The following is a 72,089-nucleotide window of genomic DNA, read 5'->3' as shown; positions in this document are numbered from 1 at the left end:
AGAGGTGGAATTTGTGACCTAATTTAAGGGTTATTGGGTGAGAGCAAAAATGATTGCAGTCGTGGTTTTTGGGAGGTGTAGGAAAAGCAGCACCGCCGAAGCCTAGAATACTGACTCTGTAGTTCTAAATGGCTTTGTATATTTGAAAACAAATCATGGAAGCAGAAATGAATGGATATTGCCATGAAATTGAAAACAAACCGTCGTTATATGACAGATCTTAGGTCAAATGTGGGGTCTTTGGGTGACAGCAATACTTCAAAAAAGGATAATCTGAACAGCATAACATACCCATCACTTCTAAAGAGAAGAAAGGAAAGGATGCGCTATCAACAAGTTTATTGCACTACTATATCCAACGTACATATAGGTTATTCAATCGACAGCATTTGTGGCTAAATGAGACGTGTTGGTGTTTTACGGGGTGCGTGTGTGTAGTGAAAACTACATGCAAAAGGCAAAATGATAAAGCACACAAGATGAAGCACAAAGAAAATTACTTTATTTCCTCTATTGTGTTGACGTATGTATTTCTTTTTAGGATCTGTACTTTAAGCTACCCTAGTTATTAATATTTATTGGTCTTGTGTGCCCGTTAGCCGATGCATACTTCAGACGTTCATTCTCAGAGTTGCGGCGTTGTTCATAATAGACCGATCCTGACAAGTACTTACATGCGATGCGTAATTTGTGTGAAAAGGATATGCGAAGCAATCTAGAATTATCAAATCTCGCTTGATTTGATTGCCTCTTACTAGTCTATTTATCAAAGAAGTAGACTTGCTTCAAGTCCTTTGGCGTCCATAGTTAGTGAATGTAAAATTCATGGAAGCTTTGCTACATCTTCCAAAAAATTTCCGTTTTGAAAGTTATTCTTTCGAAATAATTATTTACCATCATAACTTAATAAAAAATGTATTTGACATTTGAATTGTTGAGGCCAGATAGTGGACTTTCTTATCTTACTCCAGGCATACTGTGCACTGCAGGGGTAGTGTTTTAGCAAAATGCCCACCACGCCCACAAGGTACAATTCCTCCCTAGCTCAGATCTGTGTTGCAGATTATTTGCTCTCCCATTCATTTGTGTAGGGCCAGATTTAATCCAATTACAAACCCGTCAAGGCTTTCATCCTACACAAAAAATCTGACCTGACTAAAAATTTGAGAGAGTGCAGTATATGATAGGCCTACTTCTACCACTGATTATACATGGGTCCTATGAAGAGCATGAATAGAGAAAAAGTAAGGAGGAAGCCTTGATCAAGGCTATCAAAGAAGCAATTACCGGTAAATACTATCAATACTTTGGGTTAGCTGATGCGATAATTGTCATGTAAAAGCCCATTAAGAGCGCTTAAGTTCAGGAATTTGTTGGTAAAATATCCAAAAAATATATCACAAAAACGGATATAGCTGATGTGATTTATGTCTACAGCGCTTACAACTCTTCAAGGTCGATTCTTGATTAGGTACTTGTTTATTTTGGAACAACACGAGGCAACTGCTTCGCAATGCGGTCTGCTGGATCACACAACTAAAGTATACTAAAGTATACCCCTAAGAGTATATTATATTCATAGCTATAGTGAAAGTAAGACGAATTTGTTTCACTGGATTTGAATTTTGTCATGAAATTCAGCATGCATCGCAATGTATATTCAGCCTTGAAAAAAGTACCATACTCTTGGGAGATTGATCGTCAGAATTTCAAAGTTTTGATTGACCCTTGCGCGCATTGAATCACATTTTAATTTTAGGAACCTTTCAAAGCTGGTAATAGACACCCTTAGCACTTCAAAAAAAATAGGTGTTATATTAAATCCCTCTTACATCATCAACTTAAAGCAATTAAAACTTTCGATATGTAAGTTTGTCGGTGTATTTGCGCGAATTCATATCATTCAAATCCCAGTTGATTAAGTGAATACACAAAATTAAATATTAGATTTCTGCTGCAACAGAAAAAAGCTAGCATTATCTGTACAAACAGTAAGAGGATTTCATGAAATCGAATACTCATGAATATGTTAGTTTATGTTAAATTTCGTACAATTCTTATCAAACTCATTTTCCACTTGACTAGCGGTGTGTGTATGCGTAAAATTGTGCATGATTGATATTTTCTACACCAAAACAGCATTTTCCCTCCCACGTAACCTTGCAATATCCCCCACTAAATGCCAAAAGGTATATTGTGTTTTACGTTGGATGTAAACAGATATTTCTAATTAAGTGGTAGTCATACTCGTACCTAAATCCCAGACAGCAGAAAGCATTAATCACTCTCCTTCCCGGATGCAAATCGTAGTATCTCCTGGCAAGAGACAAAGAAGATACTGCGTCATTACTTGGGATGGTCAAATTATCTACATGACATGGTTAATTTGGAATTCATTGCAACACTTCAATCAACAATGGGCCAAATACATGCAATGTATAACCCTCGTATAAAATCCCGTGCATTTCACAAATCACAATATTCCTTAACATGTATTTTGGGAATAATATTTGCCTGATTAACCAAGTAAAACTTATTCTCGCGTAGCATATTTACGTTAGGCAGAAGATTAGATTACATACTATGTTACACATTTCTTGTGTTATCTTCTTATCGTCACAAAAAGGTCAGAGGATGGCTTATGTAATAAAATTGTGTAACTTAACTTTGATTTTGATCGACATCAGACTCATTTAACTTGATCGCATCACATATAATAATATATATGATATATGATTTGTTCATTTGAAAAATCTGCCCTACGAAACTTTTAACTAGAGCACTTTTTTCTATGTGGCCTCCCTACTGTTAGATAATCAAGTTTACAAACGCTTTATTGCAAGCTAAAGTAACTTCAGCGTGCACTTAAAAATGTACAATTACCAAATATTTGTTGTGACAATGAGTAAATAAATTTGAGGAAGCTAATAACAAATTAATATTATATGGATTTTTCAATATTACGCTGAAACATTTGCGATTGACTCTTACAAACGCGTGTTAAAACTTTTTAATACGTACGAAGTAAGCCTTAGTATTAAATAGTCCAGAATTTACTTTCCAAAAACGGTGATTCAAACGTTACAAAACTGTTCGAGGGATGCACTGAGCAATTTTTGACAATTCACGATCAACTCATTTAAAATTTTTGTCAGCACACCCAATAAGTAAACCTACTTTGGTGCTATACATTGTTAATTGTATTTTAACACCTGTAGCATCTAAAGTGTGAAGTGTGAACATTATTAAACCGCATCGTGCATATTAAAACGTCGTATTTGGCAACATCAGGATAGTAATTGGAATAAGTAGTTGCTTTCCACAGATGGTAATAACTGGATCAGCAAACTCGTGGCAGAAAAGGGGCATATCAAAAAAGAACAGTTAATGACAAAGTAGAACAGTGCCCACAAAATATACCTCACTGGAAATTTGTACCAGAAAAAACATTACTTGGAAAATTACTGGAGCCGCGGATAGGTTGGAAGCTTAATCAAATCTAGCAACAAGATAACACTAGAATCCCGAAGAACCTTTTAACTTTTACACTTAAAATAATGTTGAATATATTTTGGGTATACAATTTCAACTGCAGCACTTGAGGTCAACTTAGAGCTATGTGGAATGGGTGTTACTGAACTATACAATTGGAAATGAAACCACTTCAGGTAATAGTGTACCAGAACTCATGTCTGTACTCCTAGACGAGTGTCCATCTCTTTGGGCAATACTCTGCTGGACTATTTGAGCTGATAATGTAACACATCCCGTTACATGTGACTATTGTCTTATATGAAATTTTTCTGTTTTTGTTTCATGAAATGAAGGGAACCAATAAATGTTGGTACATAATTTTAAGTATACCTATTATACCTTTGCAGGACACAATTAGGTCAGATTATTGGGCACCTACTTACACTGTGTGTTTACTGCGACAGAAAAGAGTATCACAGAACTGGCACGTGTTGTTGCAACAAAGAAGTATACCCCGGGCGGAAGGCATTTAACAAAATAATTTCTCATCGATAATCAGAAATCTGTTGCGGTTTTTTTAAATCTTGCATGTCGTTATGGGCTCGAATAGCGAAGTTTTCACTCATTTTTGTGGCCTAAAACCACATCAGACATCAAATTGCATTTTAAATACGAGGAATAATTTTTTGACATTCGCGATATAATACACATAGCAAATGTTCAAAAATTGATATTTTTGAAATTTAACAGTCCTCGAAGTAAAGTCTATAAATCTATTGATATGCACTTAAAATATATGTAGCTTGGATGAAAAGCCGATGATCAATTGAACATTTTGACATTTTGATGATATACCTCCCCTCCCACCCCACCCCCCCCCCGAAAAAAAGACAGTTTTGGTATTTTTGAAAACGTCGTTATCCGAGCCCTTAAGGCCTGATGTCCTCTCTATTGTGATGTAGATTATACATTTGGAATTACATAAAGAATAAACTTCATAAGTGAGAATTGTTGTTATGATATTTTTAGAGAATACTTGTCTTGAGAACACGTTACAGGTCAGCTCTATTGCAAAAAAACAAGTTTATCTCTATTCGAAGAGATTAATTATTACATTACAAGTTGACACTCGTTGCAATGTTTTATGCGTATTTCTCCAGAAAAGGAGAAATTGTGTGGGTAAAGTTCAGCCTCGTACGTGTTCTTCCCCCGTTTGAAGCGTACGTGTTCTTCCCCCGTTTGGCTGATGACGTAGGTAAATGAAGCGGACACTATATCATTCTCTCATTTACTTGTGTGACAAGTTTGACATTAGCAACAATAAGTTGTACTATTATTTACCATAACAATGCTGCATAAGAATATGCAGACTATTCTTCTCAAAACAGTATTGTTACTATGCGTTTGCTTTGTAATATTTCATCCAACTGATATCGCACAGGGAAATCAGATACATGAGTTTGTGGACGTTTATCATGTTTATATGCTAGTCTCAGATGATCATGATGAAATTTTAAGCTCAAATTATTTATTTATTTTTTAGGCCTAATATTTCTCATGATATTGATATACATATGAATTGTAATATCACAATATATTTTTTTTTAAAGCTGCTGATTTTATCCATATGTTTAAAAACCATTAAATTTGTAATACTTAATTTAGAGGGTTTTTTTTCTGTGAACAACAACAGTATACGTTCTGTCCATTGAGAGCGTTTATAGTCCCTTTTCTCTAAGCAGGCACATCTTATTTCATGACGTCACCTTTTTTCTAGGCCAAATCTGTCTCGTTCGAAGGAACTCACCGCTTTTAAGTTGGTTTTTGCGGAATATCAATTTTAAACGTTTTATTTTCTCAAAAAGGGAGTAATTTTCATTGTCCTATTAGCTTGCCAATGATATGATGTTGTTTTTTGCAATAGACCTGCCCTTTAATAAACGAAGGGACAGTGGAGTGCTGCCAGAGGCTTAGGTGTGAGCATTTCCAATGAGAAACCTGCAATAGACAACTATAGGGAAAAGACTAACAGCTTATGACGCGAGTACAAGAGACGATAAAATGAAATATGGTAACATAAAAAAGAGAGAAGAAAAGGCCAAAGGCAAGATTGTCTACACACATAAGATATTTGAAATATCTGTAAACGGGGAATGAGACAAGGACCAGTTGAAAAAGGTGTGTTCACGTGTAAGCGTTTCTTAGCGGATATAAAGGTATAAAATTTAGTAAGCGACACTAAAAACCTACATAACCATGGTATGTTTACGGTAAAGAGTTATCATCAGATATTCCTTTATTGCAATGTTAAAGAAAAAACCAAACATGGTATCAAAGTGTATTCTTTCTCTTTTCATTATTCAGGTACATAATTATGACAATTGATAGTAATAGTAAAAGCCACCATATCTTTAATCCCAGTAAACACAAAATCTTTTCGACATCATCCGCAAAAGGTTATAAAAGGTTGTCAGAAAGCGTTTAAATGTCGGGTTATATGAAGGGCATATGAAGGGCATAAAACGTTTTTGTAACATTAAAAAACATTTTAATACCCTACTGCAAATATTTAAACATAATATTTAAGTGTTGACAAAATATTTGGCAAAAGATGTTTGCAAAAACTAGTTTACAATAACATTTAGAAACATTTAGAAAATATTCTGTAGTGTGTTTTCATACAAAACGTTTTAAGACGTTCGATAACCTTTATATAACCCGACATTTAATGTTATTAAACCAAAACCCAAAATATAACTTGTTTCAAACGTTTTAAAAAAAGTTTGTGTGTTTGCTGGGATGACCTTGTTTTCATTGCTTATTAACACAGAATAATTATCAGTGAAGCACATGGCGTGAAAAGGTATGTTTACTCTGGACTAAACTATTAATTTCAGTGTCAAAGATCTAACGAGTCAAACGAAACCAAACGCTTCTAATTGATTCGTCATTGTTTGTAATTGAGATATATTTATATGAGTGTAAGCGTGGGGCATGGCAGGTTGCGCTGTGTAGAGTTGTAATTTTTTTTTTTTTCCAGGGTCTGGATAATGCACCCTATCACCAGGTTTGTTGTTCTACATTTCACATCTACAATCAAAACAAATCGGTTGAGAATATCTAAATGAAGATGTCAAATTCAACTTTTAACATTTGATATACGACCTCCGGGAATGAGATTTTCGTCCTTACCTCGCAATTCAAATAAGTATACTAATAAGTATACTTAAAAAGTATTGTCATACAAATTCCAACAATTTTATGAGTAGCAATTTTTTTAGATATTATGATAATTACCAAATTGTTTGTCAACAGGTGCACTTTTATAAAACTACACTCATTCATTCATTCATTCATTCATTCATTTTTTTTTTCATCAATCATCAACATCAATATACAAGTGATACTAACAGCTCAACAAAGTAATAAAATTAAATGTAAACAAGAGTCATTGGTATAAATAAATATCAATACATTTAGGCAGTAACAATTAAAACTCATGACATTGGTTTTGTTCATCAAGAAGGTGAGGTATGTTAAAGTATTTATTGTTTTCTTGCATATTGAAATGATTTCTGTTTTACTCCAAAGACAGTGTTAGACGTGTAGTCTGACTTCGGCGATACACGGGAGCTAAAGGCAATATTTCATACGTGCGTGAGATTGTTGAAATATGATGTATGTAATACTTACGAAATATGGAATGGCGTTGTTTTCCGTGATGTGTTTTCCGTGATGTGCATGCGATACATAGAGTGTGTTATTCTAATTAGAACACGACTTTCACATTGAAGGGAATTCGGTGAGAAAATAATTCAATCAGAAATGTGTTTGGGTGAGTGGTGAAATTTTTGACCTAGTTAGGGGTCATTGTGTGAGAGCAAGATTATTGCGGTCATGATCTTTGGGTGGTATAGGAAAAGCAGCACCGCTGAAGCCTAGAATACTGAATCTATAGTTCTAAATGGCTGTTAATATTTAAAAACAATTCATACAAGCAGGAATGAATGGATATTTTTATAGATTGAAAACAAGCCGTCGCGACGTCGTTATGTGAAAGATCCGAGGTCAAATGCGGGGTCTTTGGGTGACAGTAATTCCCCAAAAAAAGGAGTCCGACTAGCATATAAAAGGTATCACCGGCAATGACCGGGGTATCAAATCTGAAGAGTGCCTCCATCTAGAAAGGGTGCGCTATCATCAAGTTTATTGCACTATTGATCCAACGTAGGTGATTAAAAGGGCATTTCGTGATACACAGCATCATCCCCCACTTTTCTCAAAAAAAGTTGAGATTTTTATATCACTGGAAACTCCTGGCTACATAATGTTTATGTACAAAAAAATTCTTGCACATTAATTCGTTTATCAAAGATATCGTGAAATTTGAATTTCATTCTCGTATCCCAACGAAATTAGAACACATTGTCTGTGGAGCAGTGCAATACACATAATCATGCATAACTCGCAAGCGCAAAATCGGAATCAACTGAAATTTTGGAAATAAGCTTTTTTCGTGGATATCTACTGAAAAATATCATAAAAAGAGGATGCTAGGATCACGAAATACTCCTTTAAATCGACATCATTTGTGATTGATGTATGGGGACTTGCATGGGTGCGTGTGCGTGGTGTGGTGAATTTGTAGAGTAAATCCCATTTCCTTGAATTAACTGTGGTTACATTTGATATGACAAGTATGACAAGTGAGCTGTTCGTCTTTATCTTGCAATCCAAATGAGTATTCATCCGTCAAACTTGAAAATCAGTGTCATGTAAATGCCATCTCGTTTCCTAGAAGAAAAAAACAATTTATGAATATTTAAATCATGACAGTTGCCAGCTTTCAAAGAATTTGAGATATTTAAATTTCATAACGAAAATGATCAAATTCACGTTTGCCATCGGCTACAGCGTTATGTTGTGCACCGCATACTTTGTTATGTTTATCAAGAAGGTGATGTATTGAAGATTTATTAAATTATCTAGCACATTGAAATTTAACAATTGGGGCGTAATGGAACACAAATATTACAGTTCCCAGTAAATGCAACGCATTTATACGGTACATTTACTCAATATTTTATGCGTGAAAGTATCATAGTAACATAAACATATATACATTACATAAAATGACATACAGTTTGTCGCCATGATATAAATGATATAATAGCAACACTACAATGATGCTAGTTTTTCAATGCGTGAACAATTATTATTTTGTCCAATTTGGTCGATTCATAATACGATGCGCCTCCAGTGTTTGCTGAGGGAGAGGTCAAAATACGCAGTGAATAATGGGAATATGTCGACATCCAAAACCCGATACAACATGTTACAAGCGAATGCGTAGTAAAACAGTAATTCACCGTTATAGTAGATCCAGTTTCTATCTGTTAATCACAAGTGATCCTTCGTGGAACTGTTTCCAACATTATTATCACATTCCCGTGAAAATTCAATGGCTGCTAAAACGGCGATGTCGACCCTGGAAAGAGCAACCGTTGGCGGCGCATCGTATTGTTAATCGCCAGAATCAGGGTTGTGAACAATTGCTTTGAACTTGCTTTACAACCAGTTTGTTCTTAGAGACACTGAAACAAAGCGGGTTACTGGTAACATTGCTTCATTTTATAGCTCCATGTATCATGCTCTTATTTGCTCAACATTTATTTCTGATGTTACATGGAAGTAGCAGTATACTATGCAAAAAAAATAAATTGAATAATTGTAATTTATAAGCACATGCAGCAACTAGTATGCTAATCACGAGTCACAGTTTAATTTGTGTTGATCGATCAATTGTATGTTGAATACACCAGTTGTCTTTTTATTGCAATTTGTACAGGAAGTTATCATTCGTCAGTGATAATGTGCAATAGGAGTTAATGGTCTTTGACCTATTTCTCATGTAACCTTGGCAAATAAAGATCCCATGAATGTAAACCATATCTTTATTTCAATTGTTATAATGTTAAGAGGAAAAATTTAACACCATGTTGCGGATGACACAAACATGACCTTTTCAGACACCCCCCAGTTTTTCGCAGAAAAAGGTTAATGACACGGCATGTGCTATTTAGCTCCGATATTCCTAGCAGATTGAACTGGAAAATATACACTTTAGCAAATGTTCATCATGTACCCATATTGACAATAATAATAATAATAATAATAATAAACAAAGATTTAATATAGCGCCCTATGCAGAAAAGCCTCAGGGCGCTTTACAGATAAAACAATGCAAAACCTTAAAAACTACCAAAAATAACTTAAACTTACACATGATACAACATGATAATATATACAAAATACAATAATATTACTATAACATGAGAATAGGCAAATTGTTTTTAAAATCAATACAAGTAGCAAGTAATATAAAATGTACAAATTAAAATACAAAATATGATATCATACAAAACACATTTGGTGATGTGACCGGCACATGAAAAAGCATGATAACCCAGGAGAGGAGAGGTTACCAGCACTTGCACTCTCAGCGAAGATCAACAGCATCTTGCTCCCATTGAATGGTAAGTTGGGCTGGGTGTTATTAAATGCACAATATAACATTATACATGAACAATAATACAAAGTATGGAAGTAAGCGAAATGTGACCGGCACATGAAGCGAGAAGTAACCCAGGAGAGGAGAGGTTACTAGCACGTGCACTCTCAGCAAGATAAAGGCAACAGCATCTTGCTCCCATTGAATGGTAAGTTGGGCTGGGTGTTAATTGCACATTATAAAGTAACAAATAAACAATAATATAAAGCATGGGGTTTAAGCGAATGTGACCGGCACATAAGGCGAGAAATAACCCAGGAGAGGAGAGGTTACTAGCACGTGCACTCTTCAGCAAGATCAAGGCAACAGCATTTTGCTCCCAAAGATGGTAAGTGGGCTGGGTTTAAATAATTGCACAAAGCGAATAGATACACAAAAATACAGCATTACTGATCCTGATGAAAATACATGGTAAAAAGATGCGTCTTGAGCTTGGACTTGAAAACGTCGACAGATGAAGCACTTACATGCTTAAATTTTACCAATTTATGTAAAAAGGATTATCGAATCTCGCTTAAAAAACCTTCATGCAATATTTAGAACAGAACAGTCATGGTTGCTATTCGTATTTTGCCCTTCAGAAACTTGCAACGAGAAAATACCTTGTACAGGGTGTCCCAGAATGATTTACACCGGGAAAGTTGTATTTTTGTAGGTATGAAGGGCATTAATATTGGCAGTGTTGTTTTAAATTCTATAATTTACATATATTTAGCTTTCTTAGGAATTTTATATTTTAGAAATTGGACGTGTTTAATAGAAGTTACAGGATATTGCGTAAAAATGGTGAATTCCAAGTTTTGACAAAACTACCTATTTTGAAAACCTGTAAAATTACTAACCGTTCAGCACAAAGTTATTTGGAAAATGTTATGCAGTAATTTCTTGTGTCCTGTTCTTACTTCTACTAAATAGTTGATATCTATCGATTATTTATGATGTTAAGAAGCCATTCTTGTATGGAATAAAGGATTTGTTACGCTTGAGTCTTTCTTTGGCGGCAGTTTTGAAGACAATTATTTCAGCGTGTGAGTTTCATCATTTGAAATGCCGGCAGAGATGACTTTTTCATAAAAGTATAGAGAAGGTTCGTCCTTAGTGTCACAGCATGTATTTATGTCCACAATACATGTATATTGGCAAACCCACCCCTACATAACGGAGAAGATTAAAATTCACTGCGGAGGATCCTTAAGGAAATTATATCCTCTGTAATAATGACATTTTTGGGTAAAAATTGTGGTAAAAATCACATAAAAAGTACGTTTTTCAACCTAAATATCTGAACTCTAATTGAAATGTTTCACTTAATCCCATATCAAAAATTATTCAGCGTTGCAAGCTCTACATCTGTGCCAAAATTTTGCCATATTGCGATGGTGGATAAAGGATCCGCCTTTGCGCTGTAAATTACACACATGCAGTTTTCGTCCATTTTCAGTAATAGCAACGTCACGCCAAAACGAATCAAGCTATGTCCATGAAAGTCACAGAATAAGTAGGAAATATATGTGTCATTGTATTGCACTTATTAAAATTAGATACACTGTTGACTATATACTTTTGATATTTTGTTCAAACACGGTATTAATCATTCTGGGACACCCTGTATGTGCAAGAATCAGTGTTCCTAACATTTGTTAACGATAATTCAACTGTTGGTTTACAAATTCAGCACATTTAGAGTGGTTATCAATTAGGTTGCAGTTTATCATATGGCTATTAAAGTTGACGTCACAGAACCAATTGGTTATTTATAGTTTGAAATGTCCTGCAGAAGTCTATATTTGGTAGATTGCAGCATATCATCAGTCAATGTAAGAATTAACCATCTCGATTTATGTCACAATACGCTTAATATGTTTGCAACACATCACAATATGATGCAACAATTCAAATTCAGGTTGGTCATAAAAATGATGTTATTTCTTTCATTATATCTCAAATCCGGGTTACTCGCAATGTGTTTGTTTGCTTGTTTTATTCTTCATGCCCTGCAATTCAGTCTTGTGACGCAGTTGAAAATATTATAAACAAAAATGTTATCTTTAACAGCGGAAATAGACTGCTTAGAATTCCGTAGAGCGTTTTTGCACCAACATATTATAAACTGCTCAAATAAAGAAAGTCCGCAGTCATGTAACCCGTCCTACACCAAAACCTGATCTTGTTGTGAAAATTTGATTGATACGGTTGTGTGCAGAATCTTGTTAGCTCTAATTTGATACCAAATTTGATACCAAACACTCAAAAGTGACGAAGACTGATACCAGTTTATGGCATTTGGTGCATTTTCAAAAGTTGCAAATCAAAACGATAACGCGGTCAAAATTGCTTAGCGTGGCAATGTGGTCAAGCTTGCTTGCCCACGATGAACCCATGTCGACTATCCCAAGTGCGCGCTTTATTCAATTGTTAATTTAAAACGCATGGATTGCTACAGTGCTTTACTGATGAATACTAGGGCACGATGCGATCGATATGACCTAGCGGTTGTTTCGGGCTATGTCAATGGTCGCGCTGTGCCATTCACCACTACAGCTCCGCGTGGTCCATTTTAATTTGCAACTTTTGAAAATGCACCAAATTTCATATACTGGTCTCAATCTCTCTGAATTTAGAGTTTTTGGTGGCAAATTTGGTATCAAGTTGGAGCTAACAAGATTCTGCACACGACTTTATACACGATCAGATTTTGCTGTAGGACGGGTTACATGACTGCGGACTTCCTTTATTTGAGCAGTTTATGTTGAATATTAGCCATCTTCTCTTCCATTGTTTTATTACCAACACATAAAATAAATTTGGCTACTTCCGTTTCACTCCAATTACCGATGTCTTATAGGTCTTACGGCAGTTTGTTTCATTCAATCCCTTGAGATTTTTGTAACCTACTTTTTAGTATCCAATATCGGGGTTAAGCCATTCAGTGTTCCCAGCGAAAGTATAAAAGATAAAAAGTGTGTATAAATTGCGTGTTAAGTCATTAAATTTGTCATTATGATTGAAACGAAATTTTGGCAAAATAGGAAGAAAACAGCAGTATTGACGAAGTTGAATCACCTTTCAATTAAATGTCGCTAACTTAAGTAGAGAAATTACAGATTCATGTAAAAGTCGTATTATGTTTTTAATAAACGGCTTTCGGCTTTTGTAAGCACATCAATTACACTAACAGAGGTGCCAAAATCTGAAGAAGTCATTTAATTAGGGCTGATAACACATCTTTAATTTACAAGTCATTATCAACGCATTGTACTTGATTAAAGATGACGTAAAATAAAAAATATCTTCTAACAACTTACTTTTGCTCGTGATTGTAATGTAACTTCATATATAACTCAATCTGAAACACGATACGAAGCACAATCTAACAATGTTTCTTTACCAGAAACAATAAAATTCCATGGCCATTTACTTGCTTTGGTAGAAATAGAGATAGGAGGTAAAATTGGATGCGTTTGTATCTTCTATTAAAGTGCAATTTTTTTACCATTATTCTGTTACATGTATGCAGACATTGTTTTTTCAATGTTTGTTGCATTCAGAAAAAGACGGATTATCAACAAATCATAAAAATCACACAAAAAATCAACAACAACAACAACAACAGCAGCAGCAGACAACAAATTTTAAAATGATTACAAAAAGTTAGGTAATTCAGAGTATACATGTATGATCATGCAGCCATTATCAAAAACAAAATAAAGCTATTAAAGGTCTAACCTCCATATTTACGGAAATGGGAGTTCTTTTTGCAATTAAATATTCTCTTCCCCTATTTTTCTTAATGTTGGCCTTAACGCTAATAGCATTGTTTTTTGTTTTGCTCACATGATACTTAACACATAGAATTAATCACCAGGGACATCAAACATTTTGTCAAAAACTGAAATTGAAAAATTGATATCATGCTTATATTGTGATCATCATTCATCACCACCTGTTCGTAAAGTGGCATTGACAATTCATTAATACTTAAGATAAACGCATTCAAATGATAACACGTTTGACGTGCCGAATCGTTAATTTAAACGAAACCACTAAGGATTTTTGGTAAAATATTTATTTCTAAAAGATATATCACAAAAAATATATAGCTGCTTGAAACAATGTGATTTATATCTACAGCGTTAACAATTCTTCAAGGTCGATTCTTGATAAGGTACTATTTTTTCGAACAACTACTAAGTAACATCGTGAACAGGTGCACGAGGCAACTGCTTTCCGATGCGGTTTGCTGAATACCTAAAGTAAACCCTTAAGAGTATAGTATTTTATAATTATTCATAGCTATAATGAAAGTAAGACGATTTAATTACTGCACTTAATGCCTGAATGTTTAATGAAATTCAGCATGCATCGCAATGTATTTGCGTCAGCCTTGATAAAAAAACATAATCTTGGGAGATTGGTCGTGAGCACCTTCAGAATTTCGAAGCTTAGATTGACCCTTACGCGCATTCAATCGCATTTTAATTTTGGGAACCTGTTAAATCTGGTAATATACACCCTTAGTACTTCAAAAAATAGATATTATTAAATCCCAGAGGGGTGGTTAATAGGTTCTCTTACATCCTCAACTAAAAGCAATTAAAAATATCAATATGGAAAATTGATGTGCATTTGCGCGAAATTCATATCATTGAATTCCCGGTTGATTAAGCGAATACACAAAAGTACATAAAAGCAAAGTTAATCTGTACATGCAGAACGATTTCATGAAATCTAATATTCATGAATATGTTAGTTTATGTTCGTTTTTCTTATTTCGTACAATTCGTATTAAACTTAATGGTAAATTTGTGCATGATTGATATTTTCTTCACCAAAACTGTATTTTTCTCGCCCACGTAAACTTGTAATATCTTCATGTAAATGCCAAAAGTTTTACTTTGGATGTAGGCAGATATTTCTAATTCAGTGAATATTTGTAGGCATACCTAAATGGCAGACGACAGAAAGTTTTTAATCAACCTGCTTCCCGAATGCAAAACGTAGTATCTGCCAGTATAGAGCATAGAGGAAACTGTCATTTTACTTGGGAGTCGAAAATTATCTACATGACCTAATTAATTTGAAATTTATTGCAACAATTCAATCAATAACTGCATTATATACAATTATTCTATAACCCTCGTATAAAATTCAGTGCATGTTATACATCATAATGTTCCATAACATGTATTTTGGAAATACAATTTGCATGATTAACCCAAGTTATTAAACTTATTCTCACGTAGCAATTTACATTAATCAGACACCATTAATATAGTGCTGCATTATATACATTAGATAATCAGGTTTTGAACGCTTTCCTGTAAGCTAAAATAACATCAAAACTATCCACATTAGCGATTGATGTATTACTGTATATATCAGATGTACAATGCATTTAAATGTGATTTTTTTTTTAAAATTTAGGTGTAAATTATCAAATATTTGCTGTGATAATTATTAGTGGAAGCTAATAACAAATATTGCATGAATTTTTCAATATTACGCTGCAACATTTGTGATATTAACCATGTTTTACTCTTACAAACGCGTTAATGTTAATAATCTGTAAACACTTACGTTAGCCTTCGTATTAAATAGTCCAGAATTTACTTTCTAGAAACCTGTCATGTCTGTATGTTGGATACACAATTTCAGCTGCAGAACTTGAGGTCACCTTTAGAGCTTGTGGAATGGGTGTCACTGAACTACACAATAATCAGATAATGCAAATGAAACCATTTTCGCGGGCTTTCGGTAATAGGGTAAGAATTCGTAGACGAGTGTCCTGTCGGCAATACTATGCCGGACTATACTATTTGAGCTGATAATGAAACACATTCCGTTACATACAAATATACCAGCAAACACAAAAATGTTGTTATTAAACGTTATAAACATGGTAAAACACATTTTTATTTTATTCAAAACGTTTTAAAACAATTATATAGATGTCAGATTATGAGGTCATGAAAACGTTTTACAACGTTTTTATATATAAGAACACTACAACAACATTTTTAAAATGTTGCCAAAATGTTATTGTAAAATATTTTTGGCAAACATTTTTAACTCTTAAATAACAGTATGTTAGGATGTTTTGCATGAAGTTTTTGGAACGTTATTAAAACGTTTTGTACCCTTTATATAACACGACAATAAAACGTTTCAATAAAATGTTCGTGTTTGTTGGGATATTAACATGTTCATTTAGTCGCTCATTATGTGCAAATCACAAGGGCAAGGTATATTTCTTTGTTTCATGAAATGAGGGGAACCAATAAATATGTATGCATGTATTTTTAAGTATACTCATTATACCTTTGCAGAACACAATAGGACATAATTATTGGGCATTTACTTACACTGGGCATTAAAGTATCACAGAACTGGTGCAATGTGCTACGATACCGGGGAGTATATGCATTTATCAAATTCAACTCTCATCGATAATCATAAATCTGTGTTTTGTTTTTTTTATCTTGCAGGTCAATAAGACCTGATTTAAGTTCCTCTGTTCCACGATGTGCATTATCCAATCGAAATTATATTGAAGTTTAAGAATGAACTTTGAGATTGGTATGTAAGGTATATAAGTGAGAATTGTTGTTGTGATTTTTTACAGAATACTTGTTCTTGAGAACACGTTAAGCAACGAAGGGACAGTGGAGTGCTGCCACAGGCATAGGTATGAACATTTCCCGTGAGAAATCTACAGTAGACAACTATTGGTAAAGAGTAACAGCTTACGACGCGTGACAAGAGGCGATAAAAAGAAATGAGGTAACATGAAAAGATAAGAGATGAAAAAGCCAAAGGCAAGATTGTCTACGCACATGAGATTTTTGTAATGTCTGCAAACGGGGAATGAGATAAGGATAAATTGAAAAAGGTTTTCACATGTAAGCGCTTTTTAGCTGACATATAGCTCTCAAATTTAGTGAGCGACACTAAAAAGCTACATAACCTTGACTGTTACACACAATTCATATGATATGTTTACCGAAGGTTTTTATCATCATTCTTCTATTTCAATGAAAGGAATCAAATATGGTAAAATTATATTCTTACCCTTTTCATTATTCAGGAAAGTAATTACGACGAATTCTTACCCTACATAACCTTGACTGTTAAACACAATTCACATGATATGTTTACCGTAACGTTTTATCATCAGGTATTCTTATATTTCAATTTTAAAGAAAAGAATCAAATATGGTAAAATTATATTCTTACCCTTTTCATTATTCAGGAAAGTAATTATGACGAATTCTTACCCTACATAACCTTGACTGTTACACACAATTGACATGATATGTTTACCGTAAGGTTTTATCATCAGGTATTCTTCTATTCCAATGTTAAAGAAAGAATCAAATATGGTAAAATTATATTCTTGCCCTTTTCATTATTCAGGAAAGTAATTACGATGGATTCTTACCTTTTCATTATTAAGTACGACGAATAGCGATGAGTGACCTTGTTTTAATTGCTTATACAGAATATCAGTAAAGAACCTGGACGTGAAAAACGTTTGTAACTGAGATATATTTAAATTTATATAAGTGTGAGTGTGGGCATGGCGGGTTGTGTATGTGCAGTGCTGAGTACTAATTTGTCCCAATACGCCTAACCTATGGGCGTCCAAGATGCAATCTAAGAATTTCGCGGTAGACTTAAATCGACGAATCAAATGGCCATGCAGAAATCACAAACAGCCAATCAACTTAAGGGGGAATAATACCCTGATTTTCATCAGTACCCCTCTTCTTTTTTTTCTTGCAAATTTATGAACTACATAAATATGTTCATCATCTCATGTCCTAAACTTATAAAATATCTCTACCTACAAAGTGATTTTAAACCATTTTAGTATATCATTTTTACTCAATATTGTGCCTCACTCATAACAAAACATAATTTATTCTATTGAAATAGTACTTGAATAGAATAAATTATATCCTTTGTTATACCATCTTCAGACTTGTGATCAACTACGGTATATCTCTTCCTCAATGAATGGTATAGGCACTATAGCAAATTTAATACTATCATGTCTCTATCATGTGTTGTTTGGAAAAGAGATTTCTATAAGGTTATAGGTCATCATAGGTCAGGTTATATGTCACCTGGTTGAGGTCAAATTTTACCCCATTTTGTATACACATGTGATATATCAACATAGCTGCAATGAGGCATCAATTTTGATATTTGGTCTAGTTTGTCTTTTTACTGGATATATAATGCTATGATGGACAGAATAACATTTCTTGGGAATGGATGTAAATGGTGAGTACAATTTAGATTGGTTTGTCCAATCCATTTCAACTAGACAAAGGTAAAATTGGTACCAAAATCACAAAAATGAAGCTTACGAAAACCTACCTAATCTGATGGTATAGGTGAAGAGAAATGCAATTTTTTCAACATAACTGTAGTTTGGTTGTGGAAACTTTTTACCTGCTTAATTAGGTTTCAGTGAAAGAATGTCGCTAGTTAAAAATACAAAATATAGCTTAACATTGAAAATAGAATCATTTTAACCAGTTCGTTTGTTGATAGGTGTGGAGCACTGAAAATCACCAAGTTCATGAAGTCATCATGAACCATTTATTCCCATTTTACATATCAACATTATTTCTCTAATGCGTTTGCAACATGTATCCAAAATTTTAACGAATCCGTTGATAGTAAGCTTTCCAAAATGAAGTGAATTTAAAACATTGGTGATGTACCACCTTTTGGCTTCTACTTGTTAAAGCATGTAAGCTACATTGATACCGATGCCACCAATAGAACGAGAAGATTTGCCCCTTCATTTTGCATACTACTTTGTCCAATGTTTTTTTCTCATTTCTTCACAAAATGCAAAAAAATGCGAAAAAAATTCAATGGGTGTAGTACCCCCTTAAGCGTATTCAATTACTGGCCAATTAAATCTTACACGCATCAGATTTTACATGTACAATATTGACCATTTTGGATGGCAAATAGCTTCTATGACGCCTAAGATAATACGCCTAATCTTGGACGTCCAAGTTGCAATTCGACCAAAATGTACGACGGACGCTTGATACATTATTCTATAATATGATTCTCTTAACATTGATCAATTTAATATCTTTCAATATTATTTAATCATAACAAACAATTATGGCTGATCCTGATCTTGCTCACCAGTGCACATCAACGTATTATGGGCCCCGTTACGTGTATTTAGTTATTTCAATAAGCGGTATAATAAGTTGAAGCGTGTTGAAGTGTTTTATACACAATATTTTATGTTGTGTTTTGAAGTGTTTATACAATTTTTTTCTTGCATGAAATAATTTTTATCTTATTTTAAAGACAGCGTTGGACGTGCAGTTTGACATCGGCGGTATATCTGTATATAGGAGCTAGAAGGCAAGATTGCATACGCTCGTGAGATTGTTGAAATGTGATGTCTGTAATACTTACGAAATGTGCAATGGCGTTGTTTCCCGTGATGTGTTTTCCGTGACATGCATGCGACACATAGAGTGTGTCATTCAAAATAGAACATTGTCAATATAAAATCAATACAGGTATAATGTCTGCAACTTTCACATTGAAGGGAACTCGATCATGTCGATGAGAAAACAATTTAAACAGATGTCTTTAGGTGAGAGGTAGAATTTGTGACCTAATTTAAGGGTTATTGGGTGAGAGCAAAAATGATTGCAGTCGTGGTTTTTGGGAGGTATAGGAAAAGCAGCACCACCGAAGCCTAGAATACTGAATCTGTAGTTCTAAATGGCTTTGTATATTTGAAAAAACAAGTCATGGAAGCAGAAATGAATGGATATTGCAATGAAATTGAAAACAAATAGTCGTTATATGACAGATCTTAGGTCAAATGTGGGGTTTATGGGTGACAGCAATACTTCAAAAAAGGAGAATCTGAAGGATGCGCTATCAACAAGTTTATTGCACTACTATAACCGACGTACATGTTATTCATTCAATCGACATCGTTTGTGGTTATATGAGACTGAAGTGTCGGTGTTTTAAGGGGTGCGTGTGTGTAGTGAAAACTACAAAATGATGAAGTACACAAGATGAAGCACAAAGAAAGTTACTTCTAACTTTATTTCCTCTATTGTGTTGACGTATGTTTTTCTTTTTAGGATCTCTACTGGTGATTTATTTGTCTTGTGTGCCCGCTAGCCGATGCATACTTCAGACGTCCATTCTAAAGATGCGGCGTTGTTCATAATAGACCGATACGTACTTACATGCGTAATTTGTGTGAAAAGGATATGCAAAGCAATCTAGAATTAGTAAATCTCGCTTGATTTGATTGCCTCTTACTGCTAGTCTATATATCAAAGATGCAATTACCAGTAAATACTATCAATACTTTGCGTCAGCTGATGCGATAACTATCATGTAAATGCCCATTAAGGGTAGACGAGGTATTGTTGGTCGAAGTAACCTAAAAATAGATTTTCATTATCTAGATCAATATATTATTTAAAAATAATAACACCTTGATGTTTTGCAAAAATTCATTCTACAAATCGTATATTCTGCAAACATGCTTAATTTATTGCTGTTAATCAGTTATGTACGTTCTACAAAAGTGTTGTTGTTTCAGCCCTCTTTACAACGTAACTCAAGAACCGCAGCACCTATAAAAGTATATCTGTGATATTTTAATTCTTCTACACACTTGCTATGAATTGAGCAATACAGTTTTTGCCAAAGCTCACTACCATTCGTAAGATGCTGTGAACTACCAAATCACAACAGTTTAAAATAATTAATAACCTTAAGGGCTGGGGTATGAACGTTTGGACAGTATTTATTTTGGGACATTAGAGCACATCAGACATATCGAATTACATTCTGAATACGAAGAATATCATTCTGATATCAAATAATTTTGATTTTTTGAAATTCGCAATTTAATACACATTTTATGGCAAATCATTAAAAATTGATATTTTTGATATTTAACAGTAGTTGAAGTAAACTTTGTAAATCTGATGATTTATACTTAAAGTGTATGTAGGTGGGATGAAAAGCCGACGATCAATTGAAAATTTTGACCTTCCGTATTGAAGATATGGATTTTTTTCCCAAACCACCAAAAAAAAATTAGGTCTTTTTGGGAAAAAAATCCATATCTTTAATACGAAAGGTCAAAATTTTCAATTGACCGTCGGCTTTTCCTCCCTGCTACATACACTTTAAGAATATATCATTAGATTTATATAATTTACTTCGAGGACTGTTATATATCAAAATTTGAAAAATATCAAATTTTTATAATTTGTCATAAAATTTGTATTATATTGTGATTTTCAAAAATGACAATTATTTGATATCAGAAAGACATGCTTCGTATTCAGAATGCAATTCGATAGGTCTGAGGTGCTCTCATGTCCCACAAAAAAACTGTCGAAACGCAATAAACGCTCATTTTAGATCCCTTAAGAGCGATTAAGTTCAGGAATTTGTTGGTAAAATATCCAAAAGATATATCACAAAACAAGATATAGCTGCTTGAAGCAATGTGATTTATGTCTTCAGCGTTTACAACTATTCAAGGTCGATTCTGATTAGGTACTTGTTTATTTTGGAACAACACGACGCTTCGTGATGCGGTCTGCTCGATCACACAAAGTATACCCTTATTTGTGCTTGATAATTTTTTTTCTAACATATAAGGCATAATGTTGTGATTGCTGGAGACTCCCTTTAAGAGTATATTATATTCATAGGTATAGTGACAGTAAGACGAATTTGTTTCACTGGACTTGAATTTTTCATGAAATACAGCATGCATCGCAATGTATATTCAGTCTTGAAAAAAGTATCATACTCTTGGGAGATTGGTCGTCAGAATTTCAAAGCTTTATTGACCCTTGTGCGCTATAGAATCACATTTTAATTTTAGGAACCTTCAAATCTGGTAATAGACACCCTTAGCACTTCAAAAAATAGGTGTTATTAAATCCCCGAGGAGGTGCTAACATATCATTCAATTCCCAGTTGTTTAAGTGAATACACAAAATTAAGTATTATGTTTCTGCTGCAACAGAACAAAGCTAGCATTATATGTACATACAAAAAGAGGATTTCATGAAATCGAATACTCATGAATATGTTAGTTTATGTTAAATTTCGTACAATTCTTATCAAACTCATTTTCCACTTGACTGGCCGTGTATGCGTAAAGTTGTGCATGATTGATATTTTCTACACCAAAATAGCATTTTCCCTCCCACGTAACCTTGCAATATCTCCCACTAAATGCCAAAAGGTATACTGTGTTTTTCGTTGGATGTAAACAAATATTTCTAATTAAGTGGTAGTCATACTCGTACCTAAATCCCAGACAGCAGAAAGCATTAATCAATCTGCTTCCCGGATACAAATCGTAGTATCTCCTGGTAAGAGACAAAGAAGATACTGCGTCATTACTTGGGATGGTCAAATTATCTAAATGACATGGTTAATTTGGAATTCATTGCAACACTTCAATCAACAATGGGCCAAATATATGCAATGTATAACCCTCGTATAAAATCCCGTGCATGTCACAAATCACAATATTCCTTAACATGTATTTTGGGAATAGCATTTGCATGATTAACCAAGTAAAACTTATTCTCACGTAGCATGTTTACGTTAGGCAGAAATTACTTAATTACTTTTTGACAATTGGGAAAAGATTACAAACTCTGTTACACATTTCTTGTGTTATCTTCTAATCGTCACAAAAATATCAGAGAATGGCTTATCTAATAAAATTGTGTAACTTAACTTTAACTTTGATTTTGATCGACCTCAGATTGATTTAGCTTGATCGCATCACATATAATAATATATATGACTAGATTTCGCGGTTCTCGGATTGGGTGGTTCTTGTGACTATCTCTGATTACCCATTACCCATATAGGCCTACTTGCCCCGACCTTTTAAACTACTATGATATAGGCCTACGTCTCTCAATGATCATAATCAACTTAGTAGTTTTGTAGCTGTGATGCTTACTTGGCTGTAATCTGGAAACCCATCGTTCGCCTCTTTGCATCCCGGAAATAATCATGTTCTGCTACTAATAGGCTTCTGCACGTGTGCCGTGTTGATCCGATGAGATGCACCTGCACGATTAACCACACTGTAATGCTTTCCGATGCTCGCACTGCGCCTACGCGATAGCGCATCGCGCGCACGCGATATCGCACCGCGAGTACGCGATAGCGAGCCACGCACACGCGATAGCGCGCGGACAGAGGTACGGACGGACACGCCATAATTAGTATTATGATATATTTGTTCATTTGAAAAATCTGCCCTACGAAACTATTAAATAGAGAGCACTTTTTTCTATGTGGCCTCCCTACTGTTAGATAATCAAGTTTACAAACGCTTTATTGCAAGCTAAAGTAACTTCAGCATACACTTAAAAGTGTACAATTATCAAATATTTGTTGTGCCAATGAGTAAATAAATTTGAGGAAGCTAATCACAAATATTATATGGATTTTTCAATATTACGCTGCAACATTTGCGATTGACTCTACAAACGTGTGTTAAAACTTTTTAATACGTAAGTAAGCCTTTGTATTAAATAGTCCAGAATTTACTTTCCAAAAACGGTGATTTAAACGTTACAAAACTGTTCGAGGGACGCACTGAGCAATTTATGGATGGCGGAAACCTTCAAAATACGCCTAAGAATACGCCTAAGAATACGCCTAACCTTAGGCGTCTAAGATTCAATCTTAGACGTCTAAGATGCATTCTTAGGCGTCTAAGATGCAATCTTAGGCGTCTAAGAAATTCGTGGTAGACTTAAATCAACGAATCACAGGACTAGAAATCCCAAACAACCAATCATCTTAGGCGTATTCAATTATTGACCAATGAAATCTTAGATGCCTAAGATTTTACACGCCTAAGAATTCTTACACGTCTAAGATTGACCATTTGACCGTGACTAGTGATGGACGGTATCGCAAATTCGATCAAAACGGACGCTGTGCGTTGGAGAATATTTCGAACAATGGCTGGGTGGTGTGTTTTAATAAACTCGTTTTTCTCCCATAGCCACCCGCGTCAATCCCAGAGAGAAAGGGGTGATGGGGTGGGAGGAGGATAGGGTACATGTTCTCCCACCTTTCGGCACAATGGCCCATTGTTTTGTTCTTTTCAGCCACTTTTTGACAATTCAGGCGGAACAATGTATTTTTACATAATAGGCTTTTTTTCATTTGAACATAATCTAGCAGTTGATGTTGTTGTTGCAAACTTTAATTTGTTTTAAATATTTTGTTTTTCTGATGACTTGCAGTTAATGTAAGATTTCTATTTGTATGGCTATAGTGTAAATGTTGATGATAATGATGATGATGATGATGATGGTGTTGTTGTTGTTGTTGTTGATGATGATGACGACGAAAACGACGTTGTTGACGTTGTTGATGATGATGATGATGATGATGATGATGATGATGATGATGATGATGATGATGGATAATACAAATGATGTCAGATGATTATTAGAGTCGTGGTGGTGATGATGATGGCAGTGATGAGGGATTAAATTTAGTATGAAATTTTCACCCCCGCACCCACCAGTCAATGTTGTTTTGATAATGAGATAGGAACGGACTAGTATTGGCTCCAACATTGATTGGGGGAGGGGGTTGCAAGCAATATGAAACATTAATGTTTGCCACTCATGTTACTCGTAATATTTACACAAAGAGCACGTGTCTATGGTGTCACCCTGCTCACTTTTTATGTATGTTTTTTCTTAACACGTATGCTATGACTGAGCCACTACACAGTTAAGAGACCTCGATACCTCCATTCAACAAGAAAGTAACCTGACGGTGTAGGGTATGATGCGTTTGATACTGCACACACATTATAAGGTCAAACAACTATGTCTTTATAATCCGAACAGCGTGTGACATATTTTCGCCAAGGCCAAATCGTCTTTTATAATTGAAGAGATCAGATATGCATAATTTCAGTCTGCAAAGTGCAAGAAGACAAGAGGTCAAATTTTCTATGTTAAAAATAGAATCATGGAGGTATATAAATATATGCTAGGCATGTTTGTTCCTCTTTGTTGTTTGTGTATTAATTTTCATCATCATCATCATCATCATCATCATCATCATCATCATCATCATCATCATCATCGTCGCCGCCGTCATCATGCTCATCAACATTAATACCTGACTACTACTAGCCACACCAAAACAGCACACCAAACCAACGAAAATAAAATCAAACCAATTAATCAATTTTGCTGCAAGTCCTCAGAGAAAATCACATTGGTGATACCGTCCATCACTAAAATATCAATCTTAGACGTGTAAGAATTCTTAGGCGTGTAAAATCTTAGGCGTCTAAGATTTCATTGGTCAATAATTGAATACGCCTAAGATGATTGGTTGTTTGGGAATTCTGGTCCTGTGATTCGTTGATTTAAGTCTACCGCGAATTTCTTAGACGCGTAAGATTGCATCTTAGACGCGTAAGATTGCATCTTAGACGCCTAAGAATGCATCTTAGACGTCTAAGGTTAGGCGTATTCTTAGGCGTATTCTTAGGCGTATTTTGAAGGTTTCCGCCATCCATAGCAATTAAACCGCATCGTGCATATTAAAACGTCGTATTTAGCAACATCAGGATAGTAATTGGAATAAGTAGTTGCTTTCCACAGATGGTAATAACTGGATCAGCAAACTCGTGGCAGAAAAGGGCATATCAAAAAAGAACAGTTAATGACAAAGTAGAACAGTGACCACAAAATATACCTCACTGGAAATTTGTACCAGAAAAAACATTACTTGGAAAATTACTGGAGCCGCGGATAGGTTGGAAGCTTAATCAAATCTAGCAACAAGATAACACTAGAATCCCGAAGAACCTTTTAACTTTTACACTTAAAATAATGTTGAATATATGTTGGGTATACAATTTCAACTGCAGCACTTGAGGTCAACTTAGAGCTATATTTGTGGAATGGGTGTTACTGAACTATACAATTGGAAATGAAACCACTTCAGGTATTAGTGTACCAGAACTCATGTCTGTACTCCTAGACGAGTGTCCATCTCTTTGGGCAATACTCTGCTGGACTATTTGAGCTGATAATGTAAAACATCCCGTTACATGTGACTATTGTCTTATATGAAAATTTTTTTTTTTTATTTCATGAAATGAAGGGAACCAATAAATGTTGGTATATATTTTTAAGTATACCTATTATACCTTTGCAGGACACAATTAGGTCAGATTATTGGGCACTTACTTACACTGTGCGTTTACTGCGATAGAAAAGAGTATCACAGAACTGGCACGTGTTGTTGCAACAAAGTAGTATACCCCGGGCGGAAGGCATTTAACAAAATAATTTCTCATCGATAATCAGAAATCTGTTGCGGTTTTTTTTAATCTTGCATGTCGTTATGGGCTCGAATAGCGAAGTTTTCACTCATTTTGTGGCCTAAAACCACATCAGACATCAAATTACATTTTAAATACGAGGAATAATTTTTTGACATTCGCGATATAATACACATAGCAAATGTTCAAAAATTGATATTTTTGAAATTTAACAGTCCTCGAAGTAAAGTTTATAAATCTATTGATATGCACTTAAAATATATGTAGCTGGGATGAAAAGCCGATGATCAATTGAACATTTTGACATTTTGATGATATACCTCACCCTCCCCCCGAAAAAAGAAGACAGTTTTGGTGTTTTTGAAAACGTCGTTATCCGAGCCCTTAAGGCCTGATGTCTTCTCTATTGTGATGTAGATTATACATTTGGAATTACATAAAGAATAAACTTCACAAGTGAGAATTGTTGTTGTGATATTTTTAGAGAATACTTGTCTTGAGAACACGTTACAGGTCAGCTCTATTGCAAAAAAAAGTTTATCTCTATTCGAAGAGATTAATTATTACATTACAAGTTGACACTCGCGTGTTTTTATGCGTATTTCTCCAGAAAAAGGAGAAATTGTGTGGGTAAAGTTCAGCCTCGTACGTGTTCTTCCCCCGTTTGAAGCGTACGTGTTCTTCCCCCGTTTGGCTGATGACGTAGGTAAATGAAGCGGACACTATATCATTCTCTCATTTACTTGTGTGACAAGTTTGACATTAGCAACAATAAGTTGTACTATTATTTATCATAACAATGCTGCATAACAATATGCAGACTATTCTTCTCATTTCGGAAACAAAACAGTATTGTTACTATGCGTTTGCTTTGTAATATTTCATCCAACTGATATCGCACAGGGAAATCAGATACATGAGTTTGTGGACGTTTATCATGTTTATATACTAGTCTCAGATGATCATGATGAAATTTTAAGCTCAAATTATTTATTTATTTTTTAGGCCTAATATTTCTCATGATATTGATATACATATGAATTGTAATATCACAATATATTTTTTTTAAAGCGGCTGATTTTATCCATATGTTTAAAAACCATTAAATTTGTAATACTTAATTTAGAGGGTTTTTCTTCTGTGAACAACAACAGTATACGTTCTGTCCATTGAGAGCGTTTATAGTCCCTTTTCTCTAAGCAGGCACATCTTATTTCATGACGTCACCTTTTTTCTAGGCCAAATCTGTCTCGTTCGAAGGAACTCGCCGCTTTTAAGTTGGTTTTTGCGGAATATCAATTTTAAACGTTTTATTTTCTCAAAAAGGGAGTAATTTTCATTGTCCTATTACCTTGCCAATGATATGATGTTGTTTTTGCAATAGACCTGCCCTTTAATAAACGAAGGGACAGTGGAGTGCTGCCAGAGGCTTAGGTGTGAGCATTTCCAATGAGAAACCTGCAATAGACAACTATAGGGAAAAGACTAACAGCTTATGACGCGAGTACAAGAGACGATAAAATGAAATAAGGTAACATAAAAAAGAGAGAAGAAAAGGCCAAAGGCAAGATTGTCTGCACACATAAGATATTTGAAATATCTGTAAACGGGGAATGAGACAAGGACCAGTTGAAAAAGGTGTGTTCACGTGTAAGCGTTTCTTAGCGGATATAAAGGTATAAAATTTAGTAAGCGACACTAAAAACCTACATAACCATGGTATGTTTACGGTAAAGAGTTATCATTAGATATTCCTTTATTGCAATGTTAAAGAAAAACACCAAACATGGTATCAAAGTGTATTCTTTCCCTTTTCATTATTCAGGTACATAATTATGACAATTGATAGTAATAGTAAAAGCCACCATATCTTTAATCCCAGTAAACACAAAATTTTTTTTGATATCATCCGCAAAAGGTTATAAAAGGTTGTCAGAAAGCGTTTAAATGTCGGGTTATATGAAGGGCATATGAAGGGCATAAAACGTTTTTGTAACATTAAAAACATTTTAATACCCTACTGCAAATATTCAAACATAATATTTAAGTGTTGACAAAATATTTGGCAAAAGATGTTTGCAAAAACTAGTTTACAATAACATTTATAAACATTTAGAAAATATTCTGTAGTGTGTTTTCATACAAAACGTTTTAAGACGTTCGATAACCTTTATATAACCCGACATTTAATGTTATTAAACCAAAACCCAAAATATAACTTGTTTCAAACGTTTAAAAAAAGTTTTTGTGTTTGCTGGGATGACCTTGTTTTCATTGCTTATTAACACAGAATAATTATCAGTGAAGCACATGGGCGTGAAAAGGTATGTTTACTCTGGACTAAACTATTAATTTCAGTGTCAAAGATCTAACGAGTCAAACGAAACCAAACGCTTCTAATTGATTCGTCATTGTTTGTAATTGAGATATAGTTATATGAGTGTAAGCGTGGGGCATGGCAGGTTGCGCTGTGTAGAGTTGTAATTTTTCTAGTATATCCAGGGTCTGGATAATGCACCCTATCACCAGGTTTGTTGTTCTACATTTCACATCTACAATCAAAACAAATCGGTTGAGAATATCTAAATGAAGATGTCAAATTCAACTTTTAACATTTGATATACGACCTCCGGGAATGAGATTTTCGTCTTTACCTCGCAATTCAAATAAGTATACTCCATTCAAGCTTAAAAAGTATTGTCATACAAATTCCAACAATTTTATGAGTAGCAATTTTTTTAGATATTATGATAATTACCAAATTGTTGCACTTTTATAAAACTACACTCATTCATGCATTCATTCATTCATTCATTCATTCATTCATTCATTCATTCATTCATTCATTCATTCATTCATTCATTCATTCATTCATTCATTCATTCATATTTTATTTTCATCAATCATCAACATCAATATACAAGTGATACTAACAGCTCAACAAAGTAATAAAATTAAATGTAAACAAGAGTCATTGGTATAAATAAATATCAATACATTTAGGCAGTAACAATTAAAACTCATGACATTGGTTTTGTTCATCAAGAAGGTGAGGTATGTTAAAGTATTTATTGTTTTCTTGCATATTGAAATGATTTCTGTTTTACTCCAAAGACAGTGTTAGACGTGTAGTCTGACTTCGGCGATACACGGGAGCTAAAGGCAATATTTCATACGTGCGTGAGATTGTTGAAATATGATGTATATAATACTTACGAAATATGGAATGGCGTTGTTTTCCGTGATGTGTTTTCCCGTGATGTGCATGCGATACATAGAGTGTGTTATTCTAAATAGAACACTGTCAATATGAAATTGATACATTTATATGCAAGTCTGCGACTTTCACATTGAAGGGAATTCGGTGAGAAAATAATTCAATCAGAAATGTGTTTGGGTGAGTGGTGGAATTTTTGACCTAGTTAGGGGTCATTGTGTGAGAGCAAGATTATTGCGGTCATGATCTTTGGGTGGTATAGGAAAAGCAGCACCGCTGAAGCCTAGAATACTGAATCTATAGTTCTAAATGGCTGTTTATATTTAAAAACAATTCATACAAGCAGGAATGAATGGATATTTTTATAGATTGAAAACAAGCCGTCGCGACGTCGTTATGTGAAAGATCCGAGGTCAAATGCGGGGTCTTTGGGTGACAGTAATTCCACAAAAAAGGAGTCCGACTAGCATATAAAAGGTATCACCGGCAATGACCGGGGTATCAAATCTGAAGAGTGCCTCCATCTAGAAAGGGTGCGCTATCATCAAGTTTATTGCACTATTGATCCAACGTAGGTGATTAAAGGGCATTTCGTGATACACAGCATCATCCCCCACTTTTCTCAAAAAAAGTTGAGATTTTTATATCACTGGAAACTCCTGGCTACATAATGTTTATGTACAAAAAAATTCTTGCACATTAATTCGTTTATCAAAGATATCGTGAAATTTGAATTTCATTCTCGTATACCAACGAAATTAGAACACATTGTCTATGGAGCAGTGCAATACACATAATCATGCATAACTCGCAAGCGCAAAATCGGAATCAACTGAAATTTTGGAAATAAGCTTTTTTCGTGGATATCTACTGAAAAATGTCATAAAAAGAGGATGCTAGGATCACGAAATACTCCTTTAAATCGACATCATTTGTGATTGATGTATGGGGACTTGCATGGGTGCGTGTGCGTGGTGTGGTGAATTTGTAGAGTAAATCCCATTTCCTTGAATTAACTGTGGTTACATTTGATATGACAAGTATGACAAGTGAGCTGTTCGTCTTTATCTTGCAATCCAAATGAGTATTCATCTGTCAAACTTGAAAATCAGTGTCATGTAAATGCCATCTCGTTTCCTAGAAGAAAAAAACAATTTATGAATATTTAAATCATGACAGTTGCCAGCTTTCAAAGAATTTGAGATATTTAAATTTCATAACGAAAATGATCAAATTCACGTTTGCCATCGGCTACACCGTTATGTTGTGCACCACATACTTTGTTATGTTTATCAACAAGGTGATGTATTGAAGATTTATTAAATTATCTAGCACATTGAAATTTAACAATTGGGGCGTAATGGAACACAAATATTACAGTTCCCAGTAAATGCAACGCATTTATACGGTACATTTACTCAATATTTTATGCGTGAAAGTATCATAGTAACATAAACATATATACATTACATAAAATGACATACAGTTTGTCGCCATGATATAAATAATATAATAGCAACACTACAATGATGCTAGTTTTTCAATGCGTGAACAATTATTATTTTGTCCAATTTGGTCGATTCATAATACGATGCGCCTCCAGTGTTTGCTGAGGGAGAGGTCAAAATACGCAGTGGATAATGGGAATATGTCGACATCCAAAACCCGCGTAATACGAATACAACATGTTACAAGCGAATGCGTAGTAAAACAGTAATTCACCATTATAGTAGATCCAGTTTCTACCTTCGTGATCCTTCGTGGAACTGTTTCCAACATTATTATCACATTCCCGTGAAAATTCAATGGTTGCTAAAACGGCGATGTCGACCATGGAGGTCAAAAATTGGACTGGAAAGAGCAACCGTTGGCGGCGCATCGTATTGTGAATCGCCAGAATTGTGAACATTTATTAATTGTAGCCTTTGCTTAAACTAACTTGCTTTGAACTTAATTTGTGTTGATCGATCTATTGTATGTTGAATACACCAGTTGTCTTTTGATTGCAATTTGTACAGGAAGTTATCATTCGTCAGCGATACGTCTTTGACCTAATTTCTCATGTAACCTTGGTAAATAAAGATTCCATGTATGTAAACCATATCTTTATTTCAATTGTTATAATGTTAAGAGGGAAAATTTAACACCATGTTGAGGATGACACAAACATGACCTTTTCAGATTCCCCCCTCCAGTTTTCTGCAGAAAAAAGGTTAATGACACGGCATGTGCTATTTAGCTCCGATATTCATAGCAGATTGAACTGGAAAATATACACTTTAGCAAATGTTCATAGTGTATCCATATTGACAAGCACTTACATGCGTAAATTTTACCAATTTGTGTAAAAAGGATTATCAAATCTCGCTTAAAAAACCTTCATACAATATTTAGAAAAGAACAGTCATGGTTGTTATTCGTATTTTGCCCTTCAGAAACTTGCAACGAGAAAATACCTTGTATGTGCAAGAATCAGTGTTCCTAACATTTGTTAACGATAATTCAACTGTTGTTTTACAAATTCAACACATTAAGAATGGTTATCAATTAGGTTGCAGTTATTCATATGGCTATTAAAGTTGACTTCACAGAACCAACTGGTTATTTATAGTTTGAAATGTGCTGCAGAAGTCTATATTTGGTAGATTGCAGCATGTCATCAGTCAATGTAAGAATGAACCATCTGGATTTATGTCACAATACGCTTAATATGTTTGCAACACAAACGTACACATCACAATATGATGCAACAATTCAAATTCAGGTTGGTTATTGTTTTGATGTGACCCTTTCTCTTCTTCCGTATTTATAGACAGCTGCTATCTTGTAATATCAAAAACATATATCATATTTGGCGGATTTTTTTTAGTGTTTCGCCAAAAATGGTAGTTTGTGCCATGCAACAAAACCTATATTAAACAATCATTTGACAGCTGTTACAACAAATGCATACTCTACTTAGTGTTTGTTGTCTGCAGCATCTTTAATTACGGTGTCTTACGAAAGGAAGATTCTGTTCTCTAGCTCTATGTACAAATATTTTTTCTGTCACGAACTGCTTGGTGTAATGAATACATGTTTCCTTTCCAATTTGTTGTAATTGATAGTTGATAAGGTAGATTACTTTGGTACAATATGTACAATAGTCCCATTAGTCGTCATTTGTGTCACAAATTAAGATAATATTTTAAGATAACCTTCACTGGGATATTCTTTGACCGCGATTTGCGTACGCAATAAAAACAGAGTTTTTGTGTATTATGGTGACAGATGACTAAATCAAAACAAATATAATAACTTAACGAAAATGCATCAACTGTAGCTGATTTAAGTTCGTCTATTCCGTGAAGTAGATTATCCGATCGGAATTATGTAGAAGCTAAATAATGAACTTCGAGATTGGTATGTAAGCTATGTAGGTGAGAATTGTTGTTGTGATTTTTTACAGAATACTTAGAAGGGACAGTGGAATGCTGCCAGAGGCTTAAGTGTGAGCATTTCTCATGTCAGCGTTATCCATTATTATAAAAATGATGCTATTTCTGTCATTATATCTCAAATCCGGGTTACTCGCAATGTGGTTTTTGGCTTGTTTTTATTCTTCATGCCCTGCAATTCAGTCTTGTGACGCAGTTTAAAATATATTATAAACAAAAATGTTATCTTTCACAGCGGACATAGATTGCTTAGAATTCCGTAGAGCGTTTATGCACCAACATATTATGTTGAATATTTGCCATCTTCTCTTCCGTTGTTTTATTACCAACACATAAAATAAATTTGGCTACTTCCGTTTCACTCCAATTACGGATATGTTTTATAGGTCTTACGGCAGTTTGTTTCATTCAATCCCTTGAGATTTTTGTAACCTACTTTTAAGTATCCAATATCGGGGTTAAGCCATTCGGTGTTCCCAGCGAAAGTATAAAAAATAAAAAGTGGGTATAAATTACGTGTTAAGTCATTAAATTTGTCATTAGGATGATTGAAACGAAATTTTGGCTGATAACACCTCCTTAATTTACAAGTTATAATCAACGCATTGATTAAAGATGACGTAAAATAAAGAATATCTTCTAACAACTTACTTTTGCTCGTGATTGTAACTCAACGTAACTTCATGTAGAACTCAATCTGAAACACGATACGAAGCACAATCTAACAATGTTTCTTTATCAGAAACAATGAAATTCCATGGTCATTTACTTGCTTTGGTAGAAATAGAGATAGGAGGTAAAATTGGATGCGTTTGTATCCAATTTGTATTCCACTTCTATTAAAGTGCAATTTATTTTACCATTATTCTGTTACATGTATGTAGACATTGTTTTTTCAATGTTTGTTGCATTCTTATAAGAAAAAGACGGATTATCAACAAATCATAAAAATCACACAAAAAATCATCATCAACAACAACAACAACAACAGCAGACATCAAATTTTAATGATTTTAAAATGATTACAAAAAGGTGGGTAATTCAATATATTCAATGTATTCAATGTATCTACTCACAAAATCGTTTGATTGGATTTGTACTGCTTGTGAATCTTCCGGTGGCCAACCAGAGAACGACACTGACCCACCGATAAGCCCTTCGGACCCTAAACATTCTAAGAAGAGAAAGTCCAAAGTGAATGCGCGGGACTCTCTCAAAATTTTGCTTATTAACTTTCAAAGCATTAAAAACAAAAATGCTGACTTTGAACAATTAATCCATCATCATCAACCAGATATCATTCAGGGAACTGAGACCTGGCTTAACAAAGACATCAGTAGCTCCGAGATGTTTCCTGAAAACTATCATGTTTATAGAAGGGATAGAAAAACAGATGACCATCATGGTGGGGTTGTTTTTGCATGCAAAAAAGGACATCATTGTCACAGAGAAAGACTTTTCATCTGAAGGTGAAATGTTGTGGAGTCAAATAGAACTGAAAGGTCAAAGCTCTCTACTGTTGGGGACGGTATACAAACCAAAGCATGATGACTCGCTGACAGTTGATCATCTCCAAAACGCACTGACTGAAATCAACCGCAGAATGCCAAATAACAACATTGTCATTTGTGGGGACTTTAATCAGCCAAATGCAGATTGGATCAATTTATGTACACTGTCAATCCCGTGGGCATGTAAACATACAGCTAATAAGTTGATGAATACCACAGTTGAGCATGGACTTGTGCAGTTTGTTACAAAACCCACCAGAGGGAACAACATCTTGGACTTGGTATTTACGAACAACAGCAACATCATTAGAAGTACAGTGGTTGAACCAGGACTGGGTGATCATGACATTGTTTGTGTGGATCTTGACCTCAAACCAAAGAGGAAAAAGCCCAACAAAAGGAAAGTTTTCATCAGACAAAAGGCAGATGAGAAAGGCATCAAAGAAGATTTTCTTAGATACCAGCAAAGCTGGAAGGATATGGATACCAGCACTGTGCAGGAAAAATGGGACTCTCTTGAAAATGAAATCAAAGCCATTATGGACAGACGCGTACCATCTAAAATGAGCTCTACCCGGCATGATTTACCTTGGTTCAGCAGGAAACACAGAAGATTAACCCGCTGTAAGCAGAGGCTTTACAACAAAGCCAAGGCATCTAGATCGGAGAAAGACTGGGAAAGATTCAAAGCGATCCAAAAAACCACTCGCAGAAGTTTGCAAAAGGCGAAAAGAGAGTACATTGCTGATCACTTGTCAGATAACATCAAGGAAAATCCAAAAGCCTTCTGGTCGTTTATTAAAAAAATAAAAGTGAGGAAGTTGGAATCTCTGATCTCAAAGTCGACAACCGTGTCATCAGTGATGCTATGGGTAAAGCAGAAGCCCTTAACCATCAATTTGCCAGCGTTTTTACCCAGGAAAAGACTGACAATGTCCCCAAGCTTGATTGTGAGAACTATGAAGAAATACCTCGCCTGCTGGTAAGTTCGGATGGCGTGCTTAAACAGCTGAAAACTTTATCTCCAAACAAAGCTCCTGGCCCAGACCAACTGCCATCTTGGTTTCTAAAGCTAGCCGCAGATGAACTTGCTCCAATTCTAACTGAGCTTTTTCAATGTTCACTGGATGAAGGCATTTTACCGAAGCAGTGGTGCGAAGCTAACATAGTTGGGATCTTTAAGAAAGGAGACAAAAGCAAGCCTGAAAATTACCGGCCGGTGCCTTTGACAAGCATTGTCTGTAAGATTCTTGAACACATAATTCATTCGCACATAATGAAGCACCTGGAGAAATTGAACATCCTAGTTGACCAACAGCATGGCTTTAGGGCCAAACGCTCAACAGTTACTCAGCTTTTACAAACGGCTCATGATTTAACCTCAAACCTGGAAAAAGGGCTCACTACCCATCTCGCAATATTAGACTTTTCAAAAGCCTTTGATAAGGTGCCGCATGAGAGGCTTTTGTCCAAACTTCACACTTATGGTATTAGACGTTCACTCCTCGCTTGGCTCAACAACTTTCTCACTAAACGCAACCAGCAAGTTGTTTGTGACGGAGAAAAATCATCGCCGGAGAAAGTGATTTCAGGTGTGCCGCAGGGAACGGTCTTAGGGCCGCTCCTATTTTTGCTGTACATAAATGACTTGCCAAATAACCTGTCAAGCTCGGTAAGACTTTTCGCCGACGATTGCTTAGTTTACACTGCTGGGAGGGACAACACCCACGTCGCAACTCTCCAAGAAGACCTTGTTAAACTCCAAGACTGGCAGGATAAATGGCTGATGTCATTCAATCCAGTGAAATGTAACACCATGCGAATTTCCTATAAAAAGGAGCCCCCAACGCACTCATTTACCTTTTGTGGCGAGACTCTGCAGGAGGTGGACTCCCATCCATATTTAGGAGTTGAAATTGATCATAAAATGACTTGGAGTGTCCATATCAAGAACACAATTAATAAGGCGAACAAGGTGCTCGGCTTTCTCAGGAGGAATTTTTGGTTCTGTACAACCGACGTGAAAACTTGCACATATAATATGCTTGTGCGACCTATACTGGAATATGCCAGTATTGTTTGGGACCCCCATACCCAAATACATAAGCACAGAATCGAAATGGTGCAGAGGAGAGCAGCCAGATTTTGTAGCCGGAACTTTAGCAAATACAGCAGTGTCACAGATATGTTAATTAAATTGAACTGGGAAACATTAGAAAAAAGAAGAAAGAATGATAGACTTACAATGATGTATACAATTTCGAATGGACTGGTCGGGGTCAAGAGCGAGGATTATCTGATTCCTGAACAAGTCACCAGAACCAGGGGAAGCCATGTTCATTAATACCAAAGACAGCACACCAGACTCAATATCAACAAGTTTTCATACTTCAATCGAACAATCCCAGAATGGAACAAGCTACCCGGGGAAGTCACAGCAGCAACCACATTAGACATTTTTAAACAAAAACTGAACAATTGTTAGAAGTTCTCAAGTTAAAGTCCTGCAAGCGCGTCAAGTCAATTAATACTCTAATGAAGTTGGCGAAATGTGGACAATTTGTCTACCCTACCGACGACAACAGAAACTGAAACAGAAACTGAATATGATCATGCACCCATTATCAAAAACAAAATAAAGGTATTTAAAAAGGCTTACCTCCATTTACGGAAGTGGAAGCTAAGTTTACCTTTCTTTTTTGCAATTAAATATTCTCTTCCCCTATTATTCTTAATGTTGGCCTTAACGATAATAACATTGTTTTTTGTTTTGCTTACATGCTACTTAACACATAAAAATAGGTAAGTTAAGAATTGATCATCAGGGACACCAAACATTTTGTCAAAACATTTTGTCAAAAACTAAAATTGAAAAATTGGTATCATGCTTATTTGTGATCATCACCAACTGTTCGTAAAGTGGCATTGACAATTCATTAATACTTATGATAAACGTATTCAAAGGATAACACGTTTGACGTGCCGAATATTTAATTTAAACGAAACCACTAAGGATGTTTGGTAAAATATTTATTTCTAAAAGATATATCACAAAAAAAATATATAGCTGCTTGAAGCAATATGATTTATGTCTACAGCGTTTACAATAATTAAAGGTCGATTCTTGATAAGGTACTATTTTTTTAACAACTACTAAGTAGCGTCGTGAACAGGTGCACGAGGCAACTACTTTCCGATGCGGTTTGCTGAATCACATACCTAAAGTAAACCCTTAAGAGTATAGTATTTTATAATTATTCATAGCTATAATGAAAGTAAGACGATTTAATTACTGCACTTAATGCCTGAATTTTTAATGAAATTCAGCATGCATCGCAATGTATTTTGTGCCAGCCTTGAAAAAAAACATAATCTTGGGAGATTGGTCGTGAGCACCTTCAGAATTTCGAAGCTTTGATTGACCCTTACGCGCATTCAATCGCATTTTAATTTTGGGAACCTGTTAAATCTGGTAATAGACACCCTTAGTACAGTACTTCAAAAAATAGATGTTATTAAATCCCAGAGGGGGTGGTTAATAGGTTCTCTTACATCCTCAACTAAAAGCAATTAAAAATATCAATATGGAAAATTGATGTGCATTTGCGCGAAATTCATATCATTGAATTCCCGGTTGATTAAGCGAATACACAAAAGTACATAAAAGCAAAGTTAATCTGTACATGCAGAACGATTTCATGAAATCTAATATTCATGGATATGTTAGTTTATGTTCGTTTTTCTTATTTCGTACAATTCTTATTAAACTTAATGGTAAATTTGTGCATGATTGATATTTTCTTCACCAAAACTGTATTTTTCTCGCCCACGTAAACTTGTAATATCTTCATGTAAATGCCAAAAGTTATACTGTGTTTTACTTTGGATGTAGGCAGATATTTCTAATTCAGTGAATATTTGTAGGCATACCTAAATGGCAGACGACAGAACGTTTTTAATCAACCTGCTTCCCGAATGCAAAACGTAGTATCTGCCAGTATAGAGCATAGAGGAAACTGTCATTTTACTTGGGAGTCGAAAATTATCTACATGACCTAATTAATTTGAAATTTATTGCAACATTTCAATCAATAACTGCATTATATACAATTATTCTATAACCCGCGTATAAAATGCAGTGCATGTTATACATCATAATGTTCCTTAACATGTATTTTGGAAGTACAATTTGCATGATTAACCCAAGTTATTAAACTTATTCTCACGTAGCAATTTACATTAATCAGACACCATTAATATAGTGCTGCATTATATACATTAGATAATCAGGTTTTGAACGCCTTTCCTGTAAGCTAAAATAACATCAAAACTATCCACATTAGCGATTGATGTATTACTGTATATATCAGATGTACAATGCATTTAAATGTGATTTAAAAAAAAATTTAGGTGTAAATTATCAAATATTTGCTGTGATAATTATTAGTGGAAGCTAATAACAAATATTGCATGAATTTTTCAATATTACGCTGCAACATTTGTGATATTAACCATGTTTTACAAACGCGTTAATGTTAATAATCTGCAAACACTTACGTTAATTAGCCTTCGTATTAAATAGTCCAGAATTTACTTTCCAGAAACCTGTCAAGTCTGTATGTTGGATATACAATTTCAGCTACAGAACTTGAGGTCAGCTTTAGAGCTTGTGGAATGGGTGTCACTGAACTATACAATAATGCAAATGAAACCATTTTCGCGGGCTTTCGGTAATAGGGTAAAAACTCGTAGACGAGTGTCCTGTCGGCAATACTATGCTGGCCTATACTATTTGAGCTGATAATGGAACATATTCCGTTACATACAAATATACCAGCAAACACAAAAATGTTGTTATTAAACGTTATAAACATGATAAAACACGTTTTGATTTTATTCAAAACGTTTTAAAACAATTATATAGATGTCAGATTAGATCTGAGGTCATGAAAACGTTTTACAACGTTTTTATATATAAGAACACTACAACAACATTTTAAAAATGTTGCCAAAATGTTATTGTAAAATATTTTTGGCAAACATTTTTAACTCTTAAATAACAGTATGTTAGGATGTTTTGCATGAAGTTTTGGAACGTTATTAAAACGTTTTATACCCTTTATATAACACGACAATAAAACGTTTCAATAAAAAGTTTCGTGTTTGTTGGGATATTAACATGTTCATTTAGTCGCTCATTATGTGCAAATCACAAGGGCAAGGTATATTTCTTTGTTTCATGAAATGAGGGGAACCAATAAATATGTATGCATGTATTTTTAAGTATACTCATTATACCTTTGCCGAACACAATAGGACATAATTATTGGGCATTTACTTACACTGGGTATTAAAGTATCACAGAACTGGTGCAATGTGCTACGATACCGGGGAGTATATGCATTTATCAAATTCAACTCTCATCGATAATCATAAATCTGTGGGTTTTTTTCTTATCTTGCAGGTCAATAAGACCTGATTTAAGTTCCTCTGTTCCACGATGTGCATTATCCAATCGAAATTATATTGAAGTTTAAGAATGAACTTTGAGATTGGAATGTAAGGTATATAAGTGAGAATTGTTGTTGTGATTTTTTACAGAATATTTGTCTCGAGAACACGTTAAGCAACGAAGGGACAGTGGAGTGATGCCAGAGGCTTAGGTATGAACATTTCCCGTGAGAAATCTACAGTAGACAACTATTGGGAAAGAGTAACAGCTTTCGACGCGTGACAAGAGGCGATGAAAAGAAATGAGGTAACATGAAAAGAGGAGAGATGAAAAAGCCAAAGGCAAGATTGTCTACGCACATGAGATTTTTGAAATGTCTGTTAACGGGAATGAGATAAGGATAAATTGAAAAAGGTTTTCACATGTAAGCGCTTGTTAGCATGCAGACATATAGCTCTAAAATTTAGTGAGCGACACTAAAAAGCTACATAACCTTGACTGTTAAACACAATTCACATGATATGTTTACCGAAGGTTTTATCATCAGGTATTCTTCTATTTCAATTTTAAAGAAAAGAATCAAATATGGTAAAATTAATATTCTTACCCTTTTTATTATTCAGGAAAGTAATTCCGACGAATTCTTACCCTACATAACCTTGACTGTTACACACAATTCACATAGTATGTTTACCGTAAGGTTTTATGACCAGGTATTCTTCTATTTCAGTGTTAAAGAAAGAATCAAATTTTCATTATTCAGGAAAGTAATTACGATCGATGGATTCTTACCCTTTTCATTATTAAGGTAAGTAATTACGACGAATAGCGATGAGTGACCTTTTTGTTTTAATTGCTTACACAGAACTATCAGTAAAGAACCTGGACGTGAAAAACGTTCGCTATCTTTTAGTTCATTTTAACTCAAGACAAATATTTGTCTCATTGTCAATGTTTCTGATTGAACCGTCATTGTTTGTAACTGGGATATATTTAAATTGATATAAGTGTGAGCGGGGACATGGCGGGTTGCGTATGTACAGTGCTGAGTATTAATTTGTCCTAATACGCCTAACCTATTGTGCTTATACAACTTTTTTCTTGCATGAAATAATTTTTATCTTATTTTAAAGACAGCGTTAGACGTGCAGTTTGACATCGGCGGTATATCTGTATATAGGAGCTAGAAGGCAAGATTGCATACGCGCGTGAGATTGTTGAAATGTGATGTCTGTAATACTTACGAAATGTGCAATGGCGTTGCGTTGTTTTCCGTGATGTGTTTTCCGTGACATGCATGCGACACATAGAGTGTGTCATTCAAAATAGAACATTGGCAATATAAAATCAATACAGGTATAATGTCTGCAACTTTCACATTGAAAGGAACTCGATCATGTCGATGAGAAAACTATTTAAACAGATGTCTTTAGGTGAGAGGTAGAATTTGTGACCTAATTTAAGGGTTATTGGGTGAGAGCAAATATTATTGCAGTCGTGGTTTTTGGGAGGTATAGGAAAAGCAGCACCGCCGAAGCCTAGAATACTGAATCTGTAGTTCTAAATGGTTTTGTGCGTGTGTGTAATGAAAACTTCATGCAAAAGGCAAAATGATGAAGCACACAAAGAAAATTACTTCTGACTTTATTTCCTTTATTGTGTTGACGTATGAAGTTCTTTTTAGGATCTCTACTTTAAGCTACCTTAGTTATTAATATTTATTTGTCTTGTGAGCCCGCTAGCCGATGCATACTACAGACGTCCATTCTAAAGATGTGGCGTTGTTCATAACAGACCGACACTGATAAGCAATACATGCGTAAATTTGTGTGAAAAGGATATGCGAAGCAATCTAGAATTATTAAATCTCGCTTGATTTGATTCCCTCTTACTAGTCTATTTATCAAAGAAGCAATTACCGGTAAATACTATCAATACTTTGCGTCAGCTGATGCGATAATTGTCATGTAAATGCCCATTAAGAGCGATTAAGTTCAGAAATTTGTTGGTAAAATATCCAAAAGATATATCACAAAAAAGATATACCTGCTTGAAGCAATGTGATTTATGTCTACAACGTTTACAACTCTTCAAGGTCGATTCTTAATTAAGTACTTGTTTATTTTGGAACAACACGAGGCAACTGCTTTGCGATGCGGTATGCTGGATCACAAAAAGTATACCCTTAAGAGTATATTATATTCATAGTGAAAGTAAGACGAATTTGTTTCAGTGGATTTGAATTTTTCATGAAATTCAGCATGCATCGCAATGTATATTCAGCCTTGAAAAAAGTACCATACTCTTGGGAGATTGATCGTCAGAACATGGTCAGAATTTCAAAGTTTTGATTGACCCTTGCGCGCATTGAATCACATTTTAATTTTAGGAACCTTTCAAAGCTGGTAATAGACACCCTTAGCACTTCAAAAAAAAATAGGTGTTATATTAAATCCCTCTTACATCATCAACTTAAATTTGCGCGAATTCATATCATTCAATTCCCAGTTGATTAAGTGAATACACAAAATTAAATATTAGACTTCGGCTGCAACAGAAAAAAGCTAGCATAATCTGTACAAATAGTAAGAGGATTTCATGAAATCGAATACTCATGAATATGTTAGTTTATGTTAAATTTCGTACAATTCTTATCAAACTCATTTTCCACTTGACTGGCGGTGTGTGTATGCGTAAAGTTGTGCATGATTGATATTTTCTACACCAAAACAGCATTTTCCCTCCCACGTAACCTTGCAATATCCCCCACTAAAATGCCAAACGGTATACTGTGTTTTACGTTGGATGTAAACAGATATTTCTAATTAAGTGGTAGTCATACTCGTACCTAACTCCCAGACAGCAGAAAGCATTAATCACTCTGCTTCCCGGATGCAAATCGTAGTATCTCCTGGTAAGAGACAAAGAAGATACTGCGTCATTACTTGGGATGGTCAAATTATCTAAATGACATGGTTAATTTGGAATTCATTGCAACACTTCAATCAACAATGGGCCAAATATATGCAATGTATAACCCTCGTATAAAATCCCGGGCATGTCAAAGATTACAATATTCCTTAACATGTATTTTGGGAATAACATTTGCATGATTAACCAAGTAAAACTTATTCTCGCGCAGCATATTTACGTTAGGCAGAAGATTAGATTACATACTATGTTACACATTTCTTGGGTTATCTTCTTATCGCCACAAAAAGGTCAGAGGATGGCTTATGTAATAAAATTGTGTAACTTAACTTTGATTTTGATCGACATCAGACTCATTTAACTTGATCGCATCACATATAATAATATATATGATATATGATTTGTTCATTTGAAAAATCTGCCCTATGAAACTATTAAATAGAGCACTTTTTTCTATGTGGCCTCCCTACTGTTAGATAATCAAGTTTACAAACGCTTTATTGCAAGCTAAAGTAATTTCAGCATACACTTAAAAGTGTACATTATCAAATATTTGTTGTGACAATGAGTAAATAAATTTGAGGAAGCTAATCACAAATATTATATGGATTTTTCAATATTACTCTGCAACATTTGCGATTGACTCTTACAAACGTGTGTTAAAACTTTTTAATACGTACAAAGTAAGCCTTTGCATTAAATAGTCCAGAATTTACTTTCCAAAGACGGTGATTTAAACGTTACAAAACTGTTCGAGGGATGCACTGAGCAATTTTTGATAATTCACGATCAACTCATTTAAAATTTTTGTCAGTACACGCAATAAGTAAATCTATTTTGGTGCTATACATTGTTAATTGTATTTTAACACCTGCAGCATTTTAAGTGTGAAGTGTGAACATTATTAATCCGCATCATGCATCTTAAAGCGTCGTATTTGGCAACATCAGGATAGTAATTGGAATAGGTGGTTGCTTTCCACAGATGGTAATAACTGGATCAGCAAACTCGTGGCAGAAAAGGGGCATATCAAAAAAGAACAGTTAATGACAAAGTAGAACAGTGACCACAAAATATACCTCACTGGAAATTTGTACCAGAAAAAACATTACTTGGAAAATGACTGGAGCCGCGGATAGGTTGGAAACTTAAACAAATCTAGCAACAAGATAACACTAGAATCCCGAAGAACCTTTTAACTTTTACACTTAAAATAATGTTGAATACATGTTGGGTATACAATTTCAACTGTAGCACTTGAGGTCAACTTAGAGCTATATTTGTGGAATGGGTGTTACTGCACTATACAATTGGAAATGAAACCACTTCAGGTAATAGTGTAAGAATGACCAGAACTCATGCCTGTACTCATAGACGAGTGTCCATCTCTTTGGGCAATACTCTGCTGGACTATTTGAGCTTATAATGTAACACATCCCGTTACATATGACTATTGTCTATATCTTATAAGCAAATTATCAGGGCAATGTATATTTTTTGTTTCATGAAATGAGGGGAATCAATAAAAGTGACGCCCCATTTCAAAACCAGACACTTTTGGGCAGAATCGTAAATGGAGAAATAGCCAAAAATCTGACCGTGGGTAATTTTTTCATAATTTGGGTTTGTTGCGAATTTGTGATGTTATTAATGTTTAAACCATTGTCTGATCGTTTCAGATCGGAATTTAACTGGCATCTTGTATTTTTGAGACATTTTTCAAGGTAATTCCTACCCTCGATATTGTCAATAATATTTTAAGGCCGATATCTCAATTTCCAATTTTATAATACCATAATTTACGAACTCAATATCTTCGCTTAGGAATGTCCGATTTCATTGGGGAAAACGGCGTTGTGGAGCAAATATATCTCTATATTATTTAAGACATGTAAAAACCTCAAAATTGATAACCTGCTCAAAAATGTCTGGTTTTGACATGGGACATGTATTTTTAAGTATACCTAATATACCTTAGCAGGGCACAAAAGGTCCGATTATTGGGTTTTTACTTATGCTGGGCGCTTACTGCGACAGAAAAGATCATTACAGAACTGGCGCGTGGAGTTGCGACCAAGATGCATACCCCGGGGAGTATATATTTAACAAATTCGATTATCATCAATCTCCTCAGAAATCTATCGCGTTTTTTTTATCTTGCTGGTCGATAAGACCTGATTTATGTTCCTCTCTACTATGATATAGATAATACCATTTGGAATTATATTGAAATTAAAGAATGAACTTAGAAATTGGTATGCAAGCTATATATGTAACTGAAAATTGTTGTGATATTTTTACAGAATACTTGTCTTGAGAACACGGTTGTTCGATGGCATGTAGAACGGTATTCATTTTTAAGAAAGGTTGAACACTGATGGCGCTATTTATCTTAAATCTTATTTTCATCTTTGCAAGGGGTAGACACTTGTATAGTGACATTAAAACATCATAAAAATGAGTGACATATATACAGCAAGGAAATTTTCAAACTACTTTTTATCATGAAATAAGTAAAATAACTCATATTAATGGGCTGAATTAAACTTAAAACATATGTAAATAGCGCCCTCAATATGCACACAAATATTCAGTTTATAGAATAAAAAATTAAGTCAAAAATAGCTTTAAAAAATGATGTGCATAATAGCGTGATAGCTGTTTTAAAGGTCTAAAATTTACAATTATGTAATGTTTTGTTAGAAACATTAATAAATTATCATGTCAAACAACCGTGAAAACACGTTAAGGTTGCACAAAGAGACGTATAAAAAACGTATAAAAGACGTATAAAGTTGTTCTCTAAAACAGAGTTTTCTCAGTAATCAAATATCGCAGCGAGTGAAATGTTGGTGCATTGGATGTAGCTTAACATTTTTGTGTGTGTTATATACAAATTATTAGAATAAATTTGAAAATCCTTCGTTTAAAGCATTTTTACCCACCATGTTCACAAGATCAAAAACACGTTCCATGAGGTTTTTTTCAAATGTGCGCTCCGTATAAATCCACACCGAGCGATTGTTTTCTTCGTTTGCGTATTGGATTACAAATCGATCAAAGAAATAATGTTGCCATGGGGAAGAACCAAATACAGTACCGATTAAATTTTAAAAGCCCGTTTTGGGGGAAATTTTGGAGAATTTGCTTGAGAAAAAGCTGGTTTGTGAAATTATCGATATCTTGATTACGAGACGTTAATTTAGACATCTGAATACCTACATTATTTCTCAACATTCTGCCAATTGCTATTCCATTTGATTTTCACTCCAAATTGAAGCTAGTTTTGCAAAAAACGAGGTTTTCCTCCATCAGTTCGATCAAAATTTCAGCGCCGACATGCGTGTTTATTCTAAGAGCCATAATGCGGACGCGATTGTAATCATGTAAATTATTGCATCCAATTATAGTTATCATCCGCTTTGAGAACAGTCAATTGCGTAAGCTGATCTATGGCCGAGTGGATAGAGCGTTGGACTGGGAATCTAGTATGAACTATTTTTGTGGGTTCGAGTCTCCGTGTGGCTGAATTTTCTTCTTTTTTTTCTCTTTTCTCATTTTTGCTTCCTTTCTTTCCTCTTTTCTTTCTCCCTTTCTTTTTTCTTTTCTTTTTTTTTTCATTTCTTTCTTTCTTTCTTTCTTTTTCGTTCATTTTCTTTCTCTCTTTCTTTCTCTTTTCACTATTTCTTTATTCTTTCTTGCTCCTTTCTTTTAGTTTTATTTGATTGATTCGCTGAGTGCAGTGAATCGTGATTGATTGTTTTTCACTTTATATAATTCAGAAATTTGTAGGCCTGCGAAGTCTGTCTTGTTGATTTTCATCCCAAATTCGATTTACAAATAATTGCTTTTTGATATTGTTGTTGTTGTCTACCCTTACATTGTAATCAGGGGAATAGCAGCATTGATTTCAAAGATATCAAGGCTATAAATTCAAAATCAACACATTTTCCAGGGCGTAGTTTGACGAAGTGCCCCCAATCAATTTTAAAATTTATAAAATCCTTGTGAAAATTGCCGAAAACGGCTTGTTCCCCCCCCCCGGGCATCCGAGCTCCGGGCACGAGCTAAGCCAAGTTTCATAGCCTTTTCATGTCTTGACCGTGGATCGATATTCTATTGTAAGTAGGCCTACGTCCCGGTACGCTTGTTCATTTTCTGTATGGCTGTTTCTGTTATGAACTTACGCCCCTCTGAAATCAAGCGCATGAAAAACTCTCGGCTAACCTTAAGCAAAGCAACGAATGGACAGTGGAGTGCTGCCAGAGGCTTAGGTGTGAACGTTTCCCGTGAAAAATCTGCAGTAGACAACTATAGAGAAAAGAGTAACAGTGTACGATGCGGGGACAAGAGGCGATAAAAAGAAATGAGGTAACATGAAAAGAGGAGAGAAGTAAGAGCCAAAGGCAAGATTGACTGCACACATAAGATTTGTGAAATGTCTGTAAACGCGGAATGAGATAAGGACCAATTGAAAAGGTGTGTTCACATGTAAGCGCTTCTTAGCGGACATACCGTATCGTCGTCGTGGTCCTATGGGTCATGACTGACCCTTTGTGACCCTGTTGATGATGGTATTCCAGCAGCTTCTGTCTTGAGCCAGACGGTGGGCTGCGACGAGAGAAAGGCCTGTTAATTGTTTAATTCCATCAGTCCATCTAAGCTTCTGTCTACCTCTTCTACGACTGCCTTCTACGTGACCTTGCATAATTATCTTCTCAATGCTATCACCATCTCTTCTAGAAATGTGGCCAAAATGATCTATTTTTGGTACATGGAAGCATGGTCTCCAATTTGGTTTCTTACAAATTCGTTGGTCTTATGTTCTTTCCACGATATTCTCAGCATCTTCCGCCAGCACCACATTTCAAATGTCATGATCTTTTTTCTTATCTGTCATTCCAACCGCCCACGTTTCACAGCCATACAAGGCAATCGGGAAAACCAGAGCATCCATAATATGAATCTTGGTAGCTTTGGAAATGCCTCTGTCTTTCCATATATCTGTCAATGCAATTGCCGATGATCTTGCATACCGTATAGTTCTAAAATTTAGTGAGCGACACTAAAACCTTGACCGTTACACATAATTCACATGATATGTTCATGGTAAGATTTTATCATTAGGTATTCCTCTATTCTAAAGAAAAGAACCAAATATGGGATAAAATTCAATCCTTTTACTTTTCATTATTCAGGTACGTAATTACGACGATTGATGATAAAAACCACCATAGCATTGTCATATAAATTCCAACAATTTTATGAATATCAATTTTTTATATTTTTATATAATTAATAATCAGTATAATGACAATTACCAAACTTACTTTTTTGTCAACAGATGCACTTTTATAATGTGAATTACAAGCACTGTTTTTGTTCATCAATAAGTTTAAATTAGTAAATAGGCGAGGTCTGCTTCCCTGTTAACAAGGGGCTGTCTTCAGTAAAGAGCTCTTTTCAGAGGCATCAGTAGGCAAGGGCGGTCTACATGTTACTTAGATACTTTGTCCTGAAGAAGTCAGAGCTACTCCTGACGAAAGCTTGACAGTTCTAAACTTGTCCGTGGCGAATCCGTTACGCTAAAAACTTACTACTTGTTATGGACTCCCGCCGTCAAAACATATCCCACAATAAGTTGAGGTATCTTCCGTATTGAAATGATTTTGATCTTATTTTAAAGATTGTTGAAATGTGATGTCTGTAATACTTACGAAATGTGCAAATGCGTTGTTTTCCGTGATGTGTTTTCCGTGACATGCATGCGACACATCGAGTGGGTTATTCGAAATAGAACATTGGCAATATAAAATCGATACAGGTATATATGTATATATGTCTGCAACTTTCACATTAAAGGGAGCTCGATGAAAAACTAAAACAATTTAAACAGGTGTCTTTAGGTGAGAGGTGGAATTTGTGACCTAATTTAAGGGTTATTGTGTGAGAGCAAAAATTATTGCTATTGTGGTTTTTTGGGTGGAATAGGAAAAGCAGCACCGCCGAAGCCTAGAATACTGAATCTGTAGTTCTAAATGGCTTTGTATATTTGAAAACAAATCATGGAAGCAGAAATGAACAGATATTGCCATGAAATCGAAAACAAGCCGTCGTTATATGACAGATCGGAGGTCAAATGTGGGTATAAGCAATGCTGCAAAAAGCAATGCTGTCTCGTGCACCTGTTCACGCTGTTATGTAATAGTTGTTCCAAAATAAGCTAGTACCTAATCAAGAATCGACCTTGACATAAATCACAAAAAAAATCTGGAAAGATTGCGCTACCAACAAGTTTACTGCGCTATTGATCCCGTGTAGGTGCTTGAATCGACATCATTTGCGATTGATGTGTGGGGGCTTCTAGGGGTGGAAAATACGTACGTGTGTGTGGTTTGGTGAATACGGTAATTTATCAAGTAGATCCCGGGTCTGAAAATGCACACTGTCATGAAAATTGTTGTTTTGAGTATAATCCTTTTGACTAAGAATTAAGTTTGTTTTGTTTATCAACAACGTGATGTATTGAAGACTTATTTAATTATCTAGCACATTAAAATGGGTTGAATTTAACAATTCTAGTGGCGTATTATGGAAAATAAATATTATAATTTGCAGTAAATGCAGCCCTTTTATAGTACAATACTCGATATGTTATGCTTCATAGCATCATTTTAACGTTACATTAAAATGACATACCGTGTGTCACCATGGTTTAAATGAAATAATATCAACACAACAATAATGAGAGTATTTCAATGCGTGAGCAATTGCATTGAACATCCTTTACGCAAAATCGAAAGAGTCGAAATAGAGCATATAAACAGGGACTGTTATTACACAAAGTTAGAGTAACCTATATTTCTTATACAAGTGTTATTATCAATAAAGGTCTCATTACTGCCACACTTGCAGTAGTTCTATTGTGCCGTAAGGAAGTGCCAATGGTAGATTTGTTCAATTATGCTAAATTTTTCAGGCAATGATAGGGGCCCAAAACTCTTTAACCTTTTCCCAAAGATACCGTTTGGAATCTAATGTAGGTATTATTGTCAATTCCACATTCTCTATCATGCCAATTGGATATCTGTAGCAATTGAATAAACTTGACTGGGAAAGTGAAAAGAAGGTTTTTTGATACTTGTTGGATATATACAACAAATTTAGAAATTTCATCTCGAGGTCGTTTCATTCCTGGCCTTACCCGCCAGTTTTTCAGTTAAAACGAAAACAGTTTGTGGAAAATTATCTTGGAAGGGGGATTGCCATATTTAGGTTAATTTTAAGATTTTCCCTTCCAATATTCACTTCCTCGTGTCGTTATAAAAACTTGTTGGTGCCATTTAACTATCCAAGCTCCACTCCATACTACGCCTAAGACTGAATCAGGTCCGAGCCAGGATTTATTTTTGGGGTTCTGGACTTCCAAAGTGTGGATCTTATTTGCGGGAAAAAAGTGTATTCCGATTACAATTTTTCATAAAACCGTAGACCATCTGCTTGGCTACGGGTCTGCTCATATGTTATATTGACAAAGGGTAACTTTACCTAGACGAATTACAGTATTGTACATAGTAATATACATTCGTGTCATGGAACAATGGACAGAATGCTCTGCATACTTACATGATACAGCAGTATACCAAATAATGCATACCGACCTACTTCTTCATGGGTTCTTGATAGGCTATACGACAAGCATACAAAACCTGTAAACGCATCAGTCTGTAAGACGCCGGGGATATAAAAAAAAGTGACGGTTCGTCAAGTTGCTCGAAACCGTGAAAAGGCACGTGAGTTTAGCAGCTTGATATTCGTTGTTTTTAGCGAACCTAATTTAAAGCAAACAGATTTTGTGTTTTGGGAAAGTGGGTTACCTTGAGCGTTGTTGAATGATCTCGTTACTAGTAACGTTTGTGGTTGTGACCATGTGCTTCACTCTAGCTCTGTGCATCATGTTCTTGATTGCCTTGCTTATGAAGCAATAAAGAAGTAGTAGTATACCTCGAATGTAAAAATTAAAATGAAATATTTCTAATTTAGAAGCACATACAATAGTGTGCTAATCACGGTCACGGTTTACTTCGTGTTGATCGACCTATTGTATATTGCATACAACAATTGCCGTTTGATTGCAATTTGTACGGGAAGAGAGCATTCGTCAGTGTATAACTTTATTATGGGTAGAGTAATGAACACAATTTATTTAAGTAAACTTCAAATGATTCAGAAAAAAATAGTTTACACTTTCTATCTATTTCTTTCTTATTCAACTCGGATAAATCATCAGTTTTACCTATGCACTAAAACGTTCAAATCTACGACCAAATGACTCAGGTTAATGTTTTGATCATCCCATTCACTCAGATTCTTGTGGGTCATTTTAAGGGTCAAATACTGCTTGGCAGACAATATATTTTAGTTCAGCGTATCCAATTTTTAAGCTGTTTATGCAAACTTGTCGAACGCATCTCGATTTTTCCAAAATAGAACTAGTCTGTAATTTTATCCAATATCATTTATTCAATTATGTATGATGTAAATTAATAGATAAATCCTTCTTATAGATGTTAATTGATTTTACTCGACTACTTAATTAAACACTGATTAATTGAAATGGTATGTATTTTCAAATTAAATTGAACGTATATTATCATTCTAGACACTTCTGTCAAGATTGAAAGAAAGACATGTTCTTTATTTAAACTGCAATTAGCTGTATTAGGGCTTATATGGGCTTTTTTATGTCTACACAATGATAACCTGATAGGAGTTGACATTGAATTGACATTTATGACTCTCATAATAGAATAATATATACATATTAGAACAATTCATGTGGAATCAAATAGAATATTATTAGCTATACATAATAAAAATCTTAAAATGCCCGAGGTAAAATGGTATACCTATTAAGCGTACCAGATAATTATTATTGTAATATATGGCATTAGCATACAGGCCCGGTATACAGGGTGTTCGAATAATACTTGGCCGCCAAGTGTGCTGAATCAAATCTCAACTTTTATAGCTAATATTCTAACTATCGTGTGGAAATTGTAATGTTTGCAAAAACGGGTTACAATAATATTTTTAAAATATTGTTGAAGTGTGTTTCATACAAAACGTTTTTGACGTTTTCATGACTTTAATATAACCCGACATTTAATGTTGTAAAAACGTTTTTACCTAAACCAAAAGTCAAAATATAACTTGTTTAAAACGTTTTTAAAACGTTTTTGTGTTTGCTGGGAAGGCTCGTCCCTTAATACTCAAACATAATGAGGTACACCATGTATACTGTACATGGTGTACAGCCTGTATATAGGAAGGACGGAAAGCAAAAACTGCTCACTTGATGCCAATCAGTGTCTGAAAACTGTATGGGTCATCCGAGTTAAATAAGAAAGCAACAAAATAGAGAGGATAAACTTTTTTTCTCAATCAATTGATATTTACTAAAATAATGTTTGTCCTTTCACCAAAGAACTCCTTACCTGCACATATATAAATTGTGAGCTCACGAATGATAACTTGCCGTGCAAATTACAATCAAAAGGAAAATGTTGTATGCAAGAGACAATAGATCGATTAATAATATTATGTTCCAACTTTTACCGGTGAATTGACCATTAGGTTGACAATTTGCGAAAACATTTAAGGGAGGGGTAATGGGCAGGAACCTGGTTTGGATTCCAGAGGGAGTGTGCCTGCAAGAGACACAGCCATCAGAAAAGGAATAGCTCAGATCGCGCGCCAAATAAGTTAGCAGTTCAGAAATTGATATTTTTCCCAGCCTTGAAAAAAATTAGGCAGAGCTGGGAATCGAACTCGGGACCTCGCGGTGCTGAAACTCAATGCATTACCACTAAGCCAACTTAGCTATTTGCTGTGAGAGGTTTGATAGTAGTCCTTGATATTGCTGAATAGAATTAATCAATACTGAAATTTATCTAATGTACGATGTTATTCAAATGTCAGTAAATAAACAAATAAATAAATAGACATAGGACCCGTAAATAAATAAATACATGCAGTATTTTAGTTACTAAATTCCAAACATTCTATTATTTATAATTTTCTGCTATACACGCAAAGGAGCTGTGCATTTAATATCCGCGCCTAATCAATAATGGGTATTTCACTACATAGTCAAACTGGTGTGTGCCCTGACGGATTATCCATTGACCAGCTTCTAAACCAATAAGTATTTTATCTGTATGCTTTATAACCATGATAACAGATTAAGAGTCTGTAACAAGATCGGTCATTGGCGGCTTGCTAATCGGTTCTGGCAATATACAAAGAGCAGCACCAATCACAGCACATGTTTGATAATGAGCAACCAACGTATCCATAATAGTATAGTTTAGGCGCTGACGCAAGCTTTCATGCGGGAAATATGAACACATTCTCGCTAGTCGTACCCTTTTTCGAGATATTGATACGGCGCTAAAGGCCACGGCTTTTCCATGCCACAGCGACGAACCCTATAAACAGAGGTAAGTTAGCATCTTGTTACAAGGAATTCAAAGTAATTTTGTCATCAATAGATCCACATAGAGGAATACGACATCTATCGTGAGCCAATCTGCATTCTGTTGCCTGCAAAAGCCGACGATCAGGTAAAAATTCTAAAAGCAGCGTGAGCAGATATTTTCTTAATTTCATGATAAGCTTAAATTGCATTGAAAACGCCAAATTGCAGACATAAAATATATGATATTACTAAATCACCCAAGCAGATGGTAACGTAGGTATGTGGAAAAGAACTGCAATAACATTAACAAACTATGTGCCTAAAGAGTTGTCTTTGGCATGTCGCTTTTTTGAAATATCACCAAAAATATCAAATTTTGGGAAAACGCCCCAAAATTTAAAACAAACACGAACCTTCCAAAATAAATATATATTAGCACTCGGCGGCCCACTGACTACCTGCCGCTGTGATTTGGGGTAACTCGTTGCTTCTCCTCTCCAGATACCTGTACTTAAAGTTCGCCCATACCCCACGCCTTAAGGGAACATTAAATATCTTGTAAACCCCATATTTTGACCACTTAGGTGTGTGGCATTTATCAGTCCGGTCCAACTGCCTGATCAGGAAATACTGCCGAATCAGGCAGCATGTTGCCGAGTCAGGCAACACAGGCTTTGGAAACCCTTCCGAATTTGACAGACTAAGGAATAAATTGTTCATGGTGATTTTATAAAAGATCGGTGGAAATTTTACTTTGACACACGGTTTTTTAAAAATTTGATTCAAATATGCAAATTAACTTTATTTTACCTAAAATTGATGAAAAAATACTACCAATTGTACATCCAGATATATTTTACCTACTTCTTTTCTCTAAACCAAGAAATAACAGTATATTAAAAGATGCTCTATTTGAAACAGACTCGGCAACATGCTGCCTGACTCGGCAGTATTTCCTGACCAGGCAGTCGGACCGGACTGTTTATGTACAAACATGAGCAAAATATATGTAAAGAGCTGAACACCTTTACTTGGGCTCGGTCTTTTTAAACGTCTGTAAAGCTCTATACACTAAGTGCAACATCAATCCTTACCATTATCCTAATGTACTCATGTATAAACATGGTCTTTTTTTAAATCTGAACGTCGGTCGCAACACATAGTGGCGTAGAGTATTTTTTCCCAAATATTTCGTTTCACATAATGATGTTTAAGTTTAGAGCTAGTTATATCCTATAATGCTCGTAGTTATTCCTTTTTTAACTTTTACTGTTTACAAATGAAATCGGGCCACTGAGAGATAACAGTGGAGGAGTACCGACTCCGTTATTAGTAACATATCCTTCAACTACATTTTCTTGGAAACCTATTTTGTCCTCCACTTACGCCACTTTATGTTGCGACCGACGAGAAGATGATAAACGAGTCAAGTCTATAGTAGTTGAATATTTTATGTATAAAGTTTATTTCATTTATATATAAATATCTTTTACAGTTAAGTATCAGCTGCCTTTATATTTTCAGCAATTCATATGCTTAAATCTCAAATACAATGGTATTAGCCTGAATAATGTATGGAGTAGTGCGGATATCAATCTAAATCTGCTTACCTGAGCTTTTAATATTTCGAAATATGGTATTTCTTCCTTCTCATACAGACAAACGCTTATTCTGCGCAGGTGTTAGTTGTATGTTCTAGGAACATAATACTTGATCATTGTCCTTAAATCCTCTTTTTGTTAAAATATGCAATGGCAAATGAATATTAAATGGTTGCTATAACAGTGGATTATAGATCGTGCAAGCTTAGATGCATTACAGCGTTGCCTACAGTTAAACAAGATTCCTTTGAAAGACATTTTTCTGATCCGACCATTTTACGTAGAAAAAGGTAAATGACATGACATAATGCCATTTATGTGCTGTGTGAATCAATAGTTGTCATCAAATGTGGCACCGATGTTCCTAGCAGGTTGATCTGGCACAATAACACTTGAAATAGGGGAGGGGGAATGGTCAAAATTTGAATCGATAAAAATAACTTCAGTGTATCATCCATTACTTGATATCACTGACACAGTCTTGAATGGAAGATACTGCAGAAGAAGTATTTAATTTTTTTAATGCCACCTCGATTTTTTCCTTAAATCCAAGATGGTGCCTAAGATCATCAGGTGTACAATAAGTCATCAATAACATGTTTTAACATCTTTATGTGACTCAAATGCTAACATGCCTAAAATATATCCAGATATAAGCAAAATCTACAAATTAATTTAGCCTAAAATATATCCAGATATAAGCAAGATATAAAATGTATCAATTTCAGCCAATGTCTCATCACTTGACCTTGAAATATTCAAAATGGTTGCCATTTGCACTGTGTTGAAAATCATTATTTTGCTCATATCTGAATACATTTTAGGCTAAATGTTGGCATTTTATAAAAGTAAGTTAAACTTGTGAAAATAAGGCACTATGAAAGTTATTTCTAACTTCGCTTCCTCTATCGACGTTGGTAGTTCTTTTTATGAAGTGTACTTTAGACTACTCTTGTTGCACGATAGCCGATCTATACTTCAGACGTTTATTATAAATATGCGTCATTGTTCATAATTGTACGAAGACCCATAGTTACAAGCACCTACATGTGTCAATTTTGCCAATTTGTGTGAAAAGGATATTTTTATTTTTATTTTATTTTACTATTTTACAAATTCGGCTAAAAATACATCAAAAAGCAAAGTAAAATTACGCAATACATACAAAAGGAAACAAAAGTAAAAAATAGACCCAATGGGCTAGCCAGGAAGAGTCAGAAGCATCAAGACACTGTCACCAAAAGGTGTGACCCCTCCAACCCATTGGGGCAATTACATAAAAATATATACTATTGCACTGTTTAAACACATTGTGTGTACATCCACATCACAAGGATGCACCCGCCAGCCACCACACGTGTCTCCCCCACCCACCAGCCAGGAACAAAAACCAGACCCATGCCACATGGAGGCCACTCCAAATCATCCCCAAGCCACATTGCCTATATATGAAGGGATACAGAAAATATTCCCAAACCAGGCAACCCGGGGACGACCCCAGGCGACCGGGACCCGGGACGAATCCGGCATCCACCCAAGGCTAACAAAGGAAAAGAGACACATGCAGCAGCCGACAAGCCCACCCTCCCGATATGGATGTACACATTATTACATTATTACAAATGGAAATCTGCTCAGTGACCCCTACCTATCAGACACATGGATTTACCCCCCCCCCCCCTCCTCCCCGGCCCACCTGAACCCAACCAACCCACCCAGCAACACCCCACTCCCACCCACCAGACCAACACAGGCCATGAAGACGGATAAAGTAGGTCACTGAGCAGAAAACAGAGACAACAAAATTTAAGAGTCCTGCTCTTTAGTACTATTATTTACTAAATAAGTTTTCAAATGTTTTTTAAAAGACTTTGTGCCCATGTACAAGATAAAATGATCCTTTACAGAATTTGGCAAACCAGCCCACAGGCGAGGGGAATTTACAGCAATGGTAAATTTGAAACTGTCAGTTTTTGGTGTGATATTATGATTAAAAACTAAGTTTTCTGAGTGACGTGTGTTTACAGACCAATTGCTGAAACCAAAAAATTACAATTTAATATACAAGTACAGGCAAAACATATAGACAAATATTTCCTTCTGTTGTTAAGATCCATGATGTTGAGTTGTTTGAGACGCTCCCCATATGATTGATACCCCGCCGTTGACCCAATATGAACCTGGTGGCACGACGTTGAATAGTTTCCAGGGTGCTAATGTAAATTTTGCGATAAACAAACCAAACTGGGGAACAGAAATCAATAATAGGTAAAACAAGGGAACGATACAGCGTAAGGAGGATATTTTGATTTTGATTTCCAACCACAGTTCTAAGAAAACCTAACAATCTATTGCACTTTTTGGTTACATAAGATACATGTACATTCCATGTGAGGTCAGAAGAGATCTGAACCCCAAGAAAACGAAGACTGTTAGCTTGAGAAAGCTTAGTATTTGAAACAAGATAAATTGGAGAAGGCTTATTTTTACGACGGGTAATACACATAACCTGACACTTTTTGGGATTTAGTTGGAGAGCATTATTCTCTGACCACCAGTGAAGCGTAGTAAGATCATTTTGAAGAATTTCAATATCAGAATCATTGGTAATTGTGCGAAATAAATAGGTATCATCAGCGTATTGAAAAATCTTGGAGCAGAGGTGAAGATGGAGGTCATTGACATAAATATTAAAAAGCAGTGGTCCCAACACCGACCCTTGGGGCACACCTGAGAGGACAGAAACAAAATTGGACATTTGACCACGGAAAACAACCCTCTGCTTGCGGCTGGTAATGAAGGAAGAGATCCAGCTTAGGAGTGGACCCCTAAGACCATAAGTGCGATGCAGCTTTGCCAAAAGAACTGCATGCGAGATAGAGTCAAAAGCGCGACTGTAATCAACTGAAACTAAGTCAATACGCGGTGTCGGGGATGTACGACGATCCAAAATTTTGTTCCACTCACAAACGGCTTCATTTAAAGCAGTGGTACATGATTTCCCAGGAGAAAATCCATGCTGGTCAGTGTAAAGAAGACCGTTATACAAAAGATGATTACGGATGTGGTCAGAAACAATACTCTCCAACATTTTGACAATAATTGATGTAAGTGCAATCGGACGATAATTTTTGAAATCACTCCGATCACCTTTTTTATACACAGGAACAATATTCAGTGGACTTCGGGTGTATATATAAATGCGCATATATAAATGCGCACGTGACCAGATGGCCAGCGCCATATTTGCATTACATCACTGTCAATCACTGAAATGGCGACCATTGAAGGAGTGGCTACAGTTGTGACCTTGTTTCGTGGCTAGCACTGGCAAGGAACATTGGCTGGAGGTTCGATGCTATAAATTTGCAAGGATAAATCATGGATATCAAAGGATCATGATTATTGCACAGCACCCCCATGTACAAACATAACTAATGTTTATTTATTTATTTTTATTTATTTATTTATTTATTTATTTATTTATTTATTTATTTATTTATTTATTTATTTATTTATTTATTTATTTATTTATTTATTTATTTATGCGACGAAAAACGAAAACCCTGTTCTATTTTGAACAAATTGGGAAACTAATTTTTCCTGTACAAATGAATGCCGACCCCAAATTGCGGAAATTTCAGGACAATTCTTTTTTTGTATTTTCTCAAATTGAAATTTATTTACAGATTTGTGTGATTTTTTGGGTTATTTAAAAATTTTAAAAAAATACCAACCGACAGACCGACCCTATACTTGAAAGGTCCGTTCGCCCGTAGAACAGGGTTTCTCTCTTTCTCGCCTTACTTATAATTTTATAAATATTATTTGCCCCCCCTTCCCCAAAACCACCCCTCCCCCTTTTACACTCATAAATTAATTGGTTTTTTTGCTAACTTTCCCCTTCCGTGTAAAGTAAAACTTTATAAGCCGGTTGAATCAAACTGAACAAAATTGACGTATACAATTACAATATAATACCATTACAATAATGTGTATGACGGATCTAACTTACTAGCTGAATAAACCTCAAACCATGCATCACATACGTGATTGTACGTCAAATTGTCATATAACGTATGAGCGTGATGTATAGTATACGAGTCTACCTCAACATATTCCAGCCGGGATGATTAGATCATGTACAGTCATCTACGTGTTTATACTCTAAATTGTACGTCAAAGGGTGACAAAGGGTGTACAGATTACCGATTTAGCATGGGGGACACAAAAAGGTGCTTAAAAACACATTTTGAATTTGGTTTTTTTGTCCATTTACGAGCGAATTAGTAAGTTAGAGTTGAGGAGGTCGGGCGGGGACATCTAGCCTATTAGTTTGAGAGGGTCATTATGCCGAAAAGGGCTAAAGTTATAGTTTCCTCAATTTACGTTATAATTAGAGTTAAAATTAGGGTCAGAGTTATGTTCATTGGCGGCACTACGGGGGGAATACTTATCTTGACTCCCAAATAAATAAATCCATGACCCCTTCCTTCCGAAGAAAATGACAGCCCCTAAGTTCCCTACGTGCAAACATTATCAAATAACATCATCGGCAGCTACCCAGTTCTGACCTTAATGCCAGTAAGAATCACATTTCGTCATCAATATGGCCAATTGCCACGCCCCTTTAGCACGGAAATAATGAAATATAACTTTTAAATCAGCTATATCTAGCTTTTCCGTCATAATTTTTTTTTTCCGTGATGGAAAATCCAAATAAAGAGTTTATGTTTCGGGTCAAATTATTTTGCCCTTTGCAATCAATGCCACTATTTTGCAAAGCCAATTTTCCTTGTAACCTGTCATTTTCGCCTATACTTTTGCGTGTGGATTTTTGTGCTCATCCGGGTACCTTACATCGTTGAACACGGTATGGCGACTTGTAGATGTCACGTGCGCATTTATATATGCGCATTTATATATACACCCGAAGTCCACTGATATTAGCGGTCTTCCAACATGAAGGAAGATTACCAGTTGAAATGGATATGTTAAAAATGCGAGTGAGAACAGGGCAGATGAGGTTTGCACACAATTTGAGCATACGACATGAGATTTCATCAGGACCAACTGCCTTGTCAGGGGAGAGACTCCTGAGTTTTTTGAAAACTATGTCATCAGATATTTTAATATGACTTATGGTGGGGACATCAAGAACAGGAGAAGTTACCTCCCTGACATGACTGGAATTGGTAAAATAACTGGCAAATAAGTGATTGAAACCATTTGCAATTTCAGACGGGTTGGATGATTGAATACCATCAATGACAAAAGAACAAGAATCTGGCTCAGCACGTTTAGAGCGAACAAGTGACCAGAAACTTTTTTAAGTTATCATTTTTGGCAAACTTGACTTCCCAGTGAGAATTGTAGGCCTGTTTCTTAGCATAGGTAAATTCATTATTTAACTTACGATAAGTTTCCCAATCAGCTTGTCTGTCACTACGTTTAGCTTTATGATAAGCTTTCTGTTTTTTAGTACTCATACGCTTCAGATCATGAGAAAACCATGGTTAAAATTTACGTTTTTTAGTAACCTTAGGTATACATTTATCAATATAAGAGAATAAAGTCTCTGTGAAGGAGTCCAAGACCCGATCAATGATCCAGTCATCTTTGAAAACATTGTACCAGTTAGTATTTGAAACCAGATAATTTAATTACTCTAAATCAGCGCGATCGTATTGATAAAATGTTCTGCGAAGGTTGGGTAAACACCGTGGTTTCCCTCTAATTTTAAGAGTTACCATATGATGGTCCGAAGTAGCAAGTTTCTCAGTTACTTGAACATCAAACACTTGATCAGATCTTGAAGCGAACACAAGGTCGAGCATCGAGGGAGGACCATTTTCTGGCGTGCGTGTGTAATCGTTGACCAGCTGATGAAGACCAAAAATGTCAGAGATGGCAGTAAGCTTTTCATAGAAATTGCTATTGGGAATGCGATTAGGTCCAAAATTTACATTGAAATCACCAAGAAGCAAGCGTCAGATGATGCAAAAATAGTTATGTAAATACCTATTAAGAGCTATTACGGTAAGTTAATCCGATCGTCCGTAAGACAGATTTGCACTCTGTCCAAGAACTCGCATTGTAATTCTTAACCTTACACATTGCATTAATATTTCACATCGCGTTAACAAGTTCCCGACAATTTCAGTCTACACGCTCTAACAGAACTACGTGATATTCATGCAGGATATTTAGAAAGCAGGATCATGAAAAAAAATTGTGGTGTTTTGAAATATGGCATTCTTCAATCATTTCAATAGAATTTTTCTGACATGTTTGACAATTGAGATCTGGTAACACGACAAAATTATTTATTGGACAGATTTTGACGTTTCCTAGTTTAAAGTGGTACATTCCAATAATTCTGTCCAAGCCTTTAGACCTCAAAGAATATCAAATAGGTTATACCGGATAACTTGATTGTATAATGCATTAATCTGTTAATTTCCCCAAAGATGAGATCATCCCATGTGATATCTTCGTCAACCTGTTTGATGACAATATCTAACCTTTGAAGTTTGTGGCAAATTACCCTCAAAAGTGTTTTCAAATGATTAAATTGCAAATCTTACTAGACAAGGCGTGTCATATCATGGAAAGTTTGGCAACCTACATCGATTGGGGATTTATGTGATAAATGGAGCTCTCATAAATTTGTTATCGAACTTTAAATTCGCAATTGAAAACAATACAAGGAAATTCATCACTCCATTTAAAGAGCTGACTTACATTAGAAACTTAATATCCTTAGCTGCTAGACTAGACATGTCCGGATGATTCAACGACTACGTTTATGTAAAATTTTAACCCTCAATCATTTTGATCACGGTCAAAATCCGTGCAGGTCTGTGTTTCGATGTGGCCTCCTTTCTCTTACTTCCACCTTTATAAACCAGCGGATATCTTTTTAATATCAAAACATTTCATACTGTCATAGATGACGGAAGTTTCCTGTGTTTCGCAAAAAATGGTCGCTTGTGTCATACAACAAAACCTATATTAAGCAATCATTTGACAGCTGTTACAACAAATGCATACTTTACTTAGTGTTTGTTGTCTGTATGCAGCGTCTTTAATTACGGTGTCTCACGAAAGGAAGATTTTGTTCTCTAGCTCTATATGAGAAATAGCTTTCTGTCTCAGACTGACTGGTGTAATGAATACAAGTTTCCTTTCCAAATCGTCGCAGTTGATGAGGTTAACAATTTTGGTACAATCTCTAATCACATTAGTTATCGGATCGACCTATTGAATTGTCCTCATAGAAAACCCGTGTTACGATTGTTCTGTGTCACAAATTAAAATTAATGTTAGTAGATGAATATTCAATGTAGTGTTTTGCGTATGCAATAAAAGCAGAGAGACGTTGTTGTACATTAAGTTGACAAATGACTAAATCAAAATAAATATGAAAGGGTGTGTGCAATAATGTGCTATCCCACATAAAGCACATGTTATTGGTTTTGAGATGAATGGGTTTTTGACCGAGTAGACTGAGGCACATGATTAGTAATAATAAGATAAATAATAAGCATAAAGTACATGAGTTCTTTAACAGATTATGTGTTACGTTGGGATCATTTGTACTATTTTAGTTGGATTTCCTTTGACAAAGTGATAGATCTTGGTGTTTAAGATGTATGATCAGAGATGCCGGGTGTACATTGATGGGCAATATAATGCTGAACCACTCTTGAATGCTAAACCACTGCGTCTTGTTTGAAGAAGAACCATGAGCAATGTTGATGTACTCAAAATATTGGACAAAATAAACAAATCCTATCGTTTATTCTCTAATTAATTGCGGCAGTAAACACGCTGCTGAACTGAAATAGCATCATATTTTGAAGTGTCATTTGCACCTCTGCAACTTTCCAATCACAATCAATGCATTATAGTTGATTTAAAATGACGTAAAATAAAGGACAACACTTATATAACACTTATTCATTAAAAAATTATTATACCTTAAACACTTTCCCGTTAGTCAGTATCATCACAATACAAGGTCTTTCATTTCCCCTACAAAGCCATAAATGATTATATCATTGAAATTTATAGCTTCTAGTAATTTTGTGTGCATCATAAATTAGTTTTACTCGTGATTGCAACTGAATGTAACGTTATAGAAAACAGTCTATTCAACAAGTATGAAGCAAAATCTAACAAAGTTTCTTTGTCAAAAACAATGAAATTGCATTCACATTTTCTTACTTCGGTAACAATAGAACTAGTTCAGGTCTCGAGGTTGGGTATAACTGGATTTATCAGAAAATTATTTAGCAAAGAGAAATTTAATGAACGACTCAAAACCCCTATTACATTTTTGACAAGATGGATGTTCTCATCATGTTCAATGAAATTTGAAAATATTCTCAATGGAATGTAGATTGAAAAGGTTTTGACATGCGTTTGTATCTTCTATTAAAAGTACAATGTCTCAATGTTCGTGTACAATTGTTAGATGTTTCCCAAACATTTTATGTGTGATCATCCTTACTTGTCCGTCAAGTGTGATTGACAATTCTTTAGTACTTATATAACGTATTCAAATGATAACACGTTTGAGGTACCGAATAGTTAATTTGAACGAATCCACTAAGGATTTGCGGTAAATAGCCATTTCTAAAAGATGTATCGACATACGAAAGAGAAAGCTGCTGGAAGAAAGTGATTTATGTCGTGAACGTTTCAAGGCCGATTATTGATTAGGTATCATTTTATCTTTGTTACAAGTATTTAAAGTATTAAACAGCGCACCACAAATTTAGTTATACTTATTTTTAAACACGTGTACTTTATTTTTACAATCAGAATGCTGGTGTGCTAAACACGTGTAGGGGGCAGCTGCTTTCCGATGCGGTCTGCTGAATCACACAAATAAAAGTATACCCTTAAGGAGTAGGCTATATTATATTCGTGACAGTAATAAAAGTAAGACGATTCAATTTGTTTTACAGGACTTAATGCTTTAAATTTGCATGAAATTGTGTTCAGCATGCATCGCAATGTATTGACTTGTCAAGCTTGAACCATACTCTTGGGAGATTGATCATGAAGACCATTATAATTTTCAATAATTGTATTTGACTGTTTTTTTCTTTTCTATCTGATGAACCATATTTCCTTCTTTGGTTTTACGCTTACACATTGGTTTTCAAGAGCGTAAAAAAATTTTAAAAAAGGTCGAAATTCTTCTAACTGAAATGAAAGAGATTAGATAGTAGATTAGTGGATTCACTGTACAAAGAATCAGGGGGGGGGGTAATATTCTTTTGTTAAGGTTAGGCAAGGTTTTGTAAATTAAAAACAGAACGGGAGCTTAAAAGCATAAATACCGCAAGCCAGGCAAGACCCCCCTTTTACCTTTTAATATATCTTAATTGTTTCCAGTATAGTGTTAAGGTCATACAAAGAACCAATAGATGAATTAATTTACTGATAAAAGCGGGTTGCTTCTGTTTGTGGTAAAAATCAATTTTGTTTGTGTTGACAAAGTAGAGTTTTACCGGTTGAAAGGCGGCTTGTATCATGCATATCGTATTTCCCTTATTCCTTGTTCAATACATTTCTACGGTCAGAGGCTGTACATAAACAACATAAGACAACGACTCGAAGTGGACTCTTTTATATGATGAAGATTTCCTAGGATAATGACCCTCTTTTCAGCAAAACAAACACCATGAATACTTGCTGAGAGCAAGTAAGTTAAAATAATAATTATTAAAAACGTGTTTGCATGTTGACGTTGTGCTCAATATTTACGGAATGGAAACAATATGTTATATAGCTTGATGAAATTAAACAGGAAAGTCCAAATTTGTTGTTGTTATTATTGCTTTTGATGTTTTCCTCATTTCTTCTCTCAACGGGTTTTCCCCCTGGATTTGTTTTAGATTATTTTCATTCCGTGTAAATCTGCGAACACAGCTTTAAAAGTCCCTTTTGAGAGATGCGAGATGAAAGTGATATTTTAGATTTTGTCGAAATGATTGAAAGCTAGCCATAGATTAAGTTGCTTCAATAACTTAGCTATGTATGCACCTGTCACAACAAACTATCTTCTTATCTTCATTGGTAACCGCGAAGACACACAAACATAGTATTTTGACTTTAAAGTTCATATTAAAGATGAGGGTTGTTTACGAACGAAAAATATTTACACCTAAAAACTGGAACAAATTGCATATGCGTCTTTTCACATCTTCAGAAGGGTGTAAACACTTGTTTCCGCTACAATTGTTTTTCGCCAGGGCGCTCGATATTTAGTGCTACAGCTGTAAAGTGGTGTTGTTGTTGGAGGAGTTGATATCTCTTAAGCAGTCAAGTTAGCTCATTCGATAAAGCGTTCGACTATGATGCGAGAGATTGCGGGTTCGAACCCTGGCGGTGATTTAGCACGCTCTCGTGGAGCCCGTACGAAAGTCGACGAGCTGATCCTGGATGCGATGGTCCATTGTGGAATGTCTAGGGTGTGCGCTCTTGACGCTGCAAAGCCCCGAAGCTGTTAAATGGTTTATGGAATGATATGGGGCCGTAGTGGTCCGTGGCAACCTGTAAAGTGTGCTGACGAGGCTTGTGGATCAACGTCTAGGCGTAGCGCACTATAAATTTTTATTGATTATAATACTGTATGTACTGCTGCTATCTTTTTTATAGTGTTTTTTTTCTTCCTTATTATTATTTTGCTTTGTCTTATGATTTACGAGGTCAGTAGTGTCACCAATATCTTTTAGGGTGGTTTTTCTGGACGAGTCCGTTATATTACCAGTAACAGAAATTACTTTGCAAACGCTCAGTCGATATTTTGTAGCGCTATCAAAGTCGAGTTCTACTGCACTCTAAAAATTATTTTACTCAACCAGGCATGTTGTGTCCTTGGCAAAGACTCTTACATCCGTTTGCTTCACCACACCCTTGGTATGAATCGCTACCCGCCTAAGCTGGGAAGGTAAACAGACTCGTTGTTCGCGAGGAGTAATGTAGCCCCACAACAACATTATACACAGAGGAGTCTGGCCCAAGTCGCTTCAAAACAAGGGAACCCCTCTCTTTTTGAAGCGACCAGCTAATAGATGCCTAAATTGGTACCTTTTTACTAGTTAAACTCGAAAATTAGGCAAACGATAGCCCTTCATATTTTCATTTTTCACCCATATTTGAAAACAGCTATACCCGTTGTTGATCAAGAGAAACACGAAAAACCTGTCGTACATATCGCAATACTAATAAGAACATAAAATGTTCGTGACTTGACATCATTTACAACGATGAGCGATTCCTACGCAAGACGTTGCCGATATAACATGTTTCAAGTATATCGTTCATATACAATAAAGCACTAGATGAACTTTACTGATAAAAGCGGGTTGCTTCTGTCTGTATTAAATCAATTTCAAATAGCGCATGGCTTCGGGTAGAATTGCATCGGTTGAAAGGCGGCTTGTATCATGTGCACACCACATTTCCCTTGTTCAATACACTTCTACGGTCAGAGGCTTAGATCAGAGACCTGGTGTGGATAAATAAAATAAGACACGATGTGACTCAAAGTGAACTCCTTTATACGATGAAGATTTTTTAGGATACTGACCCTATCTTCAGCAAAACAAACAATATACTTGCCCAGTTAGGGTAGCACTTGTTCAGTGCTTAGGGGACCATGACAGGCCCTCTCTGACATTATAAAATCAACCAGTCTTCGCCTACGCTAGGCGCAAGCTCCTCGTTGTTGCACCTCCCCCCCCCCAGGAACTAGAACTAGTTCTGATATAGGGTACCGTGATATAATAAGTAAGTTGAAATAATAAACTAGCTTCCATTTTGTGCCCAAATTAAAAAAATTAAACAGGAAAGTTAAAATTTTGACTTAAATCGTTGTTGTTTTTGTTGCTACTGCCTTTACTTTAATTTGCAACTTTGAAACAAATATCTTAACATTATAACATCTGATAAATATCGAATATTTATAAACCAATCGCTTCTTCTTGATTTCTTGATACATATATTCTTATTTAACCTGTGCTAACCTTTCGATGAACCGGCACTGTTCTCCAAAGGTGCCAGGTGACATCACTAATATTGTAATATACACAGAGGAGTATGGTCCCAAGTCGCTTCAAAAAAGAGAGTACCCTTCTCTTTTCCAAATCGACTTGAAAACTTGAAAAAACCGGCCAAACAAAAGTCCTTTATATTTTTACTTATAAAACAGCTATACCTGTTGTTGATTTAGAGGAACAAGAAATATAAAATGTGCGTGACTTGACATCATTTACAACTATGAGCGATTCCTACGCAAGACGTTGCCGATATAACAAGTTTCAAGTATATTGTTCATATACAATAAAGCACTAGATGAACTTTACTGATACAAACGGGTTGCTTCTGTCTGTATTAAATCAATTTCAAATAGCGCATGGCTTCGGGTAGAATTGCATCGGTTGAAAGGCGGCTTGTATCATGTGCACACCATATTTCCCTTGTTAAATACACTTGTCTGTGACCGGTAACCAGTGCATTTTTTTTCAGAAGGGGTGATGGACTATCGAGTCTGGATGCATAGAAGATCAGTTTTGCCGCTCGGTTTTGAAGGGACTGGAGGCGAACTAGGTCTTGTGAGTTTGTGCCATACAATAGGGCATTGCCGTAATCAAGACGGGAGAGAAACAATGCTCGGACGACAAGGTGACGTGTGTCCTGGTCAAGATAACGGCATATGCGGCGGATATTGCGTAATTGATAGTTTTCAGATGAAACGAGACTGTTAACCTGTTTACACATTGTTATATTCGAGTCAAAAATTATTCCAAGGTTTCGGATGTTACATGATGGTTCAATATGGATGTCGGTGACCTTTAACTGTACTTTAGGGAGCTTTTGAAGGCTTTGGTATGACCCGGCTATAAAAAATTCAGTTTTATCATTGTTCAATTTGTGTTTGTTTTGATTCATCCATTCCTTTATTTCGGCGATGCACTGCTCAAGTTTCGCAAGTGCTGTTTCAGCAGCACCTGCTATCTTTGGGTTGAATGATACATAAAGCTGAGTGTCATCAGCATATGAATGAAAAGAAACATTGTGACTACGAATAATAGCTCCCATCGGTTGTGTATATATAACAAATTGAACTGGTCTAATGGCGGAACCCTGTGGGACACCATAAACTAGTTTTTACTATACTGCTCAGAAAAAACATTATCAATACTTACGCTACTACATCGAGAACTCAGATAACTATCGAACCAATTAAGTACAGTACCAGACACACCTATATCATTTTTCTGACGATCAAGTAGCAAACCGTGATCCACTGTATCGAATGCTGCAGACAGATCAAGAAGGACCATGAAAACCACTTCTTGTCTGTCTACAGCATTCAGAACATCACTTTTTACTTTGAGTAATGCTGTTTCTGTGCTACAATTTGACTTATACGCAGACTGGTAAACTTCACCCAGATTATATTTGGCCATGTGGTCGTTAAGTTGGTTTGTCACAACCTTTTCAATAACTTTTGACACAAACAAAATATTTGATACTGGCCTTTAATTCTTTAAGATCGGAGATATCACAGCTCTTCCAAGTGATTTAGGGAATATACCAGTACTCAAAGATGAATTTATAATACGGGTGAGTGTTGGAAGAAATACTTCAAGATTTTTTTTCAATAACCATGTGGGAATGGGGTTTATGACACTAGACTTGCTATTACAATCCCTCACTAGTCTTCTTACTTCATCAAGGGACATGATGGTGAATTCATTAAAACTATGAACATTATGATTTGATCTAACATCATAAGAAGTACGTTCATTAGTTTCAGACTCAATACTGTCCAGATCATTTCTGATTTTCGAGACCTTTTCTTCAAAGTAGTTTGCAAACTGATGACACAGTGACTTAGTTGAGTCACATGATGATAAGGTACGGTTATCTTTGTTCAACAGATTGTTTACAGTTTTAAATACACCCTTTGTGTCAGCATCAGATAATTTGTCGTTGTAATACTTGGTTTTATTAGTTTCAATAAGTTGATTAACCTTTTGCTTTTGATCAATGTACGCCTTCCTATCTTCAGACGTTCGAGATTTTCGCCACCTACATTCATTTTTTCGGCGAACCTGTTTCGGCGATCTTGATTTCACTACTGTACCAGGGAAAACGGGGTCTATTTGTACGCACCTTCACCTTCGCAGGGGCACGTTGGTCAAGAATTGTTAGAATTATAGAGTCATACTCAGTAACCAACTCATCTAAAGTTAACTCATCTGAGATAGTACACAGTGCTTTGTTAACATCAGCCTGAAACGCTACCTGGTCCATTTGTTTGAAGTTACGGACCTTGACAGATTTTTTGGTTAGAGTAGGTTTATTTCTGTTTACATAACAATGCATCATGAAGTGGTCAGAAAAGAGATTTACTTGGGACTCACATCTAAGAATAATCCCATCCTCAAGTCGAGCCAGGAAAAGGTCGATGGTATTACCAGATATGTGTGCAGGACCCTCAGCATACTGATAAAAACCAGCAGTCTCATAAGATTTAATGAACCTCTTAACTTCAGACTTCCAAGGCTCACAAGGCACATGTATGTTAAGATCGCCTATCACCACTTTATTGGGGAAAAGTGATACCTCGCCAATAAAATCATCAAACTCGGTTAAGTAGTTTGAAGTACGTAAACGATTTACGGAAGAAGGGGGTGGTCTATATATTACAATATACTGAATTCCACTCGTTAAATCAACAACACTTGCATGTTCAAAATTTACAGTAGTAAAACCAGTTTGTACAGGACGAAGGTTCACAGAGTCTTTGCTTATTATACCGATTCCGCCATGATTGCTTGTGCCTCTTGGAAAGTTGGAGAAAGAGTAAAATGGTGGTGTGTACATTCTCTAATGACTGAATCATCGTTCTCATTTCTCCAGGTCTCAGTAAGGAACATTACATCAATGTCATTTTGAATCAGAAAATCTGCAAGGAGTGTTGTTTTGTATCTAATTGACCGAGCGTTCCAAGTGGACAGATGAAGGTATCTGTTCAAGTCAACAACATAAGGCTGGGATGTGGTTTGGGACAAGTTTGAGAAACCCTCTTGATGTCTCAATGACTGTGGTCCTGAATATCTTGCCAACTTACTTGCTCACATAAATCGTCCTTCAACGGCTCCGGTTACACGGTCTGCAACAGACAAGACTCTTCTTGCAATACCATTTAGAAATGTATAGGTGAACAAGCCTTCTCTGTTGCAGGCCCATCACTTTGGAACTAACTTCCGCAGCATGTAAGAAATGCCGGCTCAATTGCAGTTTTCAAAAAACTCTTGAAAACTCATTTGTCACAACATCCTTAATAAGCGCAGCGTCCCACGAAAGGAAGATACGTATATCTTCGTATCTAAGAAAACGTATCCCGTCAATGTAATGAACATGCGTTGAATCCTAAGAACTGGATCATATTTGTTCAATCTTAACTCATAATGGTAATGGATACGTTAAATTTATCGTGGGAAGACTGTTTCTTTGTCAAAAACATTTAAATGTTCATTGTCAATGTTCACTGTGAATATTCCGGAACATTAATGGGTGATAATGTGCTTTGCGTATACAATAAGAGCTAATAGAATTTTTTGTATTAAGATAACATCAAAATAAATATGTTCACTCAGCCAAACTGCATCAACTTCAATTTATTTTACAAAAAGCTCAAAGAAGATGTTTAGATGTGATGATGGAAATGAACCCACGTTCGTCATCCATTAGGGTTTTTAGGTTAATGTCGATTATTAGTCTCTATTATCCAGGATATTCACCATGTGATTATTGTTGTTCATATCCTTCCAATGAAGGTTTAAAGATTATGTTCGTCCTAAGTATCCATGTAGTTCTCAAAAATCTGAACAAAGAGTATGTTTTCACCACGGAAAGTAGAAATGCCGTTTTACTGATAAATAAACATATTACCAGCTTCATGTGATTATTTCCAATACGTACATATTCCAATTCGGTTATTCTCATATCATGCAAACAGTACAATTATAATTGAAGACCGAATTAAAAAGACTAGGTACCCGTGTGTGATAATGAAACATAAGAATCACGAACATTGCGATAATTATTGTTAAGAATCCAAAGTCTGATTAAACCAATTACAAATAATGTTGATCCTAAGGGATAATGTCCACAAACCGGTATCACTTTCTGGTGGTAAACACGCTACTACGCGTTGAAATAATTTAACGCTTTAGCATTTATAAATAAATATCACTCTTAATTCAATTACGTTGATAAAAATGGTATAGAACTAAATAACCAGAACTTAATTTCTGTAAATTCTTATACTTTATACATTTCCGTTAGTTAACAGTGCCGTAAGAAGGCCTTCCTTTTTTAGTGCATGTGTAAAACAAAATCTTACTCATTTGTATTCACGATTGTATGAATCTTTTCAGGTGTGAACAGGTGGTTGAACCAGAAACCTTTGTATTGTATTGTATTGTATTGTATTGTATTGTATTGTATTGTATTGTATTGTATTGTATTGTAGTTGATAGTCAACTAGAAGTAGTTGATAATCAAGTGAGAAGTACTGTCTGTCTATACAGAGAGCGTAGCTTACTTTTACCCTGATATCTGTACTTAGATAAACATTGGATTAGATCTTACTTTCCTTATTGTTTTTGACAATGTGGTTTGTTATTATGTAGCAGGGAGAAAGAAATATAACTGCTTGAAGCATGGTGCGTTATTTCCTCTACGGCAACAATATTACTCTACCAAGTTTGATTCTTGTAAGATTTTCGCCGTTTCGGTTGTTTGATGTGATCATTCATTAATTTTTCTAATAAACATTATGTAAAGTTCAATTCTATTTCTCATTTCTATATCAAATTAATCACCTTTTTTCTCTCTTTTTTTTTTTTGGTGACAATTTTTTTTTTTTTTTTTTATATATGTGAAGATTGAGGGCGATATTTACATATATTTTAAATTTAAATT

The sequence above is a fragment of the Amphiura filiformis genome, chromosome 6, assembly GCF_039555335.1.
Source record: "Amphiura filiformis chromosome 6, Afil_fr2py, whole genome shotgun sequence".
Classification (NCBI taxonomy): domain Eukaryota; kingdom Metazoa; phylum Echinodermata; class Ophiuroidea; order Amphilepidida; family Amphiuridae; genus Amphiura; species Amphiura filiformis.
This window is presented reverse-complemented; position numbering follows the sequence as displayed.